Raw genomic sequence first — 70,550 nt, 5'->3', positions numbered from 1 at the left:
CTGTTGTACCCACATCTGTCATGTTTCTAATTCTTAAATAAAGAAAATGGATTCACCTACATATTCTAAATGTAGCAGAGTAGAAATGCAATGGTGCCCTTAACGGCTTTATATAGTTACTTTGTCCAAGCCGCTGAATGAACTGAAGATCAGTGATCATTCTTCTTCTGATTTAAAATGCCCAAGATGAACAATGAGCTAACTATAAAACAAACTCTTAAAGTTGTCATCCTTGGGAACGCCTCACAAATCCAAAAAGGAGAACAAATGTTTATTCTTGTATGTGCCTTATGAAGGTACCTAACAAATGTAACGACCTTTGAACCATACATTCTCCTCAACTCGTTTTGAATATTTCAATACTTGGGATCTATTTCGCAGAATCAGAATGTGCTTTTGTTTCCTCAAACATTTCTTGCTTAGAGTTAGCATCGACAGAAAGTGCTTCTAAAGTTTCATCCAAAGTGATTTGAGCTTTTGCCACATTATAATAACTTTCTTTGCTTTTCTTCTTTTTCATTTTCTTGGACTTATTCTTTGAAACCGGTTCTACATTATCAGCGTCTTCATCCTACTTCTCAACTATAGCCTCATCATCTAATCCTATCTCCTGCAGTAAAACCCAAGTGTTACAAAAGTGTAATGGATAAGGTCCAGACATCAAAAACCAGAAACATCGTAACACATCTAAACTACCTACAACCAAGAAGAGATGAAGCCATGTCATAAGATTCACTACAGAAACATAAGACCAAGAAAGTAAAATGTTTGTTACCTCATAAGTAAATGTCCTGACATGGATACCGAATGCTCTGGGCAGTCCAAAATCTACAAGTATTAGTGAGTTCGTGTGGCGATCAGTCAACAAAATTTGTGACTTTAGATCATGATGAAGAACCATGTGACAGTGGCAATACGTAATTCCACGGGATTCTGGTAAAGATATGTCTGCAACAGTAAATGAACAGCTCTGATCAGCCTGTATCAAGTACTAAAACACATCAAGATGATATTACATCGCTTAGAAATTAATAATATTCAGCGAAACTAAACAAATAGATGTGTCATAATTACCAAAAGGAAGTTTATGGCATCATGAGTTCATGACAAACCAAACAGCTTAACATTAAATTATTTTTAGGAGTATCTGGTTTGTTTATTTAAGAAGTTCCTTCACATGAAAATGCATTAAGCACATAATTAAAACGATGCCCAAAGTTTCTTAGCACTCACTTTGATCATATGTAGATCCTTCGAGAATTCAGGACAGGAGTCCATGTGCTTTTTGAGATCCAAGTCCAGATACTCGAAAACCAAATATAAACGCTTCTCGCTGGGCACTACATCCTGCAACCTCCAAATCGTCAACCAAAATTTTTCACCAGCATTGTTCACCAGATTCATGCTGCATTAGTTTTCAACAATGGTATTAACTTCATACTTGAAAATGTTGTTCTGCTGCATTTCTTTCAAGATGGAGATTTCTTCAGTTACTGTGATAAGTACACCTTCATCCTCCTACTCGAACCGGAGTTTGGTCAAAGCTGTTGTCCCATTGGTCACCTTGTCTCATGCCTTGTACACCACACCATTATTAGTATGAGTATTCAAACTGAGATTCGTCAAAGAGTAACCAGTGACTATGAACTGGAAAAAAAATGATCATTTCATCAACCGGATCCATCAATTCTAGAATAAAGAAGCTGAAGTATATTCATCCTCGTAAAACTGAATGTAACAACACGCGAAAATTTCCCTGGCAGTTTGATGATGAGGCATGACAGCCTATATGCGCACATTCCACAACCGAGTTTGATTATACATGGAAGAAAGCAAAAAATGAAAAAGGAACTGTGATTTGATTCCTTGGTCAGACTGAGAAAATGAAACAATATAAAATCAAATAGAATAAATCAGAAAAGTAGAACAGAATCAGCGAATTTGCATTTCTCCAATCCAAACAAACATCAAGGCTCAAGCATGATAAGTGACGCACAACGTAGTGAATGTTGCAAACGAAAGCAGCGTCAATAAAGCTACTGGAATTACAGACTCTAACCTCTTTGGTTATTTTCATTTGTAGTTGTAACATAATCGCCTGTGTCTCAAGTAAGAGCGTCGCTTCAACAGGACATTCCTATCTCAGGGTCGGATATGCTGTAAAACTTTAAAGGTAAGAGGAAGTTCATTGAGTTGTAAACTTAAATTTTAAAATCCGGTGTGAAATTATTAAGATACGTTGTGTACTTCACTGTATCTAAATAGACTATAGGATGAGTGAGTCAATAGGTAATGAAATGTTTGAACCACATACATCACGCTACATGAGGTTGAATAAGCAGCTGATTAAACTCCACGAAGCAGCACTTTATCAAATCCAAATACACAATTCAATTTGAATGCAGTTTGAATCACTTAAACCCTTTTCAACTTCTACTACTGCATTTATCAACACATATACTAATAAGCACAATTCCAGACAGTACAATCGACCAGACAATCTAATCACTTAAAATCTAATATACTGACCTTTTCGGAGTGAAGATCTTCATCACCTTCGCTGAAGAGATCAAAAGGATTAGTGTAAGAACAGACAGACTGTACGAAGATTCTCGTCTTCTTCTTCTTCATCGTGATGATTCCGATAGACCCCTCCCTTAGTCGTCGTTTATGCTCGTTCAATCTCTCTGCCTCAATTGCACTTTTAGATTTGCAAAATAAGATTTTTCGTTTTCATATTGGGAGAAAGAAGAGTACGGAAACGTGAAGGAGATGAAGCAAATCTGGAAGACGAAGAGGAAAGGGAATTGAAGTATTTAAGAGTAAGAGGAATTTTTATCGTCAGAAGAAGTCTGAAGAAAACAGCACTGATGTAGCAGAGCTTGTGGAAAGCAGAAATCTTTAAGATAAAGTCATCCACCACGAACAAATTGAACCTAAATTTGATGACATGGCAACTTCTCATGAGTTTTTTTTTAATCTGACGTGGACGTAGACTGAGGAGCCTCAAACTTCTCCTTTTATTATAGTAGATACTAGGGATTGTCCGCGCTACGCGCGGTTTTGTTCTAAAAATCTATTTCTATTTTTAATAACATAGTACTTCTACCTGAGATTTCAATATGTAGTGACATGGAATTTCTTCTGGTTAATTTGTTTGATGTATTACCAAAAGCACAAGATTTTAAATATATGTTTTAATAGGAAAATATCATTTAATGTTATAATTAAATAATATTAAACCAATAACAAATATTATCAAATAATATAGTTGCTAATACATTATTAAAGAAATTTTAACAGTAAAACATCTATCATAGTGAAACAGTGAGAGTATATTTTACTATTAACTATTATTTGTAAGAAGAATTGTACGTAAATTATTATTATATTTTTCTTTTGTTTTTCATACAACAGTTAATATAAAACAAATAAATAAGGATGTTTTGCAATGAAAATTTACATTTTAGTGGTTTTCTGATTTTTACATTTTTTATTTTTTATTTTAATTTATTTTAATTTTATTAATACTAATTTGATTATTTTACTATATTTACTTTTAATCTTTTTTGTTTATTTTGTTTGATTTTTAGAGTTAAGGCTGCTGTGAATTTTGTTTTATTAATACAATGTATGTCTACATAGTGGACATTTTGGGATTGTTAATAGCCATTGTACAATACATTGATGATGATAAATATGGCTACATGGTAGTGAGTTCACATCTTGTCTTCCAATGAACGTTTCCAAGCAGATCGGACAGTCATCGTTTTTCTCTTCTTCTGTTGGCATCCTTGTTGACATCTCAAGTTCGGCGATGTGTAAGTCTACGTCAATCCTGTTTGTTGCCTGCGAGTTAAAATGTATAACTGTGAAATAGATATCCATGTCTATACCTCTTGTATTTTCCATTGTTGTCATCACTGAAAAAACGAACTGGCTAAACGTTTGTGTGACTCTGGTCGCATCGTCTTCGGCTATGTGATGGTATGTTAGTAGGAATTCAATGTTTCTCATGATTGTTGGTGTGAGCTGGCCATCGTTGTTGGTTATGCATGGCATTTGCATTTGGATGTCTCTTTGATTGTAAGGTTTATGTTTGTGGTTGTAGTTGTAGAAGATGGGCGAGTTTGATAAGAGAATGAGTGGGTTATTTCTGTATTGCTTCCCATTTTTGTTAAGTGTAATGGTGTGAAGCTGTTTTTTGTTTTGTTTGAGTTTATAAATTATCGTAGGAGGCTGTAGATGTACTGGCTTTTAATTATTTGTAGTGAATGCATTCATGTAACAGTTTTGGAATCATTAAGTGTACTTAGAGAATGGTAAGTGACCTTTTTATTTGTGTTGTTCTATTATGTTTTAATTTTTTTATTTGCTGCATGTAGTAGGTTTTGTTTGTCGTTTGAAATTCACATTTTTAACCGTGGATCAGTTTTAGAATAATTAAGTATTATTTATTTCTTTGTCTGATGTTGGAAATTAAGTTTGAACAGTTATGCTTAAATATTTGTAAGCTCTGGAGGCTCGAAGGTCATGGGTCGAGTGGGCCGAATTAAATTTGCCTTTCCGCAAACCTCCATTTTTCTGTTGGGCTACGTAACTATTGTATTTTATTTTCCAATATTAATTTCTAATGCTTGATCGGAGTTCTTTGTGCTGTCAGTGCAAACAAAGCCCATTTAACTCTTTACAGGATCCTGAGGTATCTTAATAATTTTTCATAAATTATTATTTGAAATATCCTATTAATTTTACATTCACTGAACAAATATCCTATTAATTTTTCATATGATTCTCATTTTTTTTTTTCAATTTTTTCATAAGACGAAGCATACAGTAGTTTATTGAAGACCTTGTGTTTAAATTTAAATTTCATATGGTAGGAAATTATTTGAATACATTCGTTGTATGGTATCTTTCTCTTCTAATAAGGACATCCAGTTACATCGTATGTGGCATGATGATACTTTTTCCTTTTACCATTTCTTCGCAAAGTTGGTACAGCTTCATCGAAGTAAAATCTTGTTGCTTGAGTTGAATGAAGCTGCAGTTTTCCTGCATTAAGTGGATTTTTTTTAAAAAATTTTAAATGGTTTACATACATATTTTTTAATAGTTTATTGTTTACGTACCTTTGTATATTTTTGGGTTAATGCTTATGATGAGCACAGTTGAGTGTTTCCTGTTTTTGATGCACATGTGTTGTTGAAAATTTTCTGCCTGTTCATCCCATATTAATAGCTTGGTGATTGTGTCCCTGCAAGTATTTGTTTAGTTTATGACTCCATTCTATAATATTTTTGCAAGTCTTGTTTTGATGGGTTTACCTGTTCATGAGCAGCCCTACTATTATTTTTGCTTCTGAGTGTGGGTTTTTGGTATTTATACCTTGTATGATGTGTATTTTGCCAATCACATCTTTAAAAAAACTTTATTAGTTTAAGTTGTTTATATATATAGTAGAACATATATATAACAAAGACATACCTGGCAGCTCTGCATGATGTCCTCCTAGACGTTGTAGGTGTTTATAGTTTTTTACCCAGAACTTTGTAATAGGTATTTCTGGGTAATTTTCCGTCAATGCGACAATTGTAGTTTTGCTTGTCATTCGAATTACATACTGATGTGGTGTGAGTTTAAACTTCTTGTTATTTGGACGGACTATGAAATCTGAGATTTCACATACTTGTCCCTCTTTCAATTTCTCTTTATGTTGCGCTGCTAGAGAATAGTGCATTGTACTCTCGATCATTTCTCCCTGTTTCATTTATATTTTGATTAGTAAAAGATACATGAGTTTATTGTATTTAGTAGGTTGATGTTTTTACTTTTGCGTCCAAGAAGAGGAAAACCGTGTTGATTTTTTCTTCTTTGTTTGTATTGTTGTGTATTTCCCACATGCGATTGATACGAATGATGATCGCCATGTTTGTACAGCCTGCTCTTATTTTTGTTAAATCAGAGTGTTGTGTGGTTGTATATCTTGTCAGCATTCCTGAAACGAATGTTTGTTGTGTCAATTGTGTTGTATATGAATTAGCAATAAATTTTGTTTTTTTTACCTTTTTGTGTGTCTTCTTCGTACTCTGTTGCAACGTCCATTGATGTTTCTTTTCTTTGAGGTTTGATTGTTTTTTTTTAAAATAAAATTTTATGTTGAATATTGGTTGGTGTATGTTTTTGGTTAGCGTTGTTTATACGTGGCTTTGGTGGGTTATAAATGTGTTATCTTCTTGATGGATTAATTTTCGGCGGACCGTATAATAAGTCGTATAATTGATTTAGTGGATTGTAAAGTAGTTGTATATGGTAATTGTTTATTGGATCGTTCTCTCTAATTTAAATCCCTTATTTTATGGAGAGATATTCGCCAATTTTGCTTCATTTTCTTTATTATCCCTTCTCGGTTATAGTGGAGTGTTTTATTTTTGTTAATTTGAATTGATTGTAAGCATGTTTGAGCTTTCCTTATTTCTTCTTTTCATCCCTTTTTTTAGCAGACTATTTTTTTTTGCATTTATTATCATTTTTTTAAAAAATATTTCTTTCTTTGCACTTGGAGAAATTTATTTTGTATGTGATTAATTATTGGCGCCTCATTTTTATTTGTTGTTTTGATTTTTTTTTTGCCAGCATTTGTTGTGTTGATTTATTTCATCTAATATGTAGTTGTTATTTTATTTAAACTTTTAATTCTTTGTGGCAATGTTTATTATTTGTTTATCTATTTTCCTTTGTTTATGTTTTTTTTTTAAATTTATTCGTCTGGCTGATTTAATCGAGATATTTTGAAATTGGTTTACCTTTCGTAATATATATTTATTAATGTTTTGTTGATTTTCTGTAAGCTATGTTATGTTATTCTAATCTCTGTAAGAAATTAAAATAGAGTGATAGGTTTGTTATTTTGTTTGGGGTCGTCTTTAGTAGTTAGAGGTCCATTTGGACATAATCATCTTATCCATCATTCCATTTGTTTGAGTTGTCAGTCATTTCTGTTGTGTATCATTCCATCTGTTTGATTTGTAAGGTTTTTTTTTTGTTAAGATTTAAAGTACTTGTCGCACTTATTGTAATAATTCGTAGTGGCCAGTAGCTTAAATTTGATGACGAGTCTATTTACTCAATTATTAGTTGAAGCTCAAGGAGGTGTATTTCTACCAGGTTGAAAAATAAGATAGAAATTGAAGGAGATAAATGCTGGATAAAAAGGGTGCTGATAAAAGCTGGAGAAGAACAACGTATTCTATGTTTGCAATTCTACGCCCTTAAAAAATGTCTGGAATTAGTCAATGTCTAAGAGAATATTTAAGAAGACATAAATTTAATTTCACTTGGCCTTCCTCTTGACCATGATAGTTGCTGTCTTCAATTTACCATTGGACTTGTTATAAACTGTTTGGCAATTCCACTCTGCATAATTGAATATTAATATTAGCTTTTCATTGTCAATATAATTTTAATTGGTTTGTACGTACCATATGTTATGTAATATTTGTGTAATATATATTACTTACTATTTGATAAACTGAGTTCGTGCCATTCTTCCTTTGTGGCTTGTAAAGATAATCTGTATGTTAGAAAAGGTTTATTAGTTTAATATATAAGTTGTATGGAGAATTTCATTCATACTATTTACCTTGCTATTTTGGGAGGTTGCTGTAGATTTCTTTATAGACTATATTTTTCACCCCAATTTCTTGTTCGTCAGCGTCTTGCAGAATCTTTAAGCCTTCAGGAGAGGTAACCCTTGATAGAGCGACATATAGTTGGCCGTGGCTAAACACCGGTTTAGGTAGGTATAAGACAACCGATTTAAGACTTTGCCCCTGACTTTTATTAAGTGTCATGGCGTAACACACTCTTATCGGAAATTGTCGTCTTCGTAGAGTAAAAGGGTGATCTGATTCTGGCGGTGATAGAATAATCCTAGGGAGTAGAACCTTCTTACCAGCATGTGTGCCTGTGAGTATTTGTCCCTCAATCACTCGTTCACCCATTTGAGTGACAATTAGCCTTGTACCATTACATAATCCTTCTTTTTGATTGATATTTCTGAGAAGCATAATTGGAACGCCTATCTTCAGGCTTAGCTTATGTTTTGGCAGTCCTGGGAAGTCTAAGGAGTTCAAATACTCAGGAGGGTAAAGTGCTGCATAATCTCGCCCTTTCGTATCTGCTTTTCCTATGCTATCTGAGCTGAGATATTCTTTTACATGTCCTTGCACTTGAGATAATATGTATGCATTAATCTCATCCACTGTTTCATTCTTTGGAGTTAGGATAGCTGTTTCTGTTAGGTTGTTGAAGTTGGGTTGAGGCTCATTATTTAGTGCAAAAGTGGACTTTGCAATCTGTTTCAGTGGATTTCCATTATGCTTCATAAGGAAGCGGTTATCAATAACCACGACTTGACCATCATCTTCATTAGTTGTAGTTATCTTTTCACATGTCTTTGCAGTACCGTTCCCAACGCTTAGTACCCACGCAGCAAAGCTGGCTTCTGATTGTTGAAGCCTCATGTTTTTTTCTAAGACAAACACATTGCATGAATCCCACAACGATGACTTGCTTACAGATGCTTGTACCGTGTCAGCTCTTAAACCATGTGGTATAACTGGTAGTATTTGTCTGAAATCTCCTCCTAGAAGGACAGTTTTTCCACCAAATGGTTTTTCGCTAGCGGAGGGATCTTTCTCGGATAGCAAGTCTTTTAGTGTTCTGTCGAGCGCCTCAAAAGTGTGTCTATGTGACATTGGTGCTTCATCCCAGATGATTAGATCTGTTTTGATAAGTAGTTCTGATAGCATTGTCCCACGTTTGATTTCACAAATCGAATCTTTAGTGACATGTAGTGGTATTTTGAACCTTGAATGTGCTGTCCTCCCACCTGGTAGAAGCAAGGCTGCTATACCAGATGAAGCTACTGGTAGTACAACTCTTTCAGTTGATCGTAACTTGGAGATGATTGTATTGTAGACATAAGTTTTTCCTGTTCCACCTGGACCGTAAAGAAAGAAGAGTTTTCCCATTTTTTGGTTTACTGATTCCATCACAGCATCATAAACTTTTTTTTGCTCAGCATTGAGAGTACTAAACAATTTTGCATGATCTTCTGTCTCTTGTTTGACATTGTACTGCAGTTCTTGTTTCCATAAGCTGTTCTTAACATCCTTAAGAAGGTTTAAATCAGGCTTAGGCATATCGTCGAACTCCGTTAGTGACCTTTCATGGTGATGCAAAATTGATTCAACCTCGAGTAGCGTATACTGCTTTAAGTCGTCCTCTTCTAAATTGAACCGTGGGAACCCAAACTCTCTGCGTTTTTGTGCTAGTATTCCTTCTGATAATGATTTCCAGCAGTGTTCCCATAGACGTAATGGGTTTGCAACCTCACAATATATTAGCAAAAGGACAAACAAATGGCATAGCTGATATGGGGTCGCCCATTGATTTGCTTCATCCATTGCATGGTGCCACTCTTTGTCATCGTTTAACAATCCTCTAGCATAACATGCTGCTTTGAAAGTTTCCTTTTTCTCTCCGTCGACGGTAAGCAAATCATCATAGCTTTTCGGACCTGGTACGACCTTTAGTAGTATCCTAAGGTAGTAAAGCTCTCCAGCGGCTGGGTGGATGTTTACTATTCTGCCAATCGTGCGACCTCTTACCCTTTCATGCCACACTTTGCTTTCCTTGTCCCAGACAAAGTGATCTGGGAACTCGATATATGTCCATTTTTGGGCTTCTTCACAACGTTTATTCATCTCAATACCAAATTTTGAGAGAACACGTCCAAGATTTTCTTTATCTTTGTATGTGATTGAGTGTTGTCCTTGTAGATGAATAATAAGCTTCTGAACTGCTGGTTTCCTTTTGTGAATGTGGTATCCAAATGTACGCCACATAGCTTCACATGCAGCTAAATATCGGCAGTCTAGATACTCTTGAATTTCATTCCTCTCTTTTGCCACCTTTTTGCTCTCCTCATTGTTCTTTGGATCGGTTGTGCCATTTTCGATCAAAACTGTTGCTTTATCCACTCCTTTCGTAATATATTTGAAGAGATACTTGATGGCATTCGATGTGTTGCACCATTCAACGTTGATGTGTGCTTGATACTTTTTCAAGATATCAAGATTGTGAGGGATAACAAATCGATTATCTAACCTTGTTTTTCCTTTGATGACAGTGTTGTCCTCGTTTTGACGGCGACGGTAGGCAATATATCCTGATTTATCTATTATTGTGCACTCATTGTATGGACGTGGGTATCTTTTGGTGCAAACATTTTTATCCATGCATGGTGATGATGGTCTGTCTCGCCCACATGGTCCATGCATCATGTGTTTTTCCACCAGTTCAAAACCAAGTGGGTCTTCCGTTTTGTTGGGTAGTTCGGCTGAGATGATCGCGTCGATTTCAGCAGGAGTTGGGATTTTAGATGCTTGATCTAGCCATAAAAGCATATGTGCGTGGGGCAGTCCGCGCTTTTGGAACTCAATTGTGTGGACAACTAAATAAAAATTTGGAAGCAGTATATTAATTATTTGTAATTATATGTGGAAACATTTTTGGGATATAATAAGAGTAGTAACGTACCTGCAATATATGGGCTGAAGAATTTGCCTTCCTCTAAATGTTTTTTGCAATTTGGTCAAGCTTCATTTTAAAAACACGGCTTTCAATATCCGGTCTTTCATTTCCTGATGTCCCACCATAGGTAGCAAGGTGATCTTTTATCTCTTTCCAGTTTGGGTTTGCAGTCATTGTTATGAACAAAGTTGGATTTCCATATTTTCGGCATATTGCCATTGCATCATGATATTTTTCAACCATGTACCTTGGTCCTCCAGTAAAACTTGATGGCAAAATAATTCTTTTGCCGAGTTTTCTTCCGTCTGTATCACCTTTACCAACAGCGTCGAAGACGTTGTTGTATAGATCTGCCCTTAATTGGTCTTGATTGTTTTTTGCCCATCGAAGTCTTTCTTGCTCAATGCATGTGTATGCATCAACCACATACTGGTGAACGCCCACCCTTTATAATTGTCATCCCTTCAGTAAGTCTTGTTTGGATTTGGTACGCGTAGAACTCCCGTATACTAAGAAATGTCCTTTTCCTCTCGCCATCTTGTGTCAATTCATGTGGTATCTCTGTGTGGTATCCATATTCACCATAGGGAAACAACAATGGATATTGCAAACTCATGAACAAAGGGTGGGTATCATTTATTTCTTGTAAGTGGTTTGACTGCAACTGCAGAACAATGTCTCTGTATCCAATAGTAGCTGTTGGATCACCTACAATCACCCCTGCTAGTTCTTGTACCTCTGGTAGATCATATTGCTTTCCTTTGTTTTTCTGTCCAACTAACCTGATTGTTAAGTCTTGTACTTCATTTGCTTTGTAGCGATCTCTAGCTTTACGAAAGAATTTACACAAGCAATTGTGTTCATCCAACATCTTAACCAACCCTTCAACAATTTCTTCTTCCAATTCCCTAGTTGATTTTCCACGCGAGATACTCCTTATTCGATTAGAGATCTCGTGCTCCGTATCAAAGATATACATCTGTAGATATTTCGGTGGCTCACCAGGCATGGGAAGCAAAGATCCAATACGATGGTAATTTTGACCATGTATCCGAAATCCAGGTGGTCCTTGTCCAGATGTGACAGTGTAATCTATTTTTGCGCCAATAGATGTGAATGCAAGGATGTAATTGTAGATTCGTATTAATATACGAAATGCTAAACTCTTGTCAAGTAGGTCGTCTAGATAAGCAGGAGGTTTTCTAACTGGCGATAGCTTGACACGACCTTGTTGGCAACATATTGTGAATATAGGTCCTCCAGTTCTATCAGTTCCTGTTTTCTCTGAATACCATACCAATGCCTTGCAATGAGGGCATTGTAGGATTGCATTTTCTTTTTCCATTGAATCTGGTGTAAATAATAAAAATTTATAAAATTAACATATATATATATATATTTTTTTTTAAAATAGTTTGTTAAACGTACCTTGAAGCTCCTTTTTTTCTCGTCTGGATAGTTGTTGTGTACTTGTTGAAGCATCAACTGTATTAATATAAATATATCTTATATTTTTATAATGTTTTTTGGCTTTTTATTATTACTATCAAATTATACGGCCTAACCTTTTTGTCTTTTGGATGATCGTTTGGATAAGATGATAGCACGTCTCATAGTTCGTGCATTTTTCCGCCTCACTGCAATGAATAATTAAATATGAATTTGTATCGCAATTTTAAACCACATAACAGAGGTAGATGGTAGAGAAATGAAAGAGGATATTACCGTATTCAGAACATATCTCACACCCACCTGTTTTGTTTACAAAAGTGAAGGTAGAGGATTTAGTATAATGTAAAACCATGCAGTATGTGGTTTTAAATTATAACAACATATCTATATTTAACTTACAATCGTAATATCTTTTGGTGGGCTGATTTGACTTCTTAATTGTTTCTTTTGAGAGACCTGCATGAAGAATTTGTTTGGTGAGAATTACTTGGTTTGTTTTCGAATTCATTGAATTTCATTTTAAATAAATTTGAAATGTGTGTAAATATTTTAATTACTATACATATGCATTGTTGATTTGAATTAATGTTGTTACGTAATGATGTGATTTGAATTATGTCTATACCAATTTGTTTTGATTTGCAGTTTTAATTTTATACGTTATAGGTGGGGATAAATGAAACTGAAAATCATGACTTGTTTGTCTCATTTGCGTCGTCATAAGCTTATCTTGTTTCATATTTTTGCACCGAAAATGTAATTGTTTTAGATTGATAAGATACAAATATACCTCTTCTTCTGCCTGCCTTTTTTTTAGTAAGTGTATTCTCGTTTGGCTTTAAAGGTTGAAATTGAGTTGTTGAACTTGAATTTGAGATCTGATTTTGTGTGGGTAATGCCCGTGATTTCCAGCGCTTTGACAACATTATGGCTTTTCGTATAGAGCGCAAATTTTTTTGATGTACTGCATAAGACATAAGTAATTGATTAAAATTTTCCTTTTGTAATATGTAATTGTAAATAGATTTGAGTTTCGACCCAAAAAAAAAAGAAAGGTTTGACTTACTGTATGTCGAGCATTTGGTACAGCCACCTAGTCAAAATAGTTTTTCATTATTAGTTATCTTCTTTTATGAAAATATTTTGGGTGCTTCGTAAAGCTTCTAACAAACTTACAATGATAATATATGTTGGTGGTGTTTTGTTGTATTCCTTGGGATTCACCAAAGTTGCTTGTAGAGGCTGGTTGTCCACGTTTTCTCTTCCTTTGTTTTAGTTGTTCCCCGTGTATGGAATCAGACTGTTTAGCTTCTTCGACCATTGTAAGATTGATTCCCTGTATCATGCATAGGAGAAAGATGTGAGTAGTTGCTGTATATCTGTGGTCACAGATCTTTCATTTTTGGAAATTTTGTTACGTTTCTCTGAATACTAAAACAATACAAATATCAAGCCGAAATGAAACAGACAATTTGACAAAATTACCTTCTGAATTGTGGGCAAAGTCTTCGCTGGTGTGGTGTGTCGTTATGTCGGTGGGAACCCTTTTTTTTTGGAAGAAATTGTTATGTTTTGTGTATGTTTTGCGTTTTACTCTGTTATGGTACATGTAGTATGGAGTGTGAAGTGTATGTATATGTGTATTTTGAATATAAGTTACGCGTAATTTGCTCTAATTATTAATAGGAATTTATTTTGTGAATGATCCCGTGATTTGATTCATTTAGCAATATGCATAATATATATGGGATGCATTAATGCTATTTAAAAATTTAAACGGTAGTTCTTGCTTGATTGAAGAGAAGTTTGAGAAGAATATTATTAATTTAATTACGTCGATTTTCTTACCTAAAGTTGAGGAATGTTATATTTTTGGGTTTTTTTTTCCTTTTTACAATTTCTTTTACTTGTTTAGATGTTATAATTTTTTATTTTTTTCTGGTTTTTTGGTCTGCGTTTATTTTTTGTTCTTCTTAGCAATTGTAGTTTGTTTGACCAAAATAAGAATGCAATTGGGGATGTCGTAAATAAATAATACTATTATTGAAGATTCTGTTTATAAAGTCAGTTTGGTGTTATAAGTTTGTACGTGTACAAAGCACCGCAATAGCTATACCATTATGGTGGTTTGTTTTTATTAATTTTATTAAGAAGCAAAACCTTATTTAAGTGGAGGTATAAATTTTATTTTTCCATCGTCTAGAACATGGTTGTCTATTAAATAGAAATTGATTCAACATCAGAAAGTTCAGTAAAATATCTTCGTATTGTTGCCTTGATCTTATTTGTGATGAGTCGATCCGGATCAGTCTTCTTTAGCGTTATTGGATTTTGGTTTTCTGGCAGAGTCGTCCACTTTTCTTTCTCTTTTGTGCCACATCTTGGTCGCTTTATCCCACACAAAGTAAGCATGGGATTCCACGTATTGATTTTTTTTTGCTTGTTTACAATATGTATTCATCTCTAACCAGTTTTTGAACATGGTTCTGTTTATCCGAAACCTGAAAATGTTGGGAGGAAGAAGATATATTGTTAGACGAAATGAGTATTTCCTTGTGTGCATACTGGGTTTTATCTATGATGTTAGTTGAATGAGAGAAGTTCTACGTGTTTCTTTGTTTTGTAAAGGTGACCAATTGATGATCTGCGAGAAATTAAATTAAAAAGAAGTGTGTGTGAAATTTACCTGTTCAGATGTCGGCGCAGTTGGTTTTTTGTGAAGAAGTAATCTTCTTCGAGGTTTCGGCTATGTTTTTAGTAAGAGTTTTGTCTTTTTTTTTAGGGTAGACGTTTCTGTGGTGATAATGCCCTTTACAATTATTTATAGGCTCCTTATTTGTGGCCTTTAGTATATAGATTGATTTGTTGAGTTTAATGTTCCCTATAATTACGTAATATAGGGAATATAGATTGATCTTACTGAAGTTACATTTAAATGTCATGGGGTTTGTGATTGGTTATGGTGTTTTAGGCGTATTTTTTAATAATAATATAGATTTCGTAACGTTTTGTGGGTTTTTAGGCGTACTTTTTAGTAATAACAATATAGATTTCCTAACGGTTTTCTATAATTGGTTTGCTGTGTTTTTTGGTTTGTGTAGCATTAAGTTTTGTAGGAAATAATTCTTTGGGATTGCGGTTTGATAGATCGGTTTGCTAGATAAGCTGAGCTGGATTCAAACTAAAGGGAAGAAACATTTTTATTTCAGGCTAAACAGTTTAGAAGAGAATAAACAATGGACGAAAGACGGCCTACATATAAAATGGGAAGTAAATTAGAAAAGCTTAATTATTGTTACGACGGACGATATAAAACTAAATTGGGAAGAAAGATGAGAGAGTTGCTATTAGTTTTCCAAACGGGGACGCTTCTCTTTCCTTTTTTCACTGTACTCTGTTGTCTCCGAGGCTTTTGAGTGTGTGTTTGTACTTGGCATTCCGATGGCTGGGTCAGTATCCCCTTCAGCATTTTGCACATTGATGTTCTCGATTCCTGTTGTGGTCTGGCTGTTGATGTTTCCATCGATCATACGGGACACCGAGAAAGTTTGGCGAGTAGCAGTGAAGTTGAATTTTGTGAGCTTGATCTCGAACTTGTAAGTTCCGCCAATGATACTTTTAAGGCAATCAGGCATTCTTGCGTTCTCCTTCATAGGACGTTCAATACGTTGTTAGTGTATTATGTAAAAAGACGGAAGTAATATTTAAAAATCTATACCTCATTGGAATCATTTAGAAAATATGTTGCATTTCTTCCTGCAATCTTTTTGCCATCGTCGTCAAAGATGACAAACGTTGCGACGTCATTGTTTTCATCTCTGACTGAAATCTCAAAACGGTACCTGAGTGGGAAAAATATTTTCTAAATAGGCTACAATCTATACCTGAGTGGGATATCATTGTATGCATATTTTATGAGCTATAGTGCCAAACCTGATTATACCAACATTGTTGGTTTTTTTGCAATTTGGACAGTATAATGATGTTTCAGTCTTCCCTAGTTTTGTTTTGCAGCGGCAGGAGATGTAGTACCACCCATATTGCTCAAGTACCTCAGTAGGTGTTGCAAAGCAATAGAAACTGGCGATCTGTATGTGAAGAAGTAAGATCCAGAGGGTTTGTAAGTTTTTGCTTATAAATTTTGATTGTGGTAACATTGGACGAAGAGCAGTCCAAATTACCTGTGGGATTTCATTCTGGATGAACGTGTTGATTTCTTTGAGAGTGACTGTTTCCAGTTTGGTAATAGCAGAGCTGGAGCTGGTGACAGTTGGCAAGTTTTCTCTACCTTCACCTAACCTGTGTCATGGTTATTAGGGGACCACGTCATTTATATGGGTAAATATCATGAATATTAGTGTGTTAAGTGATGAATATGTACCATGTCATGAATGCTTCAGTTTCAGGAAGGTCTGTGTCGAAGAACAGGCGTGTAGATGTTGTGGAGCTCAAAGTTACAGCACCGCCTATTGTTCTGGGGTTGACAGTGGTGAGGAGGAGGACAGTTGGTTGGTTCTGGTTGCTGTTCCATCGCTCCCGGAATTGGGCCGCAATTTTGTCCCACAAATAAATGCGAATGGTCTCACCGCTGGTTGAGAAATCACAGCCAAACTGGTCAATGGGAAACTACATATAATTAGAATTGCACAGTTTCTGTAAAGATTTAAGGGAGTATGTGTTACTCTTTCATAAGCAAGTGCAGGAAAAGTCTGTCTTTTGCTCTGGTGCCAATCACTTGGGGAGCTGTTTCCAATGTGGTAGGAGATCGGAGATTGTCACCACTGATGAGGCGAAGCTGTCCAATGACATCTACAGTATAGAGATTTGTGGTGAGCAATAATAGTTGAGATGCATAAGAACGAAGTGCTGGAAGTATAAATGACCTTTGAGCGTGAAAGAAACATGGCATAAGAAGGAATAAGATTACAGCAAAAGAGTTTGATGGAGAAAGCCATACGCACGTCATGATCCACAAAATGAGGACCCACGATTAGATCAACACGAGAACCAGAAAAGCATTCATAGATCATAGTGGTAGTCATTAATATTATTATAGTATAGTTGTGTCTAGGGAGATCTGTGTAGAATAGAAATATACCAAATAGATCAGTGTCGGTGTCGACGATTGCTGCGAAATCATTGACAGACCTGATTCGGAATTTCTGGTGATCTATTTGATGGTTTTCCTCAACCAACTCAGTCATGGTTGTCTGGTCGATGAAAAGAATGCTTTTCCGGTGGTCAGAGACTTTGTAAAGGGCTTTGCAATCGGTCACCATGAACTTGTTCAACCTGTAAACTGAGTTCGCCTGGAGGTTGTCTTCGTAGCGGAACATACGGTTTGCTGGGATGAAGCCTTGAACTGTGTTTGACTGTATAGATTTGATTAGGTATAGCCGTATAGGTTTTGGTGTAACATATCTGACTTAAAAATGGGTTGTTCACATACCTCGGAGTCGATGAGCAGGAGTTGAAGACCCATGAGTATGTTTCCTTTTTTGAAATTTCTGGCCTCTGAACCAACCGAGCAATGATTTCATGGTTGCAGAAATCTCCTTCAATTTTGTTGAGAAGGTGGAAACTCTTTTGCTGGGCAGAGAGACGGATAGATTGAGATGCCATGATCAAATTCGTTGGAGTGATTGCAAACGTGTTTGTGGGTGGTGAGATTTGTAGGAAACTGTTCTTTATAGGATTCTGGGAGAGGAATTGTGGGGTTAGCCATTAATATCAATCAATTAGAGCAATTGAGTGAGGAATTAAGATGAGAAAGTGGAGGTCTTCGGTTTTTTAGGGTGTGAGGGGGAGTTATATCGATTAAGATGCCAAAAAGAACTGACTGAAGAAGAGGATGATGTCTGACGCGAAGAAGAAGTGAAGGAAGAAGATGAGAGGTCGATTTTTTCATTATCTTCTCCTGTTGGGTTTTAAACAATTGGGTCTTGTTAAGTTTGAAGGCCTACAAAAATTAAGATTTAATTTTGTGGTTTGGGCTTAGGGTTTTTAGCCTGAGTTTTTTTTTAGCCTGTTAATTTATACTTTTATTGGGTGTAGTGTGGTGAGGTTTTTATTAAAAGTTTTTTTAACGGGAATTGCAGTGCTGACATGGCATTTTCTCATCAAAGTTTTAAAATCTGATGTGGATAGGCTGAGGAGCCCCAAATAATTCCTTTTATATAGTATAGATTCTAACAGAAGAAACAAATTTGTGATTAGTTTCAATAAAATATAAATTACAAGAACTAACTGAAACCCGAACAGAACCGTAATTTATTGGATAGAATTTTAAAAGCCGAACTAATTGAATAAACTGAAAAACCGATCGGTTCAGTTCGGTTAACCAGAACTCCCAGCCTTAGCTCAATCTCACAACAATAGTCGCATCTGCGCCATTCATTATATAGTGAGTTTTTCGGGTAAGATGTTGTCAGAATGACCGGATTTTTAGCACACGGTGATATAGTCGTTGTGAACACTATAACCTGCTGGCTGCTGCCGCTTGTTTAGATTAGACTTCATTTCTCAAACCGGTGGGAAAAACATTTGACAAACGTGTTCGCCGAGAAACTCATAGGAAAATTTTCTAAACCATTTGATCAAAAACGAATTCCAACAATTTTTTCTGCATAATATAGTTAGTTATTTTAGAGTTTCTCTTTTCAAGCATGGCTAGGTTACCAAAGTAATGCGGACTTGTAACGTTGATTACATATTGATATTCAGATTAGACTACTGTTCTCTGCATAATTAGTCGAATCACTACTTCAGATTTGATAGATTTGATCACAACAATTGAGAAGATAGTACAACTACACAACATATATCAATACTGAACTGAAGATGTGCGGTCTTGCTGTATCAATCATGGCTGATAGAACACCAAGAAGAATCAATCAGCCTGAGTTTCTTGTGAGCTTTGTACTTTCAAGTTGATAGAACACCATGAAGAATCAATGAGCCTGAGTTTCTCGTGAGCTTTGTACTTTCAAGTCATCAAGATAGTTCTGGTACATATACAAAGCGACTCCCAGGAACGCCATGAGCATTGCAACAATCTTACCTTCAGTCAGCTTGTCGTGGAACACCAAAATAGCTGCAAGAGGCGTAACAACCAGAGAGAGCGTACCGATCAGGTTCGAAAACAGCGAAGACACCAGAAATATGAGCGCCACGGCTCCTACAGAACCCAATTGCCATGAAATTGCTGTTCCGACCAAAGTCAAAACATACATGACTTGACCCTTGTGAAACTCTTCCATCTCTGTTGTCAACATCTTCCATTCCCCGCTTGCGAAAAGCCCGATAACTGAGACTATAGAGGCCACAAGAGACGTGTAGATTTGCATTTCGATAACCATACCAAATGTCTCTTTCTTGATAATCTCCTCGAAAGAATATTGCATAAGTGAGAGCTGAAGAGAATAGATGAGAGAAGCAAGAAGCGTAAGCCAAACCCCAATTAGGTAACTCCACTTTGAGCCTCCTGATGGACTTTCCGAATCATCGTCAAGAGCAATCATTCCAGCAGAGATAGTAAGGAGGCTCACTGAGATTCCAATCAACAAACTGATTTTTTGAGAGTTGATGAAACAAGAGAAGATAGCATTGAAAACTAACTGTGTGACGCAAATTAGCGAATAAGCGGAAGCAGAGAGGAGTAAAAGACCGTAAGAGTATAATAGATTGTCCAAACCAATGGCGAGACCAAGAGAAAGATAGATCCAAAACAGAGTCTTGAAGCAACAAGAAGAAGAAGATGAGTGTGACGCAGGAAGGAGACAAAGAGGGAGATACAGAATCGGAAAGCCAACCGTTTGGACAAGAGTTGAGATCCATTTACTGTTTCCGCCTTCGTTGTAATAAAACCGACCGAGAAGAACAGCAACGGCTTGAGCAGAGATGAGGAAGAAGATGCTAATGAAGACAAAAAGCCACCATTGGCTTCGTTTTAGCTTCATGAGTTGAGGACGAACTTGACTACTTCCTTCATCTTCTTCCTTTATCAGCATCAATTCCTCTACATCTGTCACCAACAACAACCATAAAGTCCATAGCTTTCAAGCAATTTAACACGAATAACCCAAAAGAAATTTCAATCAACAAAAATCAAGGACTTTTTTAATTTTTTTTTTTATCATTCTTGATTCACTTCAATTATAAACCGAAAAAAAATAGTAGGGAAGATTACCCATGTTAAGGGGAGAGTTCACTGATGGACGAATTCCAGAATTTCTGCTTCAGGATCGAAATGTCTCAAGCATTCTTATTATTATTATTATTTTTTCTTCCGGCTAGGATTTTTAATAGATAAAAAAAAAATTAAGAATAATTTGTACACCATCTCCATACGATCTTTGACCCACCATTTCCCAATCGACGGTGCTGGTACATCCATTGTACAAAGTGCAAACATTATTATGTCTTGTCTAGGCTTCATCAATAACGGAGCTTAAACAGGAAGCGTTACTCTCGTGTAATCTGTGGTAACTCAGATGGATTTAGAAAAAAAAAAAACAAATATATAATCGGTGTGAACATCTAGAGTTGACCTAGGCATTCGGTAGTGATATGATCTTAGGTGAGGATCAAACCCTGGACTACTCTCCAACGGTTGTAATCTCGTAGACAAGCGACTTAATGAATTGCGGAATGAAGGGAATGAATATGAAATTGTGAAATATAGAATTTGCGGATTGAAACAAGTAAGTTTAGGGTTGAGATCGATGATAGAATTGGTGGTAAACGCATTGATACTTCTAAGAGAGATGGAAGATCTCTTAAACTATCAACAGAATTGGTTAGTTTGTAAGGCAAGGATAAAGATCCGAATACAGTTAACAAACAATGATCAAACGATTTCAGAGAAAGAGATTATTAGAAAAGGCTTTGATAGATTGAAAAGAAGGACAAAGAGTCATACATATAGGGTCTTGAAACACTTAGGAAATAACAAAGACAGCTAAGACGACTTAAAGACTCAACGACTAAGACTTACACTAGTTTGAATTTGAAAACAGGCTCCTCTTTTCCTTGATCGAGTCTGGTAGACGAAATGGCTAAGTTTCCATCAAGAGGCCTTTTGTATTAGTGTTGTGAACAAGGCTCATTAAAAACCTTGTTTGGAAAACCCAATTGGGACAAAACCAAACGAAGGGAAAAAGAGCACAAGTCACAACACCTCTCATGAACTCTTAAGTGGCTTGTATCACAACCAGTGTAGTTGGATTAGCACACTTAAGATTACTCTGAATGGTGTGTAATAGCTTGTGAAAAGCTTGCTTGAACTTCGTTGTCCTTGATCTTGTCATTGGCCCAATCGGAAGATGCAAGTCTTTATCTTCTCCTATACTTGCTTCCTCGGCTTCCTCGGGTTTCAGCTGCTCTTGGTCTTCATCAGATTTTGGTTCAGGCTCTCCTTGTTCTCCATTAATCTCCTCGGTTCCTAAGCTGGTATTGATCATATCATCCTCTCCCACTTAAAAAGGATTTGTCCTCAAATCTGTATCTTCTGCAAGAAAAGGAACTAAGTCAGAAACATTGAAGTTTGAACTCACAGAATATTTACCTTGGAGATCCAGCTGGTAGGCATTGTCATTGATCTTCTTGATGATTTTGAAGGGTCCATCGATTCGCGGTATAAGCTTAGACTTTCTTTCATTTGGAAATCTGTCTTTCCTTAAGTAAATCCACACCATGTCTCCTTCTTCAAAAACCATTTCCTTTATGTTCTTGTTAGCATGTTTGGCATAGTACTTAGTCTTGTTATCAATGTTAATGCGCGCTTTCTCATGGATCTTTTTCACTAGCTCTGCATTTTTTTTCCATCCAAGCTAACTCTTTCACTCAAAGGTAAAGGCATTAGATCCAAAGGTGAAGTGGGATTGAACCCGTAAACAATTTCAAATGGGGAAAACTGAGATGCAGAATGGTTAGCATGATTATAAGCGAATTCTACATGTGGTAAACATTCTTCCTAATTTTTAAGGTTCTTTTTAATCAATGTACGCAACAAGGTAGACAAAGTTCTATTAACCACTTCAGTTTAACCATCTGATTGCGGGTGACATGTGGTAGAGAAAATCAGTTTAGTTCCTAACTTAGACCATAGAGTTTTCCAAAAGAAACTAAGGAACTTAGTATCTCTATCAGAAACTATAGTTCTTGGCATGCCATGCAATCTTACGATATCTCTAAAGAACAAGTTAGCAACGTTCATAGCATCATCGGTTTTATTACATGGGATAAAATGAGCCATTTTTGAGAACCTATCTACCACCACAAAGATAGAATCCTTACCTGTCTTGGTCCTTGGCAGTCCAACTACAAAGTCCATAGAAATATCATGCCACAGATGCAAGGGAATAGGCAAAGGACTGTACAAACCGTAGGGTTGTTTCTTAGCCTTAGCTTGATTGCAAGTAACACATCGTTCACATGCCCTCTCGATGTCTTTCTTCATATGTGGCCAATAAAAGTGTTCTTGGACTGTGCTAAAGGCTTTGGCAATGCCAAAGTGACCCATTAGTCCACCTGCGTGAGCTTCTTTGACAAAAAGATCTCGAATAGAAGAGTTAGGCACACATAAACGATTTTCAAAGAATAGGAAATCATTAGCTCTATAGTATTTCCCACTACCAAACTTCTCACACGAAGCATATATGTCTTTAAAATCAGCATCAGTAGGATATAGACTCTTAATATGTTCAAAACCGAGTAGTTTAGTCTCTAAAGAGTTCAAGAGAACATACCTGCGAGACAATGCATCAGCCACCACATTCTCTTTACCTTTCTTGTACTTGATGACGTATGGGAAGGTTTCGATGAACTCGACCCACTTAGCATGTCTTTTTCAGCTTCTGTTGGCCTTTAAGGTACTTGAGAGACTCATGGTCAGTGTGAATGACGAATTCTTTAGGCCAGAGATAGTGTTGCCACGTTTGGAGAGCTCTCACAAGCGCATAAAGTTCTTTGTCATATGTAGGATAATTCAGTGTAGCTCCTCCAAGTTTCTCACTAAAGAATGCAATGGGTCTCTTCTCCTGCATAAGAACAGCACCAATACCAATTCCTGAGGCATCACATTCTATCTCAAAATTTTTATTAAAATCAGGGAGAGAAAGCACCAGGGAATGAGTAAGCTTATCCTTTAAGGCTTGAAATGCTTCTTCTTGTTCTTTTTCCCATTTGAATCCCACGTTTTTCTTGATAACCTCAGTGAGGGGAGCTGCTAAAGTGCTAAAGTCTTTGACAAATCTTCGATAGAAACCCGCGAGTCCATGAAAGCTTCTTACTTCATTAACAGACTTTGGACTTGGCTAGTCTTTAATCGCCTTTATCTTTTCCTCATCAACCTTGATTCCATCTGCACTAACAACAAAACCTAAAAAGACAAGGTTATATGTTCCAAAAGTGCATTTTTTTAAATTCGCATACAAGGCTTCCTTCTAAGCACTTCTAAAACCTTTCTAAGATGCTCCACATGTTCATCTAAGCTTTTGCTGTAAATCAAAATGTCATCAAAGTATACCACAACAAAATGACCTATATAAGCTCTAAGAACATGATTCATTAGTCTCATAAACGTGCTAGGTGCATTAGTTAATCCAAATGGCATTACTAACCATTCGTATAAGTCATGCTTAGTCTTAAAAGCAGTTTTCCATTCATCATTGTTGATATGTGAATATCAAACAAGGGACAAAACAATAATTTAGATCGGAAAACTCGGATTTTATTAGATCGGGTCGAAAATACAACTGAGTTCGGTTATGTAGACGATAAACAAACTAAGACTTAGGAAACTAAGAAGCTAAAGTACTGAGTTCTCAGTCTCTAAGTCTCTCGGGGATTTCTTGTGTTTTCTAGTGTCGATTCCCCTTCCTTTATATATGCCTTCTAAGTTGGTCTTCTCTGCGATATGGGACCGAGAAGACTTTCCTTTTCATTCGGTCATTTTCCTTTTCCCTCAACAATTTATTTTCTTCTCGGGAATTTCCTTTCTTCTCGGAAATTTCCTTTTTCTATTCGGAAGTTTTCCTTTTTCTTCCAAACTCGGAGAACTTCTCGATTCCCTTGAGAAGTTTCAACCGACTTTCGTTTATCGGGCTATGTTTGGCCCAAGAACTCGCCCGGCCCAATTCTCCCGGTCCAATTTCTTCGTAAACCGGGCTTAATTCATTTCGATCTCAGTTTGTACCGGAGAAAACCGGGGGTGCGGTTTTCACCTCCAACAGTTAGCCCCCCCCCTCAATTCGATGAAAGAGAGTGGCTTTTAGTCGAACTCATTCGAGCCAAATCTCAAAAATAAGGTCGCAAACCGAGCTCGGAAATTTTGGTCGATTCGTTTTCCCAGGCGTTTCGTAACTCGATTTAATGTGGCGCGCAAATTCCAGGATTTCGTGGAAATCGAGGAACCACGATTCCCACTGTTTACTTATAAAGGAGTAAACCTACCTCGCATTCATTATTCTCGCCTCAAAATATATAAGGTACGCCGCTCTCCCTTCTCTATAATTTTGTTTCTCTCTCTAGATGTTAATCCGTAGCTCTCCTTAGTTCTCTCTGCTTTTTCTGCCGTCATCTTTGAATTTTCCGGCTAACCTTCAAAATTTCCGATCAATCTTCAAATTCCTCCGATCCATCTTCAAACTTTCAGATCAATCTTCATTCTGTTCTTCGTTTTCTTTAATTCCCTTTCAAATCTTCCTCTGAACTCGTTCTTCCGAACTAAAATGTCTTCCGACTCTTCGGTGAACTCTTCTTCTAATCAAATTCTCCCGGAGGATCGCCGCGAACCTTCGGAGCCGAGCTCCTCCTCATCAAGCTCTTCTCAGACGACGAGCAATCCACCAAATTTAGTTCGTAAGAATTCTAGATCGGTTGGCGCCGGTAGCATCCGTCCTCAACCGAGAATAGATGCTCCTGACCAGCTAACAGCTGAAATTCGTGAGACCGGAGCTCGAGTCGGGCCGGATGTTGATGATGAAAACCATGAGATCGAGGAAGTCGTCGAATCCGAGAGAGAAACTCCTGACGGGAACGATTCCGAAGTGGACGCAGTCGAGGACAACCCTGAGGCGGTGAATCATGCCTCACCACCAATGCCGAAACAAAAATTCGTCTGACCTCATAATGTACCTGCTTCTTCCCGTTCTCCAATGACAATTCGGACTGTACTCGAGGCCAACAGACTTACGGAGGGAGCCGTTTTCATTACTCCTAATGCTGGAGATCGCCCATGGGACGTTCCTGAAGGTTTCCTCTGTATTTATTTAACTTACTTCACGCAATGCGGGCTCACTTTTCCGATCCCTTCTCGTCTTCTCAGGTATTGCAACCGGCGTGGCGTAGCTCTCACTCAAATGATGCCGGCATCGGTGACGAACTACGCAGGCTTCCAAACTCTGTGCGCCGAACTCAGTGAAGATCCAACCAGCCGACTATTCGAAGACCTTTTTTCGGTCAACCTCCTTGAAGCCAAAGAGCCGAGCTAAAAAGCCTCGCCCTGCTCCGAAACGGAAGGCACCAAAGGCACGAGCTAAACGAACTCGAACTTCCAAGATGCTCTCACTTATCGAGATCCCTAGCTTGTTCGATGAGGAGGAGCCGAACGATGTGGTTCCAGACCCCGTCCCTACTACTGAAGGGATTGAAGAACAGCCCGACGACCTGCCACCGGCCGCGAACTCTCCTGATCAGGCCGGATAGAAAAAAATGAAGAAGAAAAAATCCTCAAAGAAAATCAAGAGGATCGATGGTTCTTCTTGGGCCCAAGATGCTACCACCGAGCTCAATCCTCTGATTCATGTGACATCGGATCTCGCGATTCCTCAGGATCAGCCCGAAGTCTCCAACTCACGAAATAGGCAAGAAAGAGACCATGCTGAGAACTTTCCTGAACCAGAACCGGCTAACATGGCGAAGGTCTGTTTTGACTATGACGAAGAAGTCCCCTTTGAGGAGAATGTCGATCCCTGAGCCGACCTTTATCATAAGATTTCCAGCGAGGTCCCGAGTCTTCCAAAGGTATCCGAACTCCGGTTCCCGAACTTATACAAAGGGATCGCGCATACAACTGCCGTGGTAATTTCCTGATTCCATCCCCTTTTATGTTTTATTTGTTTCCTAAGTATTAGTTCTGATTTTTATTTTTATTTGCAGCTTGCTAGTCAGACCAATACTTTGGTCGCGACATATGAGGTCGCTCTGTATGACGAGCAGGTGAGAGTTGTGGAGCTGGAGGATCAGATTTCTAAGGCTGAAGATCGCCTTGCTACCAAGCTCCGAATAAATGAAGAGCTTCACAACGCTGTTAATCTGTTGAAGCAGGAGAGCGCGGAACTCAAGGCAGTCAAAGCCGAATTGACGGAGGCGCAAACCTTACTGTCTCGGGAGTTCAAGCGGGAAAAGGAACGGCTACAAGGTTTGGTAGCTCGCTGGAGAGATCGGGCAAGGAGCGTCCATGCTAAGGCTTGCGAACGCTTGGAAAAGGTCATTCGAAGTTTGGATGACGCCGATCGGGCTCGTAAGCCTTATTTGGTGATAAATCAACTTACCGGAGTTCCTCGGCTTTATCAAAAAGCTGAAGAACAGAGGTTTTTATGAGGTTCCCCCCGAGATGGTGGCCGAGATCAAAGCGAAGCACGCTGCAGCACTGCAGGAATTTTGTTCGGTTGATGGATGCGTCCTGACGGAGGAAGATAAGCGAATGTCTCCTCTTCCGGAAGATGGCGAGGAGGCTCCAGCCGATAACTTGATTGGAGGAGAGCAAGATCAGGCGCGGGGTGAGCAGTTCGGCTCGAACGAAGAGATACTTAACGCGGTTCAGACCGCTGCTTCTAAGACTGTTTAGTCTTTTGTTTCTTTTTCCCTTTGAATCGAACTCAATTGGCCTTGAATGGGTTATTTTATATGCTTTTATAATCTTTTGTTTATTTTCGAACCCTTGGTGGGTTTTTATATGTCAAATTTATTTGCTTTTCGGAATGTTTTGATTATCTGCTTCATTATTCTGTTTTGAATATCTTCGTAGTTCTTTTGAAAAAATTTGCTAAGTAATAGATCGGTTTTTAATGAGTTTAGTTCGAATTTAATTTCATTTTTCGGTAGCGAGTTGCGTTAACTCGGCTTATATGTGCAAGTGTTGAGAACTTGGCTTATGGTGCGAATCTGAGGAGTTCGGCTTAGGGTGCAAGCATCTGAGCTCGGCCTGGGGAACCCAAGTGAGTCGTATCGTACTGGAAGAGTGAGTTTGATCGAACTCTTGTAAATGCACGATACGAGCTCAAGGTTTTCTAAGTCTAACCTAAGTATGCGAGATGGACTCGGCTTATTGTTCTTGGTGACTTAGAATTTTTAATGCGGGACTGGCCCCGCCTTTATAATGTGGACTTTACCACGGCACCATGTGGGTGTTAGCGAGACAAATCTTGGCTTTTTAAGTTTGCACTCATGTGGAATGCTATCGAACAACTGGCCAGGAAGTCGATGTTGGTAAAGTAGAAGTTTGGCATCTCGTGAGTACCGAACTACAACTTAGATGTTTTCACTTAATAAAATTTTATTGATATTATAGCTGGACTCGGTAACGAACTGCCTACGTACCCTTTACAGGGATCAAGCCATTCATAGTTCTAAGTACAAAGGATATTCTCTCCGAACTAAGTAGTTCGGAGGTTTGTTTTTTTCTTTCGGATAACAAACTTAGTAGTAGTATCGTTTAAGATGCATTGAATTCCAGGATCTCGGGATCGGGGTTCCGTCGAGTTTCATTAGCTGATGAACGCCAGGTTTAACGACTTTCATGACTTGATATGGTCCTTCCCAGTTTGCACTGAATTTACCAGCGTTCTTTTCTTCGGTTCTGGTAAACTTTGCAAAGTACGAGATCGCCATCTTCGAAGTGACGGCCTTTAACCTTTTTGTTGTAGTAACGAGCTGCCAGTTGTTGGTAGTTTTGTATCCTGAGTAATGCTCGTTCACGGTGTTCTTCGACTAAGTCAATTGTGTCGAGCATCATGTCTTTGTTCACGTTGGGCTGCTGAGTGAGCATAGTTCGACAAATACTAGGAACGTTGAGTTCGGCCGGACACATAGCTTCCTAACCATACGCGAGAAAGAAAGGTGATTAACCGGTTGAACGTCGCAGCGTAGTTTGGTGAGACCATAAGACTCTGTCGAGTTCGTCCGCCCACGTTCCCTTAGCCGTATCAAGCCGCTTTTTTAGACCATCGATAATGGTTTTGTTTGTGGCTTCGGTTTGCCCGTTTCCTTGCTGGTACCTTGGTGTGGAGAAACTTAAGCGGATTTTCTACTTGGCGCATAAGTCGGTGAAAATTATCGAGGTGAACTGAGTACCGTTGTCTGTGACGATCTTGTATAGGACACCGTGCCGGCAGATGATGAATTTCCAGACAAACTTTTTGACGTCGATGCCGTGTATCGCGGGGTACGCCTCGGCTTCGACTCATTTGGTGAAATAATTGGTGACGACAAGAACGTATTGTTTCTGTGTTGTAGATCTGCGAAACGGACCGATGATATCCACTGCCCAGCGTATGAAGGGATATGGTGCGGTCGAGGTCATCAGGAGGTCGGTAGGAAGATTGATCATCAGACCGTGACGTTGGCACTTTTCGCATCGTGCGGGGTAGTTTTTGCAGTCTGAGAGCATAGTGGGCCAGTAATAGCCGGCTTTTTTATCTTGAATGCTAAAGAACGAGCTCCGGAGTGATTCCCTCCTTCTCCTTCGTGCACTTTATGCATAACTTCCATGATGTTTTTGCCGTGAACGCAAGTCAAAAGTGCGTCAGACGCATCCCATCTAAGGAGAGTGCCTTAGATGACCATGTATTGAGCTGCTCGAGCCTTTAGCCGCCGAGCTGTCCATTTGTCCTTAGGAACCATTCCATCGCCAATGTAACCAACGATTTCCAAAGGCCAATCCTCGGGCTCGTCGTCGTCTTCAGCTTCGATGTCGATTGAGACGTTTTGGCCTTCGGATTCATCGTCTTGATTGGACTCATTGTCACTTTGTTCATTCATATCGACATAGAGATCGGTGACAACGTCCTTAGTCTTTTTCTTGCAGGTGAGGGGTGGTGCGAGGTTGGGATGGACTTCTCGTGATAATATTGCAGAAAGAGGCGGGTTCGATACTAGGTCGTTCGATTGCCGCAACTGGAATTGTTCGTCGGAGGTCGGGATCAGAGTTTGTCGCGAGGGCAGCCAGAGCATCAGCGGAAGTGTTTTCGTCCCGCGGTATCTGCGTAAGCTCGAAGGTCGAGAATTCTAAAGCAAGATCTTTGAGAACTTTAAGGTATGCATCCATGCGATATCTCTTGGCTTCGTATTCTCCAAAAAACTAGTTAGCTACAAGTTGAGAGTCACAGTAAGCGTGGATGTGTTCGGCGCCGATTCCTTTGGAGAGGCGTAATCCGGCGATAAGTGCTTCATATTCGAGAAGCCGAGATGAAATGACTGTTCAACGATCTCGCCCTCGGGGGACTTGAAACGAATGCCGACACCAGATCCTTTATGGGACGAGGAGCCATCGGCGTGGAGGATCCGGGGTTGTATGGTCGGATTAGCGTCGATGAGCTCAGGTGGCAGTTCGACCAAAAAGTCCGCTAAGACCTGGGATTTTGTCGTGGTCCTTCCTCGGTATTCGATATCGTATTCGCTGAGTTCGATGGCCCATTTGGCGAGTCGGCCAGATTGACTTGGGCTGTGAAGGAAGGTGCGCAGATGATGGTCGGTTAAGACAACGATGGAGTGCGACTGAAAGTACGGGCGTAACTTTCGTGCTGAGATAACCACTGCAAAGGCGAATTTCTCCAAGGTTGGATTGCGGTACTCCGATCCATCAAGGGACTTACTGGTGTAAAATATTGGCTTCTGCTCGTCTCGATCTTCTCGCACGAGTACACTGCTGACCGCATATTCTGAGATCGCGATATAGAGGTAGAGCGTCTTGCCGGTTTTGGGTTTTTAACAGAACTGGCGGTGTAGATAACTATTTCTTGAGTTCGGTAAAAGCTTCCTCGCACTTTTCGTTCCATTCTAAGTGCTTATTACCGCAGAAAAGTTGGTAGAACGACAGACACTTGTCCGTTGATCGGGATATAAACTGGTTGAATGCCGCAATGCGTCCGGTTAGCCGTTGGACTTCACGTTTAGTAGTTGGGGATGGGAGTTCGAGTATAGCTGCGATCTGCTTTGGATTAACTTCGGTGCCACGCTGAGTGACTATGTACTAGAGGAATTCGCCGGACGTTACACCGAAGGTGCACTTGGTGGGGTTAAGTTTCATGCCATATTGATTGAGAATAGCGAAGCAAGTGCGGAGATGGCCGACATGATCGGAAGCGATAAGTGACTTGACGAGCATATCGTCAATGTAGACTTCCATTGTTTGCCCGAGCTGGCTTCCTGCATTCTTCAAACCGAAGGGCATAACCTTGTAGGAATATATGCCGCGATCCGTGATAAACGATGTTTTTTCCGGTCTTGAGGATGCATGAGAATCTGGTTGTATCCGAAGAATGCGTCCATGAAGAAGAGGAGTTCGTTCCCTGCGGTTGCTTCGACGAGGCAATCGATGTGAGGCAAAAGAAAGCTGTCTTTGGGACACGCTTTATTGAGGTCGGTGAAGTCGACACAAATTCTCCATTTGCCGTTCTTCTTTTTAACGACCACAGGATTTGTCAACCAGTCGGAGTATTTGACTTCGGTGATTGAGCCTGCTTTTAGTAGTCGTTCGACCTCATCATTGACGGCTTGTGCCTTCTCTGGTCCGAGTTTTCGGCGCTTCTGTTTGATCGGTGTGTATGTCGGGTCGATGTTGAGTTTGTGACGAGCGATTTGTGGATCGATCCCGGGCATGTCCTCGACCGACCATGCAAAGGTAGATGAGTGTTGCTTCAGGAAGTGAACGAGGGTGTCACGGATCTTTGGATCGAGTTCGGCGCCGATGCCGACCTGGCGTTCTGGCCTTAGTTCGTCGATGCAGACTTGAGTAATCGACTCTTGCTTAGGTTTTGTTTTTTGGACAACGAGGTCGGCAGTCGGGCCTTGCGAGCTGATGACGCAAGCTTGATTCGCTGAGCGAAGCTTGCACTCGTTGATGTAGCATGATCGAGCGATGGCTTGGTTACCTCGGAGAGTGTAGATGCCGTCTGGAGTTGGAAATTTAAGGCACTGGTGATATGTGGAGGCAACTGCTTTCATTGCATGTAGCCAGGGTGTACCGAGAATAGCGTTGTAGATTTCCGGTTTGTCAAGGATGAGGAACTAGATGATCTTCGCAACTCCGGCAAGGTAGATCAGTATTTTGACCGTGCTGACTGTCATGCAGCGTTTGCCGTTGAATCCTATGAGAGGTTCGATAAAGGGTTCGATCTTATCCGATGGTATGTTGAGCTGGTCAAGTGCGTCTTTGAAGATTATGTTGACCGAGCTGCCGGTATCGATGAGGATACGACTAACTTCGACGTCATCGAGAAGTAGTTCGACGACGAGAGCATCATTGTGTGGTTTGTGCAATCCAATTGTATCGGCTTCGGTCAATATCAAAGGGGTTCTTTTCGGCGGATCATGCAGGAGTTTAGGTGCGGTTGCGGCCTGTCTGCTGTACTCCTTGATGGGCTGAACTGAATATCTGCAGGCTTCGATAGGTCCCATTATCATGTTGACGCGTTTCCTAGCTTTGGGGGTATGATTCTCTGGTGCGGTGTCATCGCGGTTGCGTTTCGGTAGCTCGGGCTGGGCGGGTGGATTCGGTGGAGGCGGTGGTAAAGCCGGTTGATCCTTTGCGACGGTATTCTCGGGCGGTGTGTTGTTAGGTCGGGGCGACTTGTTTCTTTGAGCGGTCGAACGATGGAGGTCGTCGAGCGAGATTTGTTCTTTCCGGTACTCTGCGAGCAGGTACTCCCGCAGATGTCTGCAATCTTCGGTGCTATGTCCTTTGCGATTATGGAATTCGCAGAATAGCGACTCGTCTTGGTCTTTCTCACTACGGATCCATTTATTGTTTCATTGCTTGGCTGGTTGTTAGATGGCGTTGGCGTAGAATTTTTTGCGATTCTCGTACCCTCTTCCATAACCTGATTGCGGCTCATAAGCGTCGACCTTTGGTCATTCAGGCTGCTTTGTGGAATAGCTCTATTCGTGAGCTGCCTCCTCTTCTTCTTCCGCGATGTAAGTGTTAGCTCGGTGTAATGCATCTTCCAAGATCTGCGGAGGGTTGTGTTTGATTGCACTGCGGAATCTCTTTTTTATCCGAGCTCCCTTCTGTAGAAATAAGAGGGCGGCTTCATCGCTGATCGTGCAGTTAGCGACAATCGTTTTGAAGCGGTGGATGAAGTCGCGAAGGCCATCGTTTGCTCCTTGAGCTATCTGCCATAGTTCAGAGTTCTTGGTGTTCTGTCCGATGAACATGGAGAAGTGCTTGAAAAAAGCCGTTGTTAGCTCCTTATAATTGTTTATTGAGTTTGCCCCGAGTCGCAAGAACCAGTCGAGAGCTATTCCTCCCAAACTTTCGACAAATAGGTTGCACTGGACCGCATCCTTCTCTTCGGCTGACCTGAACTGGTATCGGTTCATGCAGATCTCGAACGAGGTCAAAAAGTATCAGGGGTCGGTATTGCCCTCGTAGATCTTGATCTTGAGTTTCTCCAAGTGCCTGACAGGCGTTCCGGCTATGCGCGGTGTAAAGGGTGTTTTCTGTGTTTTCTAAATGACGCGATCGATCTCCGGTACGGCGCTCGTTGCCTGATGAATTTTCGAAGTGATCTGGCGGAGTTGTGCCTTTATTGCTTCAGCTTGGCGTCACGACTCAGATCTGGCGGTGTTGGAGCGTTTGCCGATCCGATAGCAGTAGATCGCATGGTTCCAGTTGGATCTCTGTGTTACGAACTTCAGGGGAGTTCGGGTTTGACTGAGCTCGGCGATCTGTGCCGCCATTTGACTGAAGCGTTCTTCGCTCCTTTTGTGAATAGCTTCGAACTGCGCTTTGAACACCTGGAGCAGCCATTCGGTTCCAAGGGCTCCTATGGCTGGGGGAGTCTGCCCGGTCTCGGTTCCAACGGTCTTCCCAGGGGTTCCTCCTGTTTGCTCTGCGGGGGCTCGGTTGTCCCCATTTCCCTGGCCGAGAGGGTTTTCTTCATCGTGGACGTTGACAGGGTCCGTCATTGCTAAATCGATCTTTCCGAAATCCGATCTAAAACTGAATTTTCTGTTAAGCCCCTACCTAGCGCGCCAATTGTTGATATGTGAATATCAAACAAGGGACAAAACAGTAATTTAGATTGGAAAACTCGGATTTTATTAGATCGGGTCGAAAATACAACTGAGTTCGGTTATGTAGACAATAAACGAACTAAGACTTAAGAAACTAAGAAGCTAAAGTATTGAGTTCTCAGTCTCTAAATCTCTCGGAGATTTTTTGTGTCTTCTGGTGTCGATTCCTCTTCTTTTATATATGCCTTCTAAGTCGGTCTTCACGGGTCTTCTCTGCGATATGGGACTGAGAAGACTTTCCTTTTCCTTCGGTCATTTTCCTTTTCCCTCAACAATTTCTTTTCTTCTCAAAAATTTACTTTCTTCTCGGAAATTTCCTTTTTCTATTCGGAAGTTTTCCTTTTTCTTCCGAACTCGGAGAACTTCTCGATTCCCTTGAGAAGGTTCAACTGACTTTGGTTTATCGGGCTATGTTTGGCCCAAGAACTCGCCCGGCCCAATTCTCCCGGTACAATTCTTTCGTAACTCGGACTTAATTCGTGCCGATCTTGGTTTGTACCGGAGAAAACCGGGGGTGCGGTTTTCACCTCCAACAATCACCCTCATTCATTCTAATCAGGTGATATCCACTCTTAAGATCTACCTTAGAAAAGATGCTAGAACCATGTAATTCGTCAAGCATGTCATCTAATCTAGGTATAGGGTGTCGATACTTCACCGTGATATTATTGATGGCTCGGCAGTCTACACACATTCTCCAGCTGCCGTCTTTCTTTGGAACAAGTAGAACCGGTACTGCACATGGACTCATGCTCTCACGAATGTGTCCCTTGTCCATGAGCTCAGTGACTAGTTTTTGAAGCTCTTTGGTCTCCAAAGGGTTAGTCCTATAGGCTGGTTTGTTCGGCAGTGAAGCTCCTGGTATGAAATCAATCTGATGCTCAATATCGCGTATTGGTGGCAAGCCTTGTGGATTCTCCTCTGGAAACACATCCTTAAATTCCTGTAAAAGTAATATTATCTTGCTAGGAATATCCTGCGTAGGCGCGTTTAAGTTAAAACATTCTTTAAAAACTAGTAAACAGTTTGGAAGTTGACTTCCCTTTGGTTTATTGATCATGAGGCTTGTAGATGGAGAGATTGTAGAAATAGTTTGCACTTTACTCTTCTTCATAGCGATCTAATCTTGCTGAACTTCTTGAAGAGTTAAGGGGACCAAAGTAGTTTTCTTGCCGTGATAGTCAAATGAATAACGGTTGGTGAAGCCATCGTGTATAACCTTTCGATCTGATTGCCATGGCCTTCCAAGTAAAATATGCCCCGCATCCATAGGCAAGACATCACACAGAATCTCATCCTTATATTTGCCTATCGATATTGGCACCACAACTTGGTTTTTGACCTCCATTTCTCCTGCCTCATTCAACCATTGTAGCTTGTAAGGTCTTGGCCTTTTCATCAGTTTCAAGCCTAGTTTTTCCACCATAGACTCACTAGCCACGTTAGTACAGCTTCCACCATCTATTACTAAGCTGCACACCTTGTCTTGAACTATACATCGGCTATGAAATAGATTTTCCCTCTGCTCATCTCCCTCGGTCTTGGTTTGGACATTCAGAGTTCTCCTAGTTACCAACAGTTCTCCTCGAGCAGGCATCTATATTTGTTCCTCATCATCAGATGGTTCTTCTTCAGTTTCCACTTCGCCAATGTCCTTAATGATCATTATCTTCTTGTTGGAACAGCTACTCGCATAGTGACCATACCCCTTACACTTGTAACACTGAATATCCCTATTCTTGGAGGTAGTCACCACTTCTTTCCCCTTGACGCTCTGTTCTTCACTTTTAGACTTGGAGAATGGCTTAAACTCTTTTTGATAGCTCGTTTTCTCATCCTTCTGATAACTCGGCTTGTTGGATCCGTAGCTAAGTTTATAGTTTCTTCTCTTGAGCTGTTTCTCGAACATAATAACCTTGTGCAACAGTTCCTCTAGCTCCATATAGTGATGCACCTCTAAACGATCTATAATTTCTCTGTTTAATCCCCCCATGAACCTAGCCATCGTTGCTTTCCTGTCTTCACGAATAAAAGCCCTCATCATAAGAGTTTCCATCTCCTTGTAGTATTCTTCGACAGACTGGCTTCCTTGGGTTAAACTTCTGAGTTTGAAATGTAGCTCTCTGTGGTAATGACTTGGTACAAATCTTCTTCTCATGATCGACTTCAATTGGTTCCATGATTCGATGGGATCTTCTCCTATCATTCTTCTTGTTGTAACTAGATTATCCCACCAGCTTAGAGCATAATCTTTTGGGGCCAGCTTCAGCTTGTGCTCGGTGGCGTAGTCTCTGCAGTTGAAGATAAGTTCAATCTTCTTCTCCCACTCCAAGTACTCTTCAGGATCAGCCGTGCCTCTAAATTCAGGAATTGTGAAGCTTGAGACTGCCCATAGGATCACTAGACCTTGGCTTTCTTTCTTCTCTATCGCTTCCTCTTCTCTTTGATGATCGAGCCCTAGAGGAGTTGCTGTAATATTGCTCCGAAGCTGAATGGTCACTGGTCTTTCTTTATTTATCCGAAACCATCTTTTCCATGTCAGATCTCATGCTTTTAAACTCCCACCGCATAAGAGACATCATTTGAGTCATCATAGCGTCCATCATAAGTTTGTTTGCGGATCCACTTGGGTTTGCAGGATCTTCTTTCTCATGAGCCGATTCCTCCATTGTACCTGTTCAGATGTCAAGCAAAAGACCAGTAAAAGAGCTCGAAGAGTACACAAGCTAGTTTTAAAACTGATCAAATTCGATACAGAACATGATACAACGATGGGACTTTCAGAAACCCTAATTCTTCCTCTCTACGTTTTCGAAAAGTTCTTTGAATTTTCGGGTGACTTGTAACATAAACTAGATAGATCAGATGCTAAAGAACATGATCTGATTAGTTTCACACAAAATCGTCACGATCAAATCAGAATATGAAAAGTCACAAATTGTTAGACACGAAAAGACACAACCTGGGTTTGGAGATTTGCTCTGATACCACTTGATATGATCCTAGGTGAGGATCAAGCCCTAGACTACTCTCCAACGGTTGTAATCTCGAATACAAGCGACTTAATGAATTGCGGAATGAAGGTAATGAATATGAACTTGTGAAATATGGAATTTACGGAATGAAACAAGTAAGTTTAGGGTTGAGATCGATGATAGAATTGGTGGTAAACGCCTTGATACTTCTAAGAGAGAGATGGAAGATCTCTTAGACTATCAACAGAATTGGTTAGTTTGTAAGGCAAGGATAAAGATCCGAATACACTTAACAAACAATGATCAAATGATTTCAGAGAAATAAATTATTAGAAAAGGGTTTGATAGATTGAAAAGAAGGACAAAGAGTCATACATATAGGGTCTTGAAACATTTCGGAAATAACAAAGACAGCTAAGACGACTTAAAGACTCAACGACTAAGACTTACACTAGTTTGAATTTGAAAACAGGCTCCTCTTTTCCTTGATCGAGTCTGGTAGACGAAATGGCTAAGTTTCCATCAAGAGGCCTTTTGTATTAGTGTTGTGAACAAGCCTCATTAAAAACCTTGTTTGGAAAACCCAATTGGGACAAAACCAAACGAAGGGAAAAAGAGCACAAGTCACAACACCTCTCTTGATGAACTCTTAATTGGCTTGTATCACAACCAGTGTAGTTGGATTAGCACACTTAAGACTGCCCTGAATGGTGTGTAATAGCTTGTGAAAAGCTTGCTTGAACTTTGTTGCCCTTGATCTTGTCATTGGTCCAATCGGAAGATGAAAGTCTTTATCTTCTCCTATACTTTCTTCCTCGACTTCCTCGGGTTTCAGCTGCTCTTGGTCTTCATCAGATTCTGGTTCAGCCTCTCCTTGTTCTCCATTAATCTCCTCGGTTCCTAAGCTGGTCTTGATCATATCAGGCAGGAACTTAATGGAACCAAACTGACCAAACCAAGCTTTAGCAATTAAGTTTGGGGTGAAGAACAGCTCGACAGCTTTGTTCAGTTTGGTTTGGTATACTGTAATCGATTGGTTTGGAGAGACTTCTGATACTTCAGTAGGCAACTAGGCATGGACATATATATTAAACCGGATAGGTCGATTTGAACCGTACTGAATCAAATTTTGATCAATTTGGTTTACAAGTGAAAACCGATCGAAATCTTTTTGAAACCGGATACTGGATACATTTAATTTTGTAGTGATTTGCTTATATGTTGATGATGCCAGCTAGAACAGGATTGATTTTAACTAAGCTTTATGTTCTAAATTTATAAGCCCTAAATGTCTGTAAGTGCACATATGTGTTGTAATACTAAAGATATCGATCCACAAAGACTTAGTTGTTTAAGTACGAATTCACGCTAATACTTAAATCAAACTAGAACTAAAGGTATTAGGTTTTGGTTTTTGAGTGTCACTAATCTAAACTAATAAGCAAGTAAAAAATAATTGAAACTAAGATTGTAAACTATGAAAAATGGACGCTGGGCTTAAGGTAATTCGCAGGGATTCATGGACTAAATCTATGATAAAATAAATAATAAAGGTGATTAACTACGGTTTATTCTAGAACTCGAGCACGAAGGTATGACTAGCCTACTTTCGTTGCACTAACCAACTGCCAGTCACGACCCTGACCAATAGCTTTCGAATATGGTCTCGATAACAATTATATGCGATAGCTTGAACAAGACTCATCTACATTCACGAATCACCGATAGGTAGTTTTTGTGTCCTATGGCAAAATTTCTCGCTTCACTCTAGATCGGACAGATAATGAAAACTTTCACAACACCAAGTATCTAGGTCGAATTTTAAATGGCCAACAGAGAATCACACATTAGAATAAGAGTAAACGAAGAACACCTAGGGGATTATAAAACCTAAATCTAAAGATTCATAGAAAAAACACATGAAATTCCCTTTGAAAAGTCTCTTTAAATCCAACTAGGAAACCACTCGAACATAGTGTATGTAAACATCATAAAGTATTTAAGGTTGCTGGAAATTAAAGAGAACATGGAAGAAGAAAGAAAAACAGAGGTGAAGATGGAGGATCGATGGTGCTCTCCTCGGTGGCTCCTTTTCAAAGACGGATTCTCTCTCGGGTTTGTGTAAAAATCGAGCACACCTCTTTAGAATGACCTAGAAGAGGTATTTATAGTTTCTGGAGTTGTCTTGGACACCCAAGGTTTCGATCATAAGTGACGGGATTGACTTGGGCTTGATTTGGGTGTCTAGGGAAAAATATTATGTCCGGCCGTGGTGATAACACTATTGGCCGAGGCAAATCATGGTCTGGCCGCGGTCGCGGCTCACGCTCTGCTTCGAGACTGCATCATCTTTTTTTAGTGCATCAGACATATCTGAAGATCTAACTGTTGGATTATCTCCAAACCAATTGCATTAGAAAGCTGGTTGTCTCCTCTATGTTGTCTCTTAATTAGGGATGATTGGACGGTGAGAAAGTCTTCATTGCTTGTCATACTTTTGACGGTCTGAATTTATCCAAAACTGTTTGTTTGCTCCAAATTGCACACCTTTAATCCAAGTTTTCTGAAAAATCTTTTAAAACTCTAGAACATGAAATCACTTAAAAACTATTGAAAACAGAGTTTAAACAACATTAAAAATCTATAAAAATGATCAAAATATGGTGTTATCAGTTGACTTTTGAGCGAATTTCATAGCGTGTTGCTTATGTGTCTTTATATAAAAGAATTTCACTTATGTATCAAATTTTACTTAAAATGAACCAAATTAACAAACTGAAATAAAAATGAACAATAAATTTTGCTTGGGTGTTGAATTTATACAAAACGAACCAATTCATATAAACCAAATCAAAATCAAAACAAACCAAAATTAAAATACTTGTGTTGCTTGTTTTACTAATTACTATCCCATTGGTTTACCAAAATCGGAACGTTCTGAGACAGTTTATTACAATCGGCATCGAAATAGTTGTGTAGTTCGATTGTCAGATTAAATAAGTTTTCATAGTCTTTATGGACCGTCATAACCTACACGTTATAGTCGGTGAAAAACTCTAATCACTTTCGCTATAAATAACATTCACTAGTCACAATTTTATTTTATTTGTTAACTTTCTATTTGATATAGCTGCAATATATAACCGAACTGTAATCAAAGAAAATCGGATTCAAAAATTAAGGTTTGATCCGTTTAAACTTTTTTTGAACATATATTTACTTAAAACGGACAGAAAATCAGTATGAACCAAAGTTTACATGTCCAATTTACTAAAAGCGAACCAAAATTGTCTAAGATTATAAATAACTTTCATTAGTCACAAAAATTGCTACTTAACTCTATTTGATATTTGCGAAAAAAAAAAACCCTATTTGATATAACTGCCATATCTTATTACTTTTTCTTTGAATCAGCTACATTTAAGGGTGTTTACGAAACTGTATGTATCAAATATAGTTGGTAATCACACTGATAGGAGCTTAATCGAGTATTTTACGGAAAGTCTTTTTGGTATTATTTCTTGAGGTACATTAATTGCTATTTCAAATTCAAAACAAAATAAATTACTAAGGTTTTTGTAACCTGTGAAAAGCGCAAGGCTTAGATCCCTGCAATATATATTGTCATTTACCTACGGTTAATATTATCTTTTGCATTCAAATTATAAATATAATATGTGTATGCTAAGTGCTTAGAGGATTTTTAGTTCTTTTGGAGGTAAGTGTCTTATAAAACTTAACAAACACGTGAAAGTTTTGGAAAACACGATAGAAAGATATTTTCTGATGATTCTCCGACGCTCAACTCATAAAACAGTGAAAAAATAACCACCAAGTGGCAAATCGAAGAGAGAAAAAAATCAGAAAACAGGTGAAGAAAAGTAGGCCGAGAGCTCCTGAGAAAAGTGGAGTCTAAGGGTTTGTGAGAGAAAATGCTCCGCAGTTTGGGGATCGCCGTAGAGAGGAAGTGAAGAGATGATCAGAATGACGATCAGAAATGTAAAATGTTATGGCTTAAGGATCACAAGTATCTTGAAAAATAGTGGGAGTCCTTAGATAATAGAAAGATTGAATTCTCTTCCTCGTTGGAAGAGACTAAGTATTTATTGTGTTTTACCTTATGCAAGTTAATATACCGGGCTGGTCCACGAGTCGGGCGGGTCGGTTTGTAATCCGACTTGGCTGAATCTGAATCTTGTGCTTGCGTTATGCCTCTGACAGTCTCACCAACTTTCATTGACGTGTTCTGTCTGCACCGCTCCTTAGCGCGTCTTTTTATCCGTCAGCATACAGGTTGGGTTCAGCGGCTCAGACACGGTATGGTCTTTGCTGAACTTCTGATTTTTCTCTGCCTTCTGCGAGTGGTCATTGTCACCTGACACATGTAAGAATAGTGCATTAACTGTCAATCTCGTAGGTTTGTAAGAGTATGGATAATCGAATCAGATTGAGGCATATTCCAATTGTCAAGTGGATAGAAATTTAAACAGTATTTCTCGCTTAAAGAATTATTCATACCTGGCCTGGATCCCTTGATATTAGGACCAGGCTGTTGGGATTGCCTTGTTGGCTGACTTCTTTCTCCGGGTACTTGTGCGGGTTCACTTTCTTATATCCCGATCCTTCCAAATCACTGAGCTCGAGCATAGGGCATAGAGAATGTAACCTCTCCTCCTCCTACCACTCAGTTCTCAACCTCCTGTCTCTAACATCGTGGTCTACGCTGTCAGATACGAAAAACCTGGAAACAGGTGGGCTTTCGTGCTGGATCTTCCGAATCCAAAGGATTCGATGCCCGGTGCTATATGTTTAGGTTTTATTGAACTGTAAGCCAAATACAAATCCTAATTTGGCCCGGGGGCCGAACTTACAAAAAATCATAGATGTCACATGCAAACATGCAATTTGTCCACGTAGGAATGATCAAATTTATCTCTAACACTAAGCTAATAGTTACTTTACTATACAAATTTAGTGATTGTAATAATATTCATTCACTGTATAATACACATGATTGATAACACCTGATTTTGACTCATTATCACCATTGATTTCAAATGCTTTTTCAAAGGTTTTAAAAAGTTTTAGGAACTTTTATTATGATTTCCATGTATTTGTAGTTTCAAGGCTCTTTTCAGGAAACTTAGGAAAAATGATGGCAAAATGGAAGAAATCCACTTTTTCAGCTCAGAGTCACACTGTCAGAAGTTCAGCCTCAAATGAAGATTTTCTCACCGTATGATCCAGCTCAAATTTGGAGACAATCAAGAGCAGACACCCAGATTTCCATAACACTTTACATCACAAAGATTCAACGGTGCAATCAAAAGATACATGGAGAACAAGTTGACCCAGTTCACCAGTCCCGGAAGACTCACCCGCGGGAAACACATGTTTTACCTGCCCTGGAAGACTCTCACCCCCGGTGGACCTTAGGACGAGCCACAAGGCCCAACATCAAAGCCCACTTCGCCATTCCTCTTCACTAAATGAGACCTGAAAGATCTTAAGACCTTTAAATACATTGTTTAGCAATCCTAAACAGGTGTGTGCTCCTGTAATGAGATTTTGAGCCACCAAACTTTGTTTTTCTAGGGTTAGGCGATGGAGATGGAAATTCTTCCCCTGATCCATTGTTCTTTCTCTTTTCTATCTGATTAACTTTTCTGTTACATCTTTTGCATTCTTTCACGACTTTTATCATTCCTTGCATCATGTAGATTTGTCCTAGAGAGTCAAGTTGTTTGAAGAGTCATGCTCTTCTTGATCCGCAGAGTCGTGATGATGTGTGATCTCAGGGAGGGATGGTGGTCACCCGCAGCCGGAGACGTTGTACCTGCGGTGGAGATGGGTCTGGCCGCGGGTGAAATCCTTGCGGCCAAAGGTTGCTCACTGATAACACCTGATTTTGACAACTTTTCACCATTGATTTCAAATGTTTTTTCAAAGGTTTTACTTTGTTTTAGGAACTTTTATTATGATTTCCATGTATTTGTAGTTTCAAGGCTCTTTTCAGAAAACTTAGGGAATATGATGGCAAAATGGAAGAAATCTACATTTTTAGCTCAGAGTCAGACTATCAGAAGTTCAGCCTCAAATGAAGACTTTCTTACCGTCCGATCCAACTTAAATTTAGAAACAATCAAGAGGAGACAACCAGCTTTCCATAGCACTTTACATCACAACGATCCAACGGTGCAATCAAAAGATACATGGAGAACAAGTTCACTCAGTTCACCAGTCCCGTAAGACTCTCACCCGCGGGAAAACCATGTTTTACCTGCCCTGGAAGACTCTCACCCCCGGTGGACCTAAGGACGAGCCACAAGGCCAACATCAAAGCCCACTTTGCCATTCCTCTTCAGAGAAGCTCTAAATGAGACCTGGAAGACCCTAGGACCTATAAATACATTTTTTAGCAGCTCTAAACTGGTGTGTGCTCCTGTAATGAGATTTTGAGCCACCAAACGTTGTTTTTCTAGAATTAGGCGATGGAGATGGGAATTCTTCCCCTGATCCATTGTTCTTTCTCCTTTCTATCTTATTAACTTTTCTGTTTCATTCTTTTGCATTCTTTTGTATTCTTTTATGTCTTTTATCATTCATTGCATCATGTAGATTAGTCTCAGAGAGTCAAGTTGTTTGAAGATTTCGAGAGGTACACATATCGATTAGGATTTCTATAAGTTCTAAACCATATTCTGGATCTCATCTCTTCTAAGTTGTTCATATTTCATGAAAGTAGATTCATGACCTATTCTCTGAGCCTAGGATCGATCAGAGCCACGAGAGTGTTCTATCAGATCATCCATACCTAGCTTTAGAAGAACATAGTCACTATAGGAGTCGAGAGCTACCTATAGAGAAGATGTGAGCAGACGAATTCAATGTCTAATGCATAATCTTATTTCTGGCATGTGAGCGAGAGTTAATTGTTAGATCTAAGTGATTAATTGATTAAGATGGCGAGAGTTGGTTAATCATAAATATGTCTATTCTAGTTCCATGCAGATCCCAGAAACAGATGAAGATAAATCGCCCGGAAGCTAATTGGAAATGCCATCATACATCAATTAGAGTAAACTGAAGAAGTCTAAATCGCCACCTATGAGTTTAAGAGTTTATAGTTTGAGTAGATATGCTTGAGATATTCTTTTAACAATTCATCATGCATTGCATTTTATTTCTTGTGAATATTAGATTAGGTTTAGTTTAGGATTCTTAACCAAAAACCCCAAAAACCTCATTGGTTTATGACTTTGCTTATTTTCTCAGTTTGTTGTTTCTCACAGATTAGACATCCTCCCTGTGGATCGACACCCTAAGTCTTACAACGTACATCTGTGTACTTGCAGACACTAGGGTTTTATAAATTTAAAATTTTTTGAGGACCAACGGGCTTGTTAAAAACAAATCCTAGGCCCGCAAGCCCATCAATGATACCAAAGAAAATAAGTTGACAAATTACGGGGAGCAAATAAATTTCTTTTTGTCACGGTTATATAAGGAATGATTGTGTATAAAACTACGGATTCAGTACTCATATAAAAATTTAGACATGGAAAAACACCATCTATATACTTATTTGTGTAGTGATTTACTTATGTGTCACGCTCACAGCGAGTTTCACAACCTTTCGCTTATGTGTGAGCTCCAGAATGAGTTTCGGCTGCAAAAAGACTGTTTAACTTTATTAAGCAATTACATGTCATTTTTTAATTGGTTCTTAACTGATGATGTGTAAAAAAAAACTTAAAACAAACCAGTTTAAATTATTATGGTTTAATGCTTAATTCCATGGTCAACCAAACCGTTTTAAAAATTTTATAAATCGAAATTTAGAAAAACTTAAACAAAAACGTTTTTGAAAAAAAAAAGAAATCTTCTATATCTCTTAATGTTTACCATTTTTTATGTTTCCAAAATTTAGAAAAAATCTAACAAAAATGTTAAAAAAAAAATTAGAATCTATTTAAAAAGCTATAGAATGTCGTTTCAAAAAAAAAAAAATTATGCCAGAATATCGCTTAAAATTATAGTGTTTATGATTTCTTAAGTTTACAGGGTTTTCGATTTCTTATGGTTTAGTATAAATATCAGCTACTTTTCTCTACTTCTCTCACAACTTTCAAAATTGTTTAACCTCTTCTTTCTTCTTCATTCTAACTACTTATTTGTGTTGTGATTTGTTTAGGTGTTGCGTTCACGGCGAGTTTTACAGCCTTTCGCTTACATGTCAGCTCCAAATTAGTTTCGGCTACAAAAAAAACCGTTTAACCCCATTTTACAATTACATATCATTTTTTATTGGTTATCATCTGATGATGTGTAAAAACTTAAAACAAACCGATCTAAATTATTATGGTTTAATGCTTAATTTCAAAGTCAATCAAACTTTTTAAAAAATTATATAAAACCAAAATTTAGAAGAATTTAACAAAAAAGTTTTTTTTTTAAATAACACAGAAAACGTTTTTTTTTTTAAAAAAAATCTATATCTCTTAGTATTTTTCATTTTTTATGTTTCCGAAATTTAGAAAAATCTGACAAAAATATTAAAAGAAACAAAAAAATAGAATATATTTAAAATGTAATTGAATGTCGTTTCAAAGCAAAACAAAAAATTTAACAAAAAATCTAACAAAAAAGTTTTTTTTTTAAAAAAAGATAATATATATATATATATCTAATTAATGGAATGTCGTTTAAAAAAAAAAGGAAACCATGATTATAAACCACCTACATTTCCCCTAACCAAACAATAATCCAAAATGTACTAGTTATGTGCTACTATTATTGATTTATTATGAGAAAGAAAATTATTAAATTGTAATTTTTTTGGTTTTACCTTGCATTTTGCTTTAACCTTTCCAAACACATCCAGTTTCTGCAAATCTAAAACGAAACTTAAAGATAAGGTTCTTACAAATATATATATATATATATATATATATATATATGGGAAATAATCAAAATCATTTGTAAAATTGTGTGTGATGTGGTATGGTAGAAGAAAAATATTTGCTATTTATAAGAAAAGTGTAAAAAATATTAGGGTTTAGACAGTCCAATTGCTCAGCCATTAAGGTCCAATTAAACAGTCCAATTGGTTTATTGATCATAGGTCGGTAATTATTTCTATAGTTAGCTACAAAGCTGATAAACAAATTTTGAGATGTAAGCTGCTATAATCTTTAGTTATTCTAGATACAACAGGTAACTAAAATATTTCAATATCAATAAGCAAACAAATCTCTGCAGCTATAGTGTTTACCGAGTACATCACAGGCTCTGGGTAAAAACCTCTATTGATCCCAGTGTAAGTGAATCAATCACTTCACTTGGCGAGATATTTCTAGGGAAGAAAAACTTTAAAATTTTCATAAATAATCTGTAACAGCGTAGATACCATATTGTTTTCTCAAATGTAAAAGACTTTGATTTATAAATACCAAAAATACATGTTACATACCCGTAAAAGATATGTGTGGATCTCATGTATACCAAGTAAATTGTTTTAAAAAGTTTTTGACGATTGACTTTACTTTTAGTTTTAGAAGATTTAAAGCGACTGCTGAAATTTGGAATTATATAAGTTAATGAAAGATATATATCCTACTAGCTTTAATGTGTTTAATCAAATTCTAATGTGCATTACAGATTATATTCATTGATTAACGCCTGAATTTTTAATACGGGTAAATGCTAATGTGGTTATTTCTGAAATATTTTGCCTTAAATAATTTTGAGTTATATACGTAGTCCTAAATAGAATTTGACCAAGTTGAATGACAACATATTCAAATCTAATTTATAATAGTTGGAGGAGATTCTTCAGGGATTGACACATCAACCTCTTTCTTATTAGTCAATTTTTATTTATTTATTACAGGTCAGCAATTACTACAAAACAATAATTAAAATTAAAAAATCCAAAAAACAACATTTAATTTATATTTAACTATGTAAAATTAAAAACATTAAAGCATAAACTTAGAGTAAACGAAATTCAAATTATTAAAGTATAGTGATTGTTTTCTCATTTTATTTTTCTTATGATTTTATCATCATATTTGAATTAACAAAGATAATTCAATCAATTAACAACAATGAAAATAGTTTTGAGACCAAAACTAAAAATAATAGTTAAAACGAATGGATAAATTTATTTTACTATGATCATACAAAATGCAAAATAGTAAAAATTAAGTTACGAGATTAAACTGAAAATAATATATTTAAAAAAGCACAAACAACTGAAGAATAACAAATAAAAATAATAAAGAAATTTTACTAAACAACATATAACATAGAAAAAATATGGGGACAAATAAAAATATAAAATTTTAATTATACTGGTGTTAATGTTAATAACACCAGAATCTACAAATGTCTAACTTTACAAATTATTATAATCTATGAAGTATATAGATGAAATCTGCATAAGTTTACCACATATGAGACTTTACAAATTATTATAATCTATGAAGTATATAGATAAAATCTGCATAAGTTTACCAAGCATACTTCTTTAGAAGTCTACAGAAATCCGCTAAAAGCTTAATTAAACAAAAAAATTCATTACTTTGTAATTATAACACATAATTACGTCAAATTCATACAGATACAACACAAAAAACAAATAAACATGTCAAAACAAGAAAAATATTTTTACAAGTAACCAATATTCCAAAAATGAATTTTTAAGAAAAATAATTAGGTAGACTTCTTATGCAATCTGCTATGATGTGTTAATACGTAACAGCAGACTTCGTCTACAGACTTCTAAAAAGAAGTCTGCTTAGATGTGCTAATTACCTTTTAAATCAAGAATTCATAACTTTATAATTATAACACATAAACACACCAAACTTTGTGCAAGAACTATACTTGAAATGCATTTACAATTGATTTTTTTTTTAAAAAAACATTACAAATATTTTATAAAATGCATTTTAAATATTAAACAAAATGCAGACATCCATTAAAAGTCCGCCGGGAAAATTTCACATTGAAGTCTTCTGGAAAAAATATTATATTTGCAATTGACGAAAATTTAACTTTTTCGTAGCAGACTTCTTTTGCAGTCTCCAAGAAAAAATGTTATTTTTGCAATTGACCAAAAGTTTGATTTTTAAAGCAGTCTGCTATAGTAAAGAAGTCTTTATGAAGTCTACTCGAGGTTATTTTTGCAGTTGATCAAAATGTTGACTTTCAAAGCAGACTTCTTCTGCTTGTAGATCAGATTTGCATTTGACGGAATCTTAATTAAAGAAGTCTGCTATTTATTTTGTGGGAGACTTCAATTGAAGTCTGCTATAAAAGTCAAAAGTGGTCAAAATCTTGGTCAATTGAAAAATAACCTCCCAAGTCAAACTACGAAATAACAGACTTTTAGAAGTCTGCTATAAAAGTCAAAGTTCGACAATTTTTTTGATCAAATGCAAAAATAACATTTTTTTCTCACAGACTGCAAAAGAAGTCTACATGATTTTTTTTTTGTTTTCAAAGGACAATTCACAGCTTACACAAATATATAAAAAAAATTCAATTGCAAATCTAACCTCTGCGTTGACTAGCAGACTGAAAAAGAAGTCTGCTTTCGCGAAATAGAGCTAAATGTTAAAGAAAATGAAGTAGATATTTAACTACTTCTAATTTGAACTCGATTAACTTTAACAGACACTCAGAATTTTGTATTGCACCAATAACAAACAAGCTAAGTCGTTTATATGCAAGAATATTCAAAAATAGATGATTTTTGAAATTGGAACTTATGAAAATGAGCATGGAAGAGTTTTTTAGATGAAATTGGAGAGAAATTTGTAGGTGAAATGAAGTCATAAGCAACACAATAAGCATTTAAAGGTTCAAAAATCGTTGGGCAAACATTTAGAGCCTCAAAATTGTTTGGTAATGGTGGTTGGCAAAATTGAAGAAGATGTCATTTTCGTAAATTAAGTGATATATTTTAGGATAGTTATGTATTTTTGGTAGTTTTTAGAAAAAAATAAAAATTAAAAACATAATGGCATTTTTGTGAATATATGTGGTTGTGATGAGATAGTGGGGAGAAAATGACATTTGTTGAAGAGGGAGAAAAAATGTTACTTTTGCATTTGACTTCAAATTGTGGATCATTTGTGAAAGTACCCCATTTTTAAAAATCAAATATATGAAAAAGGGTGAACCCTCTCCCACAACTCGCCACATCGGCACTCCAGAACCCAACAAGTGTCTATTTTAAAAATAAATTTAATAGCATTTATTCTAATTTTCAATTTATTAAGGTTTTTTTTATGAAACATCTACATTTTCAACTATATCTTTTCAGCTTCTTCATCTTTTCAACTTTTTCATCTGAAAAATATATAAATTTAGGTTTTAAAGAGTTGTTTTCAATTTTTTTTAGTCTTGATGTTCTGATATAAAAATTCAATCTCACCAAAAGGAAAAAACAATTAAATTTTATTTTATGATTTTGGGACTTGCTCTAGAAATATGTTAAGTCGGTTTGAAGAGGTTGCGAAAAACCTGCGAAATTGTGTTTGAAACACAATTTCATTATTCTGTAGGTTATCTCTAAGCTCACCAAAGCCTAAATCTTAAGTATATGTTTTCAAACAATCCAACCTAAAAAATGTGACTTTTATCTATGTTTTTTTACTCATATCATGTTTATGATTTCTAAAATAGTAGAATAATTTTCTTACTTACTCTACTTCTAATCCTAAAAAAAAATATTTGTTTAATAACAATTCTGTTCTTTAAAAACCTAATACCAAACAATCAAATAAATTATCATATTCTTATTATTAATTACGTATAATATATATATATATCAATATAAATATATTTATAAAAATATTATGTCAAACAAAACTCGCGCGTTACAAGTCTAGTTTATGTTAATTTTTTAAAAATAATAAAAATAAAGGAATTGCCAAGTGGTTCAATAGAAAGATAATGAAACGCTTCTTTAATATAAACTAGGTGAATATCCGCACCTAAAATGCAAGCTTTTCTTGTCAACTAATTCAAATTTATATTTTCGTAAAACTAAATATAATCATCGTTTGTTAGTATGTTATTATAAACAATTTTAAAAATTAAATTAATTGAATATTACTAGTAATCTAGAGTTATCTAAAAAATAAAATAAATATTCATCAATATATATATATATATATATATATATATATATTTAATTAATTAAACATAATTTTTTGTTTAAAATTTATATAAAAATGTTATTTAAAAGTTAAATTAATAAATGTTATTTACATAAATAACATTTTAAGTGGACATGTGTTACTCTCTCTACTGCTGATGTGTCAGAAAGCTGGAGATAGTTGGTTCTCTTTTATATATAAGATGATTGGTGTAATACTTTAGAAGTTTTTTAATAACATATTGAATAATTATTTTCCTAAATATAGATTTATTTAATTAATTAGACCTTAAAAAGAAAATAAAAGTGGATAATTAACTGTTTGAATGCGTGGATTCTTGGAATTTTATATGATTTTATTATCTATAATCATAGTGAATGTATTATAAATCTGTTTAGACCTGTTCAGAAATTTGTGTAGAATTCTGGAGCGTTACAGTACCTTTTGGACAAGAGGTTCACTAATCAAAAGGAATTACAAAGTTTAAGATTCCTACTTGAATTGAGCATTCTGACTCAGTAACAACAAAAGTAGATGGGCAAGCTTGTTGGGTATAATAACAAGATCACATATAAGTTAGATTAGGCTTATTCAGTTGCTGATGTCTTGTCTCATACTACTTAAAGTCAATGCATCAATGCCCTAAGCAGCCATCAAACATTTTCCATGGGAAGAGTTGATTAAAAATCAAACAACCAATCCCTACATGACTAAAACCAAGAAGTTGGCTTACTCTTCACCAGAAAAACCTTATGATAAACAAAATGGGCTGATTTGTTTCGATAACTGTGTAGTAATTCCTCTGAATCACTTCACTTTTGCATGAGTATCAAAAGTACACCCAGTGGAGGAAACTCGATCGTTCTTCATACTTTCAAGTGGTTGGCACAACAGTTCTATTGGTTATCGATGAACAATAAAATGAGAGAATATGTAGCTGCGTGTGACACGTGCTAAAGAGCAAAGTCTGAGAGTCTATAACCGTTGGGTTTCCTTCAGGCTTAATCGATTCCCAATAAATGCTGGAAAAACGTTTCTATGGACTTTATAGATGGCTTACCACAATAGACAATCACACTTCCATAATAGTCTTATATGATATATACCACTCTCTCACATACATAAATTAATATTAATGAGAGTTAGTGATGGCTGTGGAGTTGGTAAGGAGAACGTCAAACCAGCTGAAGATTTGATAAGAACTTAGATGTAAACTCTCTAATTCTCTTGTATAATACTTGTATATTGAACTATGAATGAAGAATTACAAAGAAGAATGTATATCTCTATTGAGAACTCTCTCTACACTCTCATGTAGAGCGTAAAGAATTCTCAGTTACACACATTCAACATAATTATCTCCTCTTTTAAAATTCTCTATTTATACTATCGCAATGCGCACTCTCTTGTCACGCGCTTGCACCACGTGTCTCTGTAAATCATTACCCCCTCCTTCGAAATGGTGCTTGCCCACAAGCACAAAGGCTGGAAACCTCTGTTTTATCTCGTCAACAATAATCCATGTTGAGACATGTAATGGAAGACCCTTCCGCACAATAAGAACCTCCACCATTGATGTGAGTGCAGTGGGCAACACAAGTTTTACCTTAGACAAGCTGCAAGTGCACAGCAAACACAGTAGTACTTAGAAATCGAATCCACAGAGATCTGTGTGTTGAAGACTTCTAACTGATGCTAAAAACAATCGTAGATCTAATCTAAATAAAAAGGGGTTTTGTTTTATCACTAAATCTAATTTTGCAAAGAATTAAAAAGGCTTGAAATAAAAATCGGTTGAAAACTTATATAAAAAGTGGCGCTGGGTTCAAGGTTCATCTTTAGGGTTCATGTTCTAAATCACAAGAAATTTAGGCAAAGATTTTCAATGACTCTGAAACTAGGATAGACACATGTAAGATTAACCAACTCTCGTCACCCTAATCATCTAATCACTTGTTCATGGCAATTAACTCTCGCTCTCATGCCAGAACAAGATCATGCTTTGTAGATCGGAATCCATCTCGGCTTACGTATCTTCTGTAGGTAGCTTTCTTCTCCTACGATGGTGACATTCATAAGATCCAGTTCAGGCAACCCAGATACAACACTCTCGTGGTTCGGATTTAACCTAGGATCGGATTTTGGGTGTTCAATCCAGAATTACCGCTTTGAAGTTTGGATGAATGGGAGAATCATGTTAAAAATCAAAATCCTTTTCCTAAATACATAGATGTCATTCGAACATGGGTTCCCTTTGGATTACACTTTCACCCAACTAGGTGACTACTCAGACATGGCTGAGATAGACATCATCATCGGTTTAGGACTAAGAAGAAGAAAAGTAAAAGAAACAAAGTTGCAGAAAAACTTCTCTTATTGAAGACAGAGTGGCGATGGAGAGCTTCTAAAAATGCATAAAATAAAACTTAAAACTACAAATGAGTTCTCTTTCAAAGAGAAGAAAGAGGCTTTCCTACAAAAGACCTAAAAATGAGTATTTATAGTGTTTCTCCAAGTCTTGGGCGTCTAGGGCTTGTAAATTGGGTGCAGAAAGTGTCTTGTGCCTTAGTTGGGCTCCTGAGGTTCGGATATAGGTCCACCGGGGGTGAAACCTCTTGAGCCGCGGTGGGAAGAAGGCTGGCCGCGGGTGAAAGCACTTGTGCTTGACTAGACTTGTGTTGATCTTCTTTTAGTGCATTGGTAATATCTGGAGATCTAACTGTTGGATTGCTTTGATTCCAAGTTTGTTAGAAAGCTGATTGTCTCCTCTATAATTTCTCCAAATTTGGGGATGATCAGACGGTGAGAAAGTATTCATTGGTTGCCAAACTTCTGACGGCCTGAATTTATCCAAAAATGAACTTTTGCTCCAAAATGCATTCCAGAGCTCCAAGTTTCCTGAAAAGCCTTTTAAAACTCCAAAACATGGAAAACACTTATAAAACCTTTAAAAATGAGTAAAAAACATCTGCATAAGATAGTGAAAGTGATCAATAAAAGTGGTCAAAATCAGGTGTTATCAACTCCCCCAGACTTAAACCTTTGTTTGTCCTCAAACAAAACCAAAGATCTAAACCTGGAAAAGAGGTTTGAAAATCACAGGAACTAACAAAATCTCAGAGACCATGCTTCTAAACCACAGTTAGTCATTATGCTAAAATCAGGGATAGTCTAGAAAATTCTCACCAAAGCACAAGCATAACTAGTCCGTTGATCCGTCATGCGAAAATCTAGACACCTAAACCTATCTCCCAGTCAACTAGCTCTTAACATTCATTCAGAAGTTCAAGTGATTCTCATCAAAAGGAATTTAGCAAGGCAATCAATGCTAGGTATTCAAAATGGCTGTTTAAGGGGTGAGGTTCTTTGTGTTTTAGGGTTACTTTTTCTGAAAAGACAAGACATTATGCAAAACAGCAAGAGAGGGTGGAGGTGTTGATATCCACAGTTTCCAGTCACACTCTTCTTGCCTTAAGATTCTTGGTCTCCTTTCCTCAGGTTCTCTTCATGACTCCCCTAGACTTAGATTTTTGTCCAGGTTTTTAAACCAATACTCTCAAATGAATACTTGTAGCCTTTGCTTCAGATAATTTCGGCCAACCTAGACTCTTTTAGGCTTTTTATTTTTCCTTTCCTTTCATTTTTTCGATTTTTTTTTTTAAAGGGGAAAATGCCTTTGATGTAGAGTCTTAGGAGGCACGAAATTTACCTTTAAGTTCAATTTTTTGAGACACCATCAAGCTTTGATAGATTCTTGATGCTCTAATTTCCAAAATTTCTTCAGTCCTTCTCTTGAGTGACTGAAAACCATGTTGCTCATTTTTCTCCGGCGTTTTTGCACATATCTGAAAAAAGAGCTAAAGAGAGAACGCATGAAGTTTGAAATGATGGTTTTTGGGTAAAAAGTGTAGTACCAGCTAAAGATGAACTGACCATCTAGGACAACAAAGAGTGGTAACAATAAGGTGAAGATGTCCTAGATGTGTATCATGATGCCTGCTAAACCAATGATGAGAAAATTAGATGTCAAGATTATGTTCGAGTAAAATGAGATAATCTATCCTGGTAGAAAGAGTCTCCATGAATAGAAATCCTTTGGTGGGAGTTGTAGTACAAGTACTCTAGCTACCGCCTAGTCTAGTACTAACAACAAAATGAACTAGCATGAAAAGTCTAGAAGCACATGGGTCTTACTCATCATAGTTTTGTGTCAAACATTCCTGAAAAATACTCAAGGTCTTTTAATAAGCATAGGAAAATTTTAAAAATTGCAGAAAAAGATAAGAAACAAAGAAAAATAGATTAGTACAGATAAGTATCCTCCCCCAGACTTAAATCACACTGTTTCCAGTGTGAAAAAGTTGGCGAGAAGATGGTGAAATAAAAGCGAAAGAGTCTAAAATAAAAGAAAAGAAAAATGGTGATAGAACCGTGGGTATGATGTAGTGATGGATAGGCGCCTATGTCTCATGGCTGTCATCTGTCTCTGTGGCAGAGGATCATCATCAAACCTTTGGTTCTTCTTCAGTAGCCTCTTCATGCGCCTGTTGATCTTCTCTTGCTGGTCAAGCTTCTTCTTCAAAGCTGCAAAGTCTGTATCACTCCTAGTGGATGCTCTAATCTGAGAAAATCTGGCTCCGGATGAAGATGGTGCAGGCTGAAGTCTCCTGCTGTTTGCAGCTACCTCTCTCTTGGCTTTTGCAGCCAGAAATTGCTTCATGGTCAGAGGTAAGAGTGGCAGAGATGGTAGGAAGTCGCTAAACTCTGGTTTCCATACTGGGTCTGCTCCATCTCGGAGACGGGGCATTGAATCCGAAGGTAGAAGGACCCCTGTACTCGGTGGTGTTAGTGCAGAACTTGTAAGCAAATCCAATTGGGTCCATCTTGGCCCTGGTGATAGTCCTGTCTCTAGAGAACTGAGAGAGATCAAACCAATCCTCTCTAAGTGGTGTCTCAGCTGAAAAATCAACTACTGCTGCTTCCATAACCGAAGTTATGATGCTCCCAAAAGCTGGTGAGTAGTCCTAACATTCAGATGTAAGCATCTCATGCTTAACCTTCACTAGGTTCCTTGCAATGATGCAAGCAAATCAAAGAAACCTTGGGTGATCTGTGAAAGGTAGCTGAAGTGTTACTAGCTCTGGCTTGAGTACATTCGTCTGGTTGGCTCGAGAAAACACTGTGATTGCTAGAGCTTATGCACATATCGAACAGCAGGGTGAGAAAGTAGTGATGCCTTGGATCTTCCTTGGATCTTCTTGTAGCACAAAGTTGCTGATGCAAGGAACTCCTTAGTGTGTCTCTCATAGGTTGGAAAACTCTGCTCCATAAATGATCTCATTCCAAGCCTATCAAGATATCATATCACATCTTCTCTGATTCCAAGCATCTCAAGAGTTGAGTAGTCAATTGCTGAAGTTAGCTTTATTTTCAGCTTCTCAAGCTGCGCCAAGTAGTTGATGTCGGGGTCAATGGCTTTACCAACAAATTTCACTTTCGGCTCTTGGCCTGCGAAACGAGATTCTTGAGACAAAGAGTCACTAAAGCTGCTTATGAATCAAAATTTTTTTTTTACGAGCAAGGTGTTCATATAGTTGCTACAAACACAATCACATGACAAACAAGCTGTTAATTCATCACACATTGCAAAATCTGAAAATATCTGGTCAAGTTCGATATATTGATGTCTAACATATGAGATTTCTAAATCAAGATGATGTTTATGCTCACTCATATGTAATCTAATCTGATTTTCTATCAACAAGTACCAAACAATCTGTATTTGCTAAGCTGAATCAAACAGATCTCCAAATTTCGATTTGTTCAAGTTCTAGCTCTCAAAATTTTTGAAAATTTCAAATCTCTATGGTCTAGGCGTTTAAACATGCAATTAAACTACCCAGAAGTCTAGTCTTAAGTCCAAAGACAATCTTCAATCATCCTAAGGTGTTTAAGAAAACCCTAAATCTGAGTTCTTTAAAAAAGTGAGAAATTTGAGCTCATACCTTGATGAAGTTGTTATGTGATGACAGATTTGAAATCTTCTTGGAAAAAGAGTGAGACAGGTTCAAAAATTTGAAAGAGATTTGTCAGGTTTGAAATCTGGTCTTTTTCTCAAGATCTCTAAGCTTGTTGGGAAAGATGAAGAGAAAAACCTTTTTGATCTTTTAAATCCTCTTTTTCTTTTTAAAATGTGTTTTTCCTAAGAAAAATTTAGAAGACTTACCTAGCGTGTTTAACACAGAAATTATGCTTCGAGAACTTCCCGGTTAAGTCCCAAAATAAAACGGGAGATTGAAGTTCTGGTTTATGGAAACAGAGAAAACTCGCCTCGAAACCAAACAAAGGCCGGCCGCGGGCCAGGCGCGCGCGACCGCGGTAGAGAAGACTTGGACCGCAGGCGAGGGACGTGAGCCGCGGTGATTGCTGGTCTGGCCACGGCTGAATTGATCGCGGCCGCGGTAAATACATCCGGGAACTCCGAGTCCCTCCTATTTTCCTGTTTTGTTATATCTTTTTGTGTTTTCTGAATTTTTTTTTTTTAATGTTTTTGGTTTTTTTTTGGGTTTTATGAAAGCCTGAAATGCATAAAAGGGAAAGAAAATCAAATAAAAAATAAATAAAAAGAAAAAAAAATCATACCGAATGGGTTGCCTCCCATTAAGCGCTTTTGTTTAAAGTCTTTTAGCTAGACTCTTGGCAGGATTATGATTGAGAAGAAGAGACATGATCCTTTGAATTAAGAGTCTTTGGGATCCTTCTTTGCCTGAACTTTTGATTTTCTTCATCTTGAACCACAATCTTCTTTCCTTTCTTAAAGATTTTTGCATCGTTGAAGACAGGTCTTGTCTTCTCAACAAATCCTTCAAGATTTTTCTCTTTCTCCTTGCTGATATCTGGTGGCATCACTATCTTGATCTTCTCAAATTGCCTGGATGCAAGTGCTTTTAGTTCCTTTTTGTCATCCAACACCTTCTCATTGTTCTTGTCTTTTCGATTTGGAGCTGGGTCTGGTGTGGTCTTATAGAACTTTTTCCTGTCCCACATTTAAGAAAACTAAACAGCGATTTGCATGGTCAATAACAACACCTACAGTAGCTAAGAATGGGCAACCAAATATCAAAGGTCTATCATTGTCTTTGTCCATCTCCAAAACTTAAAAATCGGCTGGGATTATTTTGTTTCCAATGACCAGTGGCAAGTCTTGGATCATTCCTTCTGTTCTTTTTTTAGATGAATTACCAAAGATTATCCTTACTGGAGATGAGACAAATGTACCTATACCAAGTTTCTCAGCAACAGATTTTGACATGACATTCACATTAGCACCAGAATCACATAAACAATCTGAAAATTCAATTCCAGAAATTGAACAAGTGAAAGAGAAACGCCCTGGATCCTTAGACTTTTTCAGTCTTTGGTCAGGTAAGCGTTTGGGTACCTTAACTGGAGTGACTGGGCTTCTCTCATGGTCGGTTTTAATTTCCTCCAAGAGAGGTTCAGGTGTCGATTTTTTCTTGAAGTCTGCCACAGGTTCTTCTTCCAAAACTGCTGTCATAGTATTGCAGAAATTCTTTGGATTGTCTTCCACTCTTCCTGGTAAGACTCCTTTTTGTCTTTTCATTGAATCTGCAGTTTGACCTATCTAATGTTCCAACTTCTTGACATGGGTTGCAAGAGATTCAAACTTCCCATTCAAGTCATTGTACATACAATCGATCCTTACTCCCATTTCTCTTATTGACTTTTCATTACCTTGAGTTCCCTGCATCACAGTTTGTTCAAGTGATTTTACCTGGTCACTTAGCTGGGAAATGGTTGCTTCTAATGAGTTATTCTGTGCTTGTTGAGGATTGAAAGGTGGTCTTTGCTGGAAGTTTCCTCCTCCAAAGTTCCCATTTTGAAACTTGTTTTGAAAACTTCTTTGCTGCTGTGGATAAGGTTGGTTCTGAGAGTTCTCAGCTCCTTGATTCCTGTATGAGAGATTGTTGAAGTTGGCACCAGAATTTCTGAAGTTGTTGTTGAAGGCTGGGTTGAATCGGTTATGGTATGCCTGGGCTCCCATGAAATTGATTTCCTCTTCTTGGTACATGCCATCATCTTCATATCTTCCATCTTCTTCATTTCCTGCAGCAGTATCACAAGCATGTATATTCTTATTTTGAGACTTAAGAAGTTGACTTACCATGCTTTTTAGCTCAGCAATCACCTTTGATTCATGACTAATGATAGTATTCTTGGATCTGTCATAACCAGGGTGGTTGTTGCTGTTAGCTACAGCCAAGTTTTCGATGAGTGCTCTCCCTTACGGTATAGTTTTTGAACTGAAATCCCCATTGCTGGCAGTGTCAAGAGAAAGTTGATACTTCTGCTGAAGTTCTTTGTAGAAAGTGCTTAACAGGTTTGCTCCAGAGAAACCATGATGAGGGCAGTCTCTCTCATACTCTTTAAATCGCTCCCAGACTTCATATAATGATTCTATTGGGCCTTGTTGGAAACTTTGTATCTTGTTTATCAGCTGGTTCGATCTTGACTTGGTGTAGAAGTGGTTCAGAAAAGCTTTCTTGCATTCTTCCAATGAAGTAATAGAACAATATGACATAAATTTTAACCATCTAAAAGCTTTATCACTTAGAGAGAAAGGAAAGAGCTTACATTTCACATAGTCCACAGTTTCTGGAGTTGTTTTCACCATTCCACAGATTTCTTGGATGCTCAGTAGAGATTCCATGGAATTGATTTTGCTTCACCTAAGACACAATTTGTGGCTTTATCTTGTGGTCTCCTCTTGCTAGAACAGGGATTTGAATAGCTGATCTATTATGAAAGTGTTGGTGAGGTGCATCAAAATCGGCAATAAGCCTATTTTGTGGCTGTCTTCTCGCAGGATTGGCAAGTTGTATTCGTCGATTGACTTCTCTTACAACTGGTGAAACAATGTTTTCATCATTCCTTCTTCCTTCAGCATCGACCTGGTCTTATCTCCTTTGATTATCAGCGGCTTGAACATCATTCCTGGGGATTTGGTTTCCCTCTGCATCGAGTTGTTGCTGACCATCTCCTTCATGGGCAGGATCTCGGTCATCACCATGAACATAATTATGGGTCATCGTCTCCAATGTGATCCTCCTGATCACGATTTAAAAGATCTTCACGATGGGCATTCAGATTGGCCGTCTTGAGCGTTCTTTGTCAGAGTTTTCGAAGTTCTCTTTCGTGTTTGTCAATCTCGTCTAAGGGCTGTACGATATTAGCTGGATTTCTCATAGTTTTCATGCACCTGAGAGCAAAGAAAACAAAGATAAAAAGAAAAGTTAGAAAATCTCCAGCAGAACTCGAAAATCATGTGGTCTAGGATTGAAATTAGATTAAGAAATCAAGTCAACAGCGACAGATCCCCGGCAATGGCGCCAAAAACTTGATGTGAGTGCAGTGCGCAACACAAGTTTTACCCTAGACAAGCTGCAAGTGCACAGCGAACACAGTAGTACTTAGGAATCGAATCCACAGAGATCTGTGTGTTGAGGACTTCTAACTGATGCTAAAAACAATCGTAGATCTAATCTAAATAAAAAGGGGTTTTGTTTTGTCACTAAATCTAATTTTTTCAAAGAATTAAAAAGGCTTGAAAGAAAAATCGGTTGAAAACTTATATGAAAAGCGGCGCTGGGTTCAAGGTTCATCTTTAGGGTTCATGTTCTAAATCACAAGGAATCTAGGCAAGGATTTTCTATGACTATGAAACTAGGATAGACACATGTAAGATTAGCCAACTCTCGCCACCCTAATCATCTAATCACTTGTTCATGGCAATTAACTCTCGCTCTCATGCCAGAACAAGATCATGATCTTATGTCAGAACAAGATCATGTCTAATCATCTAATCTCGGCTTACGTATCTTCCGTAGGTAGCTTTCGTCTCGTACGACGGTGACATTCATAAGATCCAGTTCAGGCAACCCAGATACAACACTCTCGTGGTTCGGATTTAACCTAGGATCGGATTCTGGGTGATCAATCCAGAATTACCGCTTTGAGATTTGGATGAATGGGAGAATCATATTAAAAATAGAAATCCTTTTCCTAAAAACCTAGATGTCATTCGAACATGGGTTCCCTTTGGATTACCTTTTCACCCAACTAGGTGACTACTCAGACATGGCTGAGATAGACATCATCATCGGTTTAGAACTAAGAAGAAGAAAAGTAAAAGAAACAAAGTTGCAGAAAAACTTCTCTTATTGAAGACCAAGTGGTTATGGAGAACTTCTACAAATGCATAAAATAAAACCTAAAACTACAAATGAGTTCTCTCTCAAAGAGAAGAAAGAGGCTCTCCTACAAAAGACCTAAAAATGAGTATTTATAGTGTTTCTCCAAGTCTTGGGCGTCTAGGGCTTGTAAATTGGGTGCAAAAAGGGTCTTGGGCCTTAGTTGGGCTCCTGAGGTTCAGACATAGGTCCACCGGGGGTGAAACTTCTTGAGCCGCGGTGGGAAGAAGGCTGGCCGCGGGTGAAAGCACTTGTGCGTGACTGGACTTGTGTTGATTGGCTTTTAGTTCATTGATAATATCTGGAGATCTAACCGTTGGATTGCTTTGATTCAAAGTGTGTTGGAAAACTGGTTGTCTCCTCTATAATGTCTCCAAATTTAGGGATGATCGGACGGTGAAAATGTCTTCATTGATTGCCAAACTTCTGACGGCTTGAATTTATCCAAAAATGTATTTTTGCTCCAAGATGCACTCCAAAGCTCCAAGTTTCCTGAAAAACCTTTTAAAACTCCAAAACATGGAAAACACTTATAAAACCTTTAAAACTGAGTAAAAACACCTGCATAAGATATTGAAAGTGATCCATAAAAGTGGTCAAAATCAGGTATTATCAACCATCCCCTCAGATTTGACTCGTGACTCCAAAACCTTCTCCGGTGTTAGCACACCGTCGCCTGTGAAAGAAAGAGACTCCGGTAATGTTAACACCTGATAATCTGTACCAGTAACCTGTTTGAGTTTTGAAACATGGAAAACAAGATGATTCCAAGAGCCATCAGGCAAACACAGCCAATAAACTGCTTTACCAATCCTCTCTACGACTTCAAAAGGCCGATAGAACCTAGCTGCAAGCTCGTGACACATCTGACGAGCAACATATATCTAACGATATGGACGAAGCTTTAAACACACTTGAGAGACAACTTCAAACTCGACATCCCTGTGATGTTTATCTGCTTGGTTTTTCATCAACTGTTGAGCTCTTAGTAAATGATCCTTGATCTGGCATCATATCACGTTCTTTTAGCATTGCCTCCAGTTTAAAATTTTCGGTGAAGCCTTCTTTATATCTCACCACAGTTGGTGGCTCACGACCATAAACCACCATGAAGGGAGTGGTCTTCAATGCTTGTTGATAGTTGGTGTTATACCACAACTCTGCCCATGATAAGTATTTGGCCCAATTTATTGGATGAGAAGATACTAAACATCACAAATATGACTCAAGATACCTGTTTAATACTTCTGTTTGACGGTGGAAAGTTTTACTGTGCTTCAGATTGGTGCCTGATTGATTGAAGCTCTCCTTCCAGGAATGACTTAAAAAGACTATGTCACGATCTGAAATGATGGATGCTAGAAATCCATGAAGACGGATGACTTCTTTGATGAATTTTGCTACCACATCAGTCACCAAAAATGGATGTTTCGGGTCCATAAAGCGAGCATCTTTGCCCAGATGGTCGAGGATCACAAAGATCATGTTCACTCTATAGGACATGGGCAGGACTTTCAATGAAGTCCATGCTAATATCATCCTACCTTCTTGTGGAACTGGTAAAGGGTGTAGGAGACCAGCAGGAGAACGGGTTGAATACTTATGTGTTTGATAGGTTTGACATTCCGCTACAAACTTTTGAACTGACTCTCGTAAAGATTTCTAGTGAAATGACTGCTGCATAATGCCCAAATGCCCCCCCCCCCCCATAACTCCTTCGTGATACTCAGCCAACAAGAAGGGAATATACGATGATTCAGAAGGGATGACCAATCTTCGTTTGTGCCATAAATTCCCATCAGTCACTGTAAAACCCATTAACCGGCGCGCTTGCTTGAATCTTCAGAATCATTGACTGTATATATCTGGCTTCTATAATCTCATTATATAAGTCCTGTATTTAAAGAACTGCTGGAACTGTTAAGGCTAGTAATAAAGTATTGACATTCTCTAAGGGAGTCTCAGACGGGGTTTGGGCTGCCTCAAACCAGATAAACATATCCTTCTTCAACAATTCAGTAAGAGGTTTGGCCAGAGTTCCATACCCTTTTACAAATCTCCTATAGTAGCCAGTTAATCCAAGGAACCCTCTCAGCTGCTTTACAGTCTTTGGAGTTGGCCATGTATGCATAGCATCCGTCTTACTATGGTCTATAGCTACACCTTGAGCCGAGATAATATGGAGGCCGCCGCCCTTGAAGGAGGAGCCGCCGCTGGAGGAAGTCATCGCGCCTCCGTTTGCTTCTCCGTTTTTCGTTTTTCTTCCCTCTTTTCTTTAATTTTCTGTAACTTTCAATACTATATGATGCTTTGTTACAATATGTTTGAGTAGTTACCCAGTTGGGTTTAAAGGAATTTTTCAAAGGGAATTTCATGTGTCTTTGCTTATGAATCGATAGATTTAGGATTTATAATCTTCTAGATGTTCTTCGTTTGCCTTTGATTATACTGGGTGATTTTTTGCTGGCCACTTAGAAGCCGATCTGATATGATATGTTGCGAAAATTTTCATTGATTGTTTAAACTAGGGTAAAACGAGCAATGATTTTATAGGAGTGGAAACCTACCTATAGTTGAGTTGTGAATGTTGATGAGTCTTGTTCTGCTATTGCATCTTCTCCCTTCTAGGATCAGAGTGGAAACCTACTGATCAGGGTTGCGAGAGATAGTTGTTTAGTGCTGCGAAAGTAGGCTATTCATACTTTTGTGCCTTGAGTTCTAGAACATTCGTAGTTGATTACCTTTATCACTTGTTTAAAATCGACATAGCTTAGTCCATGAACCCCTGCGAATTCCCCTTGATGCCCAACGCTTGTCTTTCATTGCTTACAACCTTCGATTTTATTTGCTTTTCATTTGCTTATTACTTGCTTCCAATCGCCTCTTGTTTAATAGCTTACTACTTGCTTCTGTTTGCTTTCATTTTTGCTTGCTTTTACTTGCTTTGCTTTCTAGTTTAGATTTAGTGACAACCGAAAACCAAAACCTCTTTAGTTCTAGTCTGATTTAAGCATTGCCGTGAATTCGTACTGAAACAACTAAGTCTATGTGGATCGATACCCTAAGTACTACAGCGCACATCTGTGCACTTGCAGACATTTAAGGGTTATAAATTTAAAACCTGAAGCTTAGTAGAACAAACCAATACCCCATTTACAATCGCATCAAGTTTTTGGCGCCGTTGCCTGGGACTTTGATTTGTTTCGTTGCGAATCCCAGCTTAAATCCATTAGAACACTTGTTTACTTTTACTTTTTCTTTTCAATTTTTTTTCAGGTTTCTCTGCGATGAGAGACCGGGAACATGTTCCCGGGACTCTTGGTGATCCACCATATCGTGTGGATGGTGATCCAAGCGATGATGACCTGACTGATGATGAGTTTGAAGAACCAATTTATGATGACAATGAGCTAATCGGATCGATAAAACATGAAGATGATGATGAACTGATTGGAAGTTTTGATTCACTCGAGAAGTTCTTGGGAGATCGAAGAGCTATTCAACCAGCCTTACCAGAGGATGGCAAAACGGAAATTGTGGTACCATATATCCATTTAGTTCAACAAAAATCAATTCCATGGTTACAATTCTGAACACCCTATTGACCATATAGAGACGTTCGAAGAATTATGTGCAACCATTACAGCAAATGAGGATTGCCACAAGTGTAGTCTTTTCCCATTCTCTTTGAGAGACAATGCCAGCAAATGGCTAAAATCTTTGCCACCTGCTTCACTAAAAACGTGGGCAGCGTGTAGAACTGCTTTCCTAAATCGTTTTTATACTAGAAATCGTTCAAATCTCTTAAGAAACAAGAGAAGAACTTTTAAACAAAAAGAAGATGAAGATCTTTTAGATACTTGAGAAAGATTTAGGGAATAACAAAGAGATTGTCCACATCATGGATATACCGACGAATACCTGCTGGGTATCTTCTATTGCGGTATTACTCCAGAGTTACGACACTCTTTCGATACAGCAAGTAATGGAGACTTCTCAACTAGATCTGTAGAAGATGCTTTTGTTTTCAACAAAAATTTTGCAAACAGCATCCGAAATCAAGCAACCTTTGGTAATTCTGCACTTCCTGAGAATAAAGAAGAGATTTCGGAAGTTATAAAGTGTCTCCATCACATAATGAGTCATCTTGGATTGCAACAACCAAAAAAGGCACACAATATGTGTAACTTTGATGGTTGGGACAACCCAATGGATTCTTATGATCAAGAGATGATGAACACTGCAGAAGTCTATCAAATTCAAGATTTTCCATTCGTTTCTGATCACCGCGGATCCATTCATTCGGACCGCGGATCCATTCATTCGGACCACGGCAAACCATGCTTTCACCGCGGTCGTAATGATGCTGACCGCGGGAAACTGTCTTCCGAACTTGTCTGGACATCACCTTCCAAATAAATCTTGGCTATTCAATCTAATCCTGTTCCATATCCTAGTTTTTCCTCTTCTGAAGCTGAAAACCTAAACAAAAAGATTCTAGAGCTTGAAAAATCTAGGTCTCAAGAGATTAGTGATCTTAGATCTGAACTAAAAACGATGCAAGAGGATTTCAATGAAAAATTTTCCACCCTCCTTAGCATGATGATCAAAACTAATTCTAAAAACTTAGATAAATCTGAGGAGGAGCCAAGTGAAAATTCTTTCGAAAGCTCAAGTGAAGCAGATCCCTCCGATCATGTGAAAGCTATCACACTTAGGAGTGGATTAGCTTACAAAGAGCCTGAATTTCCGAAAGATCCCGAAGATGAGGAGAAGGGTAAGGAAAAGGAGAAAGAAATAGAAAGAATCACGGTTGAAGATGTTGAAAAAGAAGATGTCAAAGCAACCAAATCCAGCTTAGCATCGTCATCATATCGTCCAATCTCAAAGAAACCCTCTGCATCAGCTATCCAAACATAGGGAGAAGAGCCGTCAAACCTCAACATTTTAATTTTCTTCAACATACTTTCCCGATTTGCTAAATCAGAATAACCTGGTCGATATCCTAGTGGAAATTCACTCCGGTTTATTCCAAGATAAGGATCATGTACCTGATTGAGAATTCGAGATGATTCTAGAATCTCGATTGGTCGCACACCGCCATCAGATCGGGGAGGTAAGCTTGATTGTTGTTGGATTGCCGCTAAGATTGTTTTGAGCTTGCTGTCCATTTCCGATATACGAGCTTCTGTTTTAGTGTTAGCTGTGCACAGTCCGGTAAATCTGCCGTGAAGAAACTTCATCGCCGATGCTCTGCCCTCAACGTCATTGCTAAAAGTCTCTGACTCCAAATTCAGGTTGGTTGCTGACTCGATCTCGTCACGACGCACCATTTGATAAGAACTTAGATGTAAACTCTCTAATACTCTTGTATAATACCTGTGTATTGAAATATGAATGAAGAATGTGTATCTTTATCGAGAACTCTCTCTCTACACTCTCATGTTGAGCGTAACAGAATTCTCATAAGCTCATATCACTTGAGTTACATATATTCAACATAATTCTCTCCTCTTTTACAATTCTCTTTTTATACTATCGCAATGCCCACTCTCTTATCACATGCTTGCACCACGTGTCTCTGTATCTCCATTCTTCAGTTGACCCTTCTACCTGTCTCGAATACACCTTAAGTTTCTTAAAATTCTAATCTGTAAGTATGCAAATTGATTGGTTAAATGGTGTTTTATTTTCTGGAATTGCTTTATTGTTTCAGATAATAACGATGGCTTGGTCTTCCTATTGCTTAGGGAACCATGTATCCATTTCAAATTTTCCCACGTTTGTAGGAGTTGTTGCTCCATCATTTGCTTCTTGTGATTCTCTATTTGAAGTACAGAAATGCCAAAAGAGGCAATCATCAACTGCCCAAAAAAGTATTGTGTTTTATATTCTCAGCAATTATCTCTTTACTCTGTTACTAAAGCTTTGAAGGGTTTGACGCTAACATTTGGTAGAAGGCCATCTCCAACGCAGGATGACAAGAGGATCACAAGTGGGCCCAAGCTTATTTTTTTTAATTTTAAAATTGCAAAAATGGCTCATTCTCAGTAATACGGTATCACTAGAGTCATCCTGCTGAACCCGTATGAGTGGAGTATGACTGGAGAGGTGTTGGCATATGAGAGGTCGTTGGCCAAGAAAAAATTTCTTCGGGTTTTCTCTTTCAGTCGAAAACATTTGGTCGGCTAAATTTCATTCCCCTCTCAAACAAAATCGTTGACGTCGGTGAAGAAGATTGTTTTCGCCGACCGATTAAGAAAGGTAAGCATATCTTTCGTTTTAGTTGAGGATTATAGCTTTGTCGAATTCATGGGATGGAATTAGGATTTTGTTAATCTGAGATTTATTTGTGACAAATCGTTTCTGGGTTTTAGCCTATGATCATGAGTTTGATTCGTCATGAGCTTGATTCGTCAGATCTGTTAGCTATTGGGGTCCGATGATTCGAGCTGGGTTTGTGCTGATTACAGATTCTAAATAAAATCCTCTGTTAAATAAAATCTTCTGAGATTGCAGAAAGAAGGAGAGGAAGAAAACGCTGCGTATATCCTAATGCAGAGGATATTCCCAAAAGTCTCAAACATGTTCTGAGAATCTATGGTGCTTACCTCAAGTACAGAGTAGAAAGAAGAAGAATTTGGAATGCTTTAATTCAGTCTCTACTTACTCTGTAGCATAATCTTTGAGCAAATGAAAACGTGTAGGAACAAGGAGAAGCTGAGGACGGCTGTGGATATCATGAGGAGTTGAGATCATGAGGCACATGCCTGTGCATCCCAATGTCGTCACCTTGAAGGAGACTTAGGAGGATGAGCATGCCGTGCATCTCGTTATGGAGCTTTGTGAAGAAGGTGAGTTTTTTGATAGGATTGTTGCCAGAGGTCATTACACCGAGAGAGCTGCTGCTTCTGTCACTAAGACCATCATGGAAGTTGTTCAGGTTCGTCTCTTGATTTCTTCCACAATTGAAATGGCTCGGGGTTACAGAATTTAGAAGTCATCTTAGTTTAAGCTCTCATGTACTGCCATTTTTCAGGGTCTAGTTTTGGATTTTTGGACATTGTTGCAATGTAGCATTGCTTGAAGAGTACTCTTTGATTTCGGTTTCTCTGTTTTCTTCAAACCAGGTATTGTGTTAATTAATATTTTATTCGTAGATCCCATCAACGAGTTTATTATTGGAGCTGCATTTTAGGATGAGTATCATTACTATGAAAAAAAACCCAAATAATATTAAAAAAAGGCTATGAACCCCCCATGAGGTTTATTGTTGGAGATGCCCTAAGATCAGTTGTACCTCTTGAATCTTGATAATAAGCTTCATTTTGGCGGTGGAGTAATAATGGAGTTAAAAAATCGTATTGGCGAATGTCGAACCATACCAGAATGCAAAACTGCAAGCATATTTATTGTTTATTTTGTAACTAGGCCTCAAATTTCCGCGAAATTGCAGGAAGAAAACTGTATATTAAAAATTTAAATATATAATTGTTAACATAATTATACATGAAAATATTTAGAAAAGAAAAATAAGAGATGTGAATATCCAAAAAATGTAAATTAACATACTTAGAGGTCAAAAGATGGAAAAATGAAGAAAAATGATTTTTTTAAAAAAATTATTTCTTTTAAAAAATGATTTCTTTTAAAAAGAAATGGGCTTATTTGATATGGTTTTTTGGTAACATACACTAATGAAATGATATGATAAAGAAGGTCAAAGGTTTGCATTTGCATATGAATTTAAGTTTTTGTGAAGAAAAATTAGACGTAGACATTTTTCAGAAAAAATAGAATAAAATAAAGATATTATGTAATTGTCTGAACATTGAAAAATATACATAGATATCAACTTAATTATTATTATATTAGTATGGTATTTTAACTCTTATGGCTTAGTTCATAACATTCAAAACTAAAAATCAACATACATGAACATTAGTTTGTTGTTGGAAACCAAAAAGCTCATTTACTTTTTCATCCAGTGAAGTACATGTCCTGACGGTTTCTTGTAACTTTCTCTATAGTAAATTCCATCACTTTTGGCAGTCCATGAGCGTAGCAGATTAAATCGACGATAAGCGGCTGCTCTATATACGCGAATGTCATAATAATACATCATATTAGGCCCATGCTTAAGAATACAATTCCATTGTAGCCTTTTGTCTGAATAAAAAGGATCATGGAATTCAATGACTTTGGTATCATTGAAATTTAAATATTGGACTTTATCATCAAAGGGATTAATATTGTTACGACACTGATATTGGAGACGATGTCCAAGAGCGAGTTGGTTATGAATTTCTATACGATTTTTCAGGGAAGCTTCATTCAATCCAAAATACATAGCAATAACCAACATAAAAACTATGAGATGATTCATTTTTTTTGCTCCAACAATTTTTTAGAATAAATAAAGGCATCGATGTAAAGTGTTTGGTTTTTGTTTATGTAGAAAATGTTACATCTATTTTTGGCGCTAGCAACATTTAAAAATAAACATTAAACAGTTAAAAATATGGTTGGCCAATAAGATCAAACCCCAAAAAGAAAATTACTCAGATTAGCACTAATTCATCTAGTTATTACTAGATTAACACCCAAAGAAAAAAAAAATACTAGAATAGCATATAATTCTAATCAAAGGACTGAATACCCTATGTAGTTCCTAATAATAATAACTATGCCATTATATTTACCAATTTGAATATTTAAAATTTGAATTATGTAAATATGATTAATTAATTAAATAAAGACAAATTCAGATAAGGTAAAAAACCCTAACACTTCTCGGGTAAAAAAAAATCAACAGCCACCTTCAACAACATCTATCGTTTTCAATGGCACCGGAAATTGCCTCACCATTGACTGCTCTCCTCAGATCGTGGTTTCTTCTTCTCTGCTTCACTGGTTAAGCCTATACTTTCAAATTGCGTTGTCGTTTATTGTTCGGTGTTGTCTTCACCACATTTCTTGTCGTCTTCACCGAATTTTGTGTTGTCTTCACCAAATTGCAGAGGGCAGAGTTCAGGTCGAACCTTATCCTTATCTTCTTCTCATTTGTGTGAACTTTTAGTTTGATTGTTCGGTTCACATATCAAAAAATAATATCTGTAAGTTCTGATCTGTTACTTTCTTTTCAAACTCATTCCCACTGAACTTTAAAATAAAAACTAATTGAAAGAATTTTTAATTCTTAGTTCATTTTTGTCGTTTTCCTTTGGTTAGTATTAGGATTTTAAATATTATTAGGATAATTAGAATTATCTCTTTGGTTAGTCTTCACATCGTCATCACTTCATTAATATTAGTATTAGAATTCTTAATTTATTCTCCCTCAATGAACTTATATCATTTAGCAATGATTTAACCCACTTCTCTTATCACGTTTTTTTTTACTAGTTATGGCCTCATCAAGTGTTAAGAAGAGGTACCCTCCACTACTTTTTTCTGAAGGAAAAGCACCTAGTCAGTTAAGAAGTATGAACCACAATTGCTATCTCTCCAATTTAAAAATGGTTGAAATAGGAGTTGGGGCAGACGTGTAGGATACGTTAAAAACTTCTTCTGTTGGAGTAATTGCTAAGCTTAAGGAGGTAGACTACACATGGTGTGCTGGTGTTGTCCATTACTTGCTAACACATCAATTGGTCATTGAAAAGCCTTATGAGATATGGACACTAATTGATAGTCAACCTATTAGGTTTTCTTTGCATGAGTTTGAAGAGATTACAGGTCTTAATTGTGCTCCATTTCAAGATAAAGAGAACTGGGATGTTGATCATAAAGAATTGTGGGCGGAAATGAATGTTTCGACGGGGAATGGACCGTCGTTGAAGGAGTTGCAAGTGGTGTTAGATAGATGCAAGGATTGGAGCTTTGAGAAAAGGAGAATGGTAGGATGGTTGTCGCTTTTGTCTATTGGGATCTATGGCATTTTCCTACTAGTAGAATCCCTTTAGACAAGGCCAAAAGGGTACTTGACGCAGACGTTTTTGAGAGTTATCCGCGGGGACGAGTTGCGTTTAGGAGTCTGATTGAATCCATCAAAGTGATAACTTATGGAGTGAAGAAGTCGTATACAATGCATGGATGTGTTCATGTTTTACTCATTTGGGCATATGAGACAATTGAGGGTTTAGGAGAACGGTATGGAAATGAAAGAATTAGTCATGAAGTTCCTCTTCTATGTTGGGGTGGATCTCGTGCTCGATTCAAATTTGAAGACTTCATCTTAGAAGACAAGAAAGCTAATGACAACAAGCCGCTGGATCACCTCCTTTTCAGGGAGAGCTAATATGAATGCTCTAATGAGAAGGTTTTAAATATTTTGCTTATAATTTAAACGATTGCTTGACATGTTCTTTTATTTTAATCTTCAGTTTCGTGTTAGGAGTTTCATTTTAAAATCACAAGAAGATATATACCCTAAGTGGGATGACGATGAACCAGACGAATAGGTACTTAAATCTATGACTTTCATCAACTTCTAGACGAGTGAGTGTTCCAGGATTATCCCTTCTAACTGCATGTAGATACGCAGGAAAATTTTCATATCCACTCTCCGGGGATCCTCGCACCAAATTCCGTGCTTCCTTAAGTGTCCGATGTGCTTTCCAGTAATCCATATATTCACAAAATTTTAGACGATGAATAAGGTTGATAATATAAAAAGAAATGAACCAAAATATTTCTAAGATTCCTGAAAAAAATGTTAGTGAAAAAGATATAATACGTTAATACTAACCTTGATACCATATGTCATATTCATCGTTTGGGCA

General features: G+C 37.6%; 5 protein-coding genes, 2 long non-coding RNA genes and 2 other non-coding genes across 12 annotated transcripts; 2 read left to right on the top strand and 7 right to left on the bottom strand.

Annotated features, from left to right (window-relative positions):
• Nucleotides 1-170: 170 nt before the first annotated feature.
• Nucleotides 171-2,865, bottom strand: LOC112085108. 2 transcript variants are annotated; one of them, XR_002898719.1, is made up of 6 exons: nucleotides 2,530-2,865; nucleotides 2,060-2,157; nucleotides 1,442-1,575; nucleotides 1,234-1,347; nucleotides 776-948; nucleotides 171-610 (listed from the first exon to the last, which is right to left on the bottom strand). It is a non-coding gene; the product is annotated as an uncharacterized LOC112085108 (long non-coding RNA). The 2 variants fall into 2 exon arrangements; XR_002898720.1 differs by having other exon boundaries at nucleotides 2,060-2,165; nucleotides 2,530-2,859.
• Nucleotides 2,866-7,646: 4,781 nt separating this feature from the next.
• On the bottom strand, nucleotides 7,647-10,472 carry LOC112085423 (ATP-dependent DNA helicase pfh1-like). The gene has a single exon (XM_024154634.1). It carries the CDS (start codon nucleotides 10,470-10,472, stop codon nucleotides 7,647-7,649), a length of 2,826 nt encoding a protein of 941 aa, XP_024010402.1.
• Nucleotides 10,473-15,239: 4,767 nt separating this feature from the next.
• LOC18014499 lies at nucleotides 15,240-17,929 on the bottom strand. Its single transcript, XM_006397207.2, has 8 exons — nucleotides 17,501-17,929; nucleotides 17,150-17,423; nucleotides 16,734-16,860; nucleotides 16,433-16,639; nucleotides 16,233-16,350; nucleotides 15,985-16,139; nucleotides 15,770-15,893; nucleotides 15,240-15,698 (listed from the first exon to the last, which is right to left on the bottom strand). The coding sequence occupies exons 1-8, from the start codon at nucleotides 17,531-17,533 to the stop codon at nucleotides 15,399-15,401; spliced, it is 1,338 nt and encodes a 445-aa protein (XP_006397270.2). The 5' UTR covers nucleotides 17,534-17,929; the 3' UTR covers nucleotides 15,240-15,398.
• An 814-nt stretch (nucleotides 17,930-18,743) lies between these two features.
• Nucleotides 18,744-20,334, bottom strand: LOC112085107 (probable purine permease 13). 2 transcript variants are annotated; one of them, XM_024154050.1, is made up of 3 exons: nucleotides 20,240-20,334; nucleotides 19,718-20,074; nucleotides 18,744-19,597 (listed from the first exon to the last, which is right to left on the bottom strand). In XM_024154050.1, the coding sequence occupies exons 1-3, from the start codon at nucleotides 20,241-20,243 to the stop codon at nucleotides 19,002-19,004; spliced, it is 957 nt and encodes a 318-aa protein (XP_024009818.1). In that variant the 5' UTR covers nucleotides 20,244-20,334; the 3' UTR covers nucleotides 18,744-19,001. The 2 variants fall into 2 exon arrangements, with proteins under 2 accessions (XP_024009818.1, XP_024009817.1); XM_024154049.1 differs by having other exon boundaries at nucleotides 18,744-20,074.
• Nucleotides 20,335-21,242: 908 nt separating this feature from the next.
• Nucleotides 21,243-23,665, bottom strand: LOC18014510. The gene is made up of 6 exons (XM_024154633.1): nucleotides 23,485-23,665; nucleotides 23,175-23,275; nucleotides 22,927-23,090; nucleotides 22,348-22,799; nucleotides 21,617-21,859; nucleotides 21,243-21,526 (listed from the first exon to the last, which is right to left on the bottom strand). The coding sequence occupies exons 1-6, from the start codon at nucleotides 23,663-23,665 to the stop codon at nucleotides 21,243-21,245; spliced, it is 1,425 nt and encodes a 474-aa protein (XP_024010401.1).
• Nucleotides 23,666-30,489: 6,824 nt separating this feature from the next.
• On the bottom strand, nucleotides 30,490-31,278 carry LOC112085422. Its single transcript, XM_024154632.1, has one exon. The coding sequence runs from the start codon at nucleotides 31,276-31,278 to the stop codon at nucleotides 30,490-30,492; it is 789 nt and encodes a 262-aa protein (XP_024010400.1).
• A 26,631-nt stretch (nucleotides 31,279-57,909) lies between these two features.
• On the top strand, nucleotides 57,910-58,015 carry LOC112085819. Its single transcript, XR_002899109.1, has one exon. It is a non-coding gene; the product is annotated as a small nucleolar RNA R71 (small nucleolar RNA).
• Nucleotides 58,016-63,566: 5,551 nt separating this feature from the next.
• On the bottom strand, nucleotides 63,567-63,674 carry LOC112085892. Its single transcript, XR_002899173.1, has one exon. It is a non-coding gene; the product is annotated as a small nucleolar RNA R71 (small nucleolar RNA).
• A 2,172-nt stretch (nucleotides 63,675-65,846) lies between these two features.
• LOC18014509 lies at nucleotides 65,847-68,080 on the top strand. Of its 2 annotated transcripts, XR_002898722.1 has the most exons (5): nucleotides 65,847-66,030; nucleotides 66,286-66,382; nucleotides 66,474-66,709; nucleotides 66,806-66,896; nucleotides 67,797-68,080. It is a non-coding gene; the product is annotated as an uncharacterized LOC18014509 (long non-coding RNA). The 2 variants fall into 2 exon arrangements; XR_002898721.1 differs by lacking the exon at nucleotides 67,797-68,080 and having other exon boundaries at nucleotides 66,806-67,242.
• The last annotated feature ends 2,470 nt before the right edge of the window (nucleotides 68,081-70,550 follow it).

The sequence above is a fragment of the Eutrema salsugineum genome, unplaced genomic scaffold, assembly GCF_000478725.1.
Source record: "Eutrema salsugineum unplaced genomic scaffold, Eutsalg1_0 scaffold_3, whole genome shotgun sequence".
Lineage (NCBI taxonomy): Eukaryota > Viridiplantae > Streptophyta > Magnoliopsida > Brassicales > Brassicaceae > Eutrema > Eutrema salsugineum.
The sequence above is the reverse complement of the archived record's forward strand: the minus strand, read 5'-3'. Positions and strand labels throughout refer to the sequence as shown.

What these genes read in the sequence shown, in the direction of transcription:
- LOC112085423 (XM_024154634.1), bottom strand. Translation starts at nt 10,472, where the DNA reads ATGCTTTTATGGCTAGATCAAGCATCTAAAATCCCAACTCCTGCTGAA.
- LOC18014499 (XM_006397207.2), bottom strand. Translation starts at nt 17,533, where the DNA reads ATGGGTCTTCAACTCCTGCTCATCGACTCCGAG. An exon ending in AACAATGTTGGTATAATCAG is followed by an intron (nt 15,894 to 15,984) that starts GTTTGGCACTAT and finishes TTTCCCACTCAG; the next exon opens with GTACCGTTTTGAGATTTCAG. An exon ending in TTCTAAATGATTCCAATGAG is followed by an intron (nt 15,699 to 15,769) that starts GTATAGATTTTT and finishes CGTCCTATGAAG; the next exon opens with GAGAACGCAAGAATGCCTGA.
- LOC18014510 (XM_024154633.1), bottom strand. Translation starts at nt 23,665, where the DNA reads ATGCCATTTGGATTAACTAATGCACCTAGCACGTTTATGAGACTAATG. An exon ending in ATAAGCTTACTCATTCCCTG is followed by an intron (nt 23,091 to 23,174) that starts GTGCTTTCTCTC and finishes GTTCTTATGCAG; the next exon opens with GAGAAGAGACCCATTGCATT. An exon ending in CTACCAGCTGGATCTCCAAG is followed by an intron (nt 21,527 to 21,616) that starts GTAAATATTCTG and finishes ATCCTTTTTAAG; the next exon opens with TGGGAGAGGATGATATGATC.
- LOC112085422 (XM_024154632.1), bottom strand. Translation starts at nt 31,278, where the DNA reads ATGAAAGCAGTTGCCTCCACATATCACCAGTGCCTTAAATTTCCAACT.